The sequence below is a fragment of the Cervus canadensis genome, chromosome 5 (genome assembly GCF_019320065.1).
Source record: "Cervus canadensis isolate Bull #8, Minnesota chromosome 5, ASM1932006v1, whole genome shotgun sequence".
Classification (NCBI taxonomy): Eukaryota; Metazoa; Chordata; class Mammalia; order Artiodactyla; family Cervidae; genus Cervus; species Cervus canadensis.
In genome coordinates this window covers 100,651,051-100,717,569 of record NC_057390.1, presented here as the reverse complement: position 1 = coordinate 100,717,569, position 66,519 = coordinate 100,651,051, and the positions used below count along the sequence as shown (strand labels likewise).

Sequence of the window (66,519 nt, the reverse complement as noted above, 5' to 3'; positions counted from 1 at the left end):
TCTCCCCCAACCCCCCAGGCCTGGCTGCACACAGGCACTGCCCCTGGGGAGGGGACCGCATCAGCAGTGACCTCTGACCTCTTCTGACGCTGACCTGCAGTTTCCCCAGATCCCCCTGGGGCGTCGTACCACCTGACAGGCAGCCGATGGCAACCAGGGTCTCCTTTCTCGTGGTGGGAGGGGACCCCAGCCCAGCCTCCCTGGAGACTGGGGACGAGGGGTCCCTCCACACAGGGTCAGTGTGGCTCCCCAGTGGGGGCGGCCAGCTCGCCTGGGCCCTCCTGGACACAGCAGGCCCGCCAGGCAGACGAGGGGCCCTGGGCACTCTGTTCCCTCCTGACGAGGAGACACCAGACAGGGCGTCCCCCGCAGCAAGCCCCTCCCCAGTGTGGGGGCGCCCGTGGAGCCACCATGCTGGGTCCTCCGACAGCCCACCCCCACGTCCTCCCTGCCGGCCCCCCTGCCCTCTCCCCATATCAGGGGTGACAACACTGAGCCTCGGGATCACCAGGATCGTCTCCATCTCACGCTGAGCTGCCCGGCCCCTCCCGCCCCCTCCCCATATCAGGGGTGACGACACGGGCCCCGGGATCACCAGGATCGTCTCCGTCTTGGCCCCTCCCGCCCCCTCCCCATATCAGGGGTGACGAAACTGCCCCCGGGATCACCAGGATCGTCTCTGTCTCACGCTGAGCTGACCAGCCCCTCCCGCCCCCTCCCTGTATCAGGGGTGATGACACTGGCCCCAGGATCACCAGGATCATCTCCATCTCACGCTGAGCTGACCAGCCCCCTGGTCCAGCCACACCTTCAGGTCTTCGCCCCGAGCCTCACCTGGTCCTCGACTGGCTGGGAAGGGCACGCAGGCGGCCCTGCCAGGACCAGCGAGAGGGACGGTTCCCGGGCCTCTCGGGAGCAGGGCCCACGCCAGGCTGACTGCACGGAGCAGACGTTCCTTCCTGCCACTGGAGAGTGAGGAGGGGCCACTGCGTGTGAGGAGCCACGGGGGTGGGGGCGCGGGGGACTCACAGAAGGGCTGAGCCCCTCGGGAGCAGCGGGGGGACCTCCCAGGAGGGGAGCCCCGGGCTCGTGACCTCAGGGTGACGCGCCCCCAGCAGAGGGCTGCACGGTCAGGGGGAGGGGTCACAGAAGGTTCTGGGGTCTGGGGGGGATGGGACCCCCACCACTGGAGTCAGACTGTGCAGTGTGGGATCGGTCTGGAGACTTCCCCCACCTGCGCACAGGCAGACACAGTCACTCACACTCACTCACAGACACACACTCACACACACACTCACACATACACACGCACTCACACTCACAGACACACTCACTCACACACATACATGCACAGGCAGACACACTCACACTCACAGACACACTCACTCACACTCCCTCACACACACACACACTCACAGACACACTCACACACTCACAGACACACTCACTCACACTCCCTCACACTCACAGACACACTCACTCACACACTCACATACATGCACAGGCAGACAGACTCACTCACACTCACTCACTCACAGACACACTCACACTCACACACACACACACACGCACTCACACTCACAGACACACACATACTCACAGACACACACACACACAGACACACTCACACACACACACACACACACTCTCACAGACTCACTCAGACACACACACACGCACACACACACACACACACAGAAAGACGTATGTACACGTGAGCATGCAAGGAGACACACATCAGCACATGCTCACACACGTGTTCACACGTGTACACACACGTACACTCACACGTCACACAGCCCTGCAGCATGTGTCTGCACAAGACAAAATTCTGTGTGCCTGTGCACACACAGAAACATGCATGTAGACACACACACACTTCATAGCATTTAAATATCCCCCAGGGTGGAAGATGTGATGTGAACGTCTCCCTCGGAGACCCCTCAGCTGTGTCTCCTTCTGTCTGCCTGTCACATGCAGTTTCATTCACCTCTGTGTGTGTCTCCCTGCCGACATCACATCCATGTGGCCTCACAGCTGGGATCCTGGATGCAGAGGGTTGGGCCACGTGTCTCAGGTAAGACCACCCTGGGATCTCCCTGCCAGCACCCACTTTAGCAGCTGTGGGGCCTTCAGTCACCCACGTGGACCACGGCTGGTGGGTCCCATCCCCTCTCCACGGACACAAGTGTTTCTAGTCCCTGCTATTTCAACCAGTACTGTGATGGAGACTCTTGACAATGCATCTGTGAAAAACTGAGGATTCCTAGGGTGAGGTCCTAGGAGTCACTCTGCAGGTACACGCCCTTGGCATCCTCCCCCCCACCACCCCGACACCCCCAAGTGCACAGGCACACACGTGCACGTGGGCACACACATCACGCGAGGATCCCTGTGGGTGAGCTCCTAGGAGTTGCTCTGCAGGTAAAGCGATGCACCTGTGGAGCTCTGGGGTCCCACACACGGCTCTCCCAGAGGGGAGTGCCCTTCCACGCCTCCCTCCGGGGGCTGCTGGCCCTGCTTCCTCACGCTGTCCCCAGGGCTGGTCGTCAGCAGACTGGAAATCTGCCAGGGCGGGGCGACACGGCGCCTCCAGGCTTCCGTCCGTGTCATCGGGTGGCAGAGCGTCTCTGACACACACAACCACGTGCATCGCCTCGCTAGACGGGCATGTGTTTGTCCTCTGTCCCTTTCTAGAACGTTGACTTTCACCATCTGGGGACCAACTGGGATGCGAGGGACGCTGTCCCAGCTTGCGGTCCGTCCTCCCAGCTCTCTGCATGTCTGTCTGTTTGGCCGCAGGAGGAGCCAGGCGCTTCCGGCTCTGGGGCCACGCTTAGAGCAGGGGTCTCCACCGAGATGACATAGATATTTACAAAACAGATTTCAATTTATGCATCTCATCTTTAACTCACCTGAAATTTCCCTTTCATATAACAAAAATGCTACTTCCAATTAAAAAAGAAAACAAAAATTAACTACTCCCCTCTTAAAACATGTGGCTGATACAAGAAGCGACCTGGCATGATTGTGTTCACAGGAGACACCCGGAGCCGGGCGAGAGACAGAAGCAGGTTAGGGCTGGGGGCGAGGCGGTGGGGCGTGAGCGCTTTGGGTCAGGGCTCCCTTCTTGGGAGGAAATCCGTCCGCCCGAGGCCGTGGGGAGAGCTGTAGACTGTGAACGTCCTCCACGCTCCAGAAGTGCACAATTTAAAATAAAAAAAGACTTGCTTATGTGAAGACATAATACTGCATATTAACGCATATATACGGAATTGAGAAAGATGGTTAATGCCAGTCCTACATGCAGGGCAGCAAAGGAGACACGGATGTAAAGAGCAGACTTTTGGACTCTGGGAGAAGACAAGGGTGGGATGATTTGAGAGGATGGCGTTGAAACATTCACATTACCACACGTAAAATCGAAGGCCAGTGCGAGTTGGATGCATAAAGCAGGGCACCCAAGCTGGTGCTCTGGGACAACCCGGGAGGATGGGGTGGGGAGGGAGGTGGGAGGCAGGTTCAGGAGAGGGGGACACGTGTGTACCTGTGGCCAACTCATGTTGATGCATGACAAAAACCATCACAATATTGCAGTTCTTCTCCGATTAAGAGATAAAACAAAATGAAAACAAAAAAAAAGACACCATAAATGATAGGAAATGAAATAATAAAATTAAAAACAGAGACAACGACAGGGAAGGGAAAGGAAGTCTGGGGTGGGGGCAGCGGGTAGGCTGGTCTCCGGGTGGGGCGGTAGGTCCAGGCGCTGCAGGAGGTACCCAGAGCCTGCCTTCCAAAGACGGGAAATGTCCCGCCACCTTTTCCAGAAGCCCCAGACTGTGGTCCCCGATGGCGGTCCCCACACGGGCGGTCTGAGGCCAGTCTCTGCTACCCCCATGTCCCCCCACCCACCTCCCCCTCGCCGAGGTCCGCGTGCTCCAGGTCAGAGCTGGGCGTGTTGAGCTGCACGGAGGCCAGCAGCTGCCTGAGGGAGGGAAGCTCGGGGGCTGACGAGTCCTCCGCGCCCTGGCCTGCCCAGGATGGAGGAGACAGCACTGGGGCGGGCGGGCAGCAGAGTCAGGGGCCTGGCCTTTCCTTCTTCTCGGCCTCTCCTGGCACCCCCCTGGGGGCTGGGCTTCTGGGCTCACCCCACCCATCTGGACGCCAAGGCCAGGGCTGGAGGCAGAGAGCTTCACGGGGGAGGAAAAGCTTAATGAAAACCACCCCGTCCCTCAGGAGCCCTTTCCGCAGGGCCAGGCACGAGGCCACACTGTCCACGTGTATCCGATGGTCCTGACCACCCTGTGAGGTCTGGCCTCTCATCGCCCAGCTTTCATGTGGACAAACTGAGGCTCAGAGACTTTCCCAAGCCACACAGCGGTAGCTGGGCGTGTGCCTCTTGAACAGCGGGTCCAGGACCTGCTGGGCGGGGGGGGGGGTGGAAGGCTCATAGGCGCACGGTAAGCTGGTGACGTAGCAGGGGCCGCTGCTCCAGAAGGCGGGCACCAGGTGGCTCTAGCCGCTCCTCCAGGGGGTCTGCTGTGCCCACCCCCACCCTGAGGGGCTCATCCAGGTGTGGAGGACCCATTTACACACGGGGCTCATTTTCAGACAAACGGACAAGTCAAAAAGCAAACAGAGCGAGAATACTCGAGCTCATGTCCTCAAATGCAAAGAACCGCCTCGGCACACGACCAGGGACAGGCGTGGATGGCGCCAGGCGTGGAGGGGAAGCCCGGCTCCTTGGGCTGGGCCTGGCCCTGGAGGCGAAGGTCTGTGCTGGACCAGGGAGCGGGGCCAGGAGGCGTCTGCCCCTAGATGCCCAGGCCTGGTTCTGGAACCCGCTCTGCACCCACGCCCACCCGAGCCTTTGTGGCCCAGCTGCTGGCAGGGTGCACCTGCCTCACCCGCGCTGGCCCCAGGTCCCCCCGGACTCTGCTCTCCTGGGCCCGGGATACCAGCCGGTCACGGCAGGTCCGATGGGCAGCGGGAGGGGAGGGCCTTCACCGCCAGCCTCGAAGCTCCCGGCCTCTCAGGGTCTGTCTCCAGGAGGCCCCTCTGGGGTCTGTCCCCCTGGGCAGATGCCTCTGTATGCAGAGGCAGCTGTGAGGAGGCACAGGTACCACCAGCTGTGCCGGCCGGTGGGACGCGGACCCCTGACCAGGACAGGAGCCTGTTCTGCGCCCCCTCCCCACTGAGCCCCCCGGAGGGCCCAGGCCGGCCCTTACCCTGGCTCCATGGCTCCCTGCGGGTCCTGCGCACCTAGACTGTCCAGCTCAACCGTGTCCGCCTGACCGGCAAGTCCCCTGCTCAGGGTGACCACCCATGCCTGTGGCTCCCAGTACCCCAGGTTCCAGGGGATTTCTCGGGGGAGAGGCGACTGGGGCCGTGCAGGCCGCCAGGGAACGGGGGAGGCAGGGCTGCTCCCCGCGGCCCAGGCCCAGCCCAGGGCAGAACCAGGCCAGCCCTGCACCTCAGGTGTCCGTGACCCCGTGTGTCCCCCCGCACCCTGCCCGCTGTCTCCCTCCCTAGACGGCCTGCTTCTGAAGGGTGCGGGGACCCTCTGCCCTGGGGAGGCCTGTTTACAGCCAGTGAGCCGCCTCACGCCGCACCCACCCCGAGGGCCTTGGCCGCCCACACTGGCATCCCCGGGTGCAGAGGGACAGTCCGTGAAGAGCCACACAGACGGGCTCGGGAACGCACACCCGCACACTCTGAGGGAGGCGCTCTGCAGTGGGCAGGCCCGTGAGGGCCCCCAGCCCACCTGCCTCTGAACATCTCCATTCCGTGTTCCTGGATTAAAGCAACGCCTGCCAACAGCTGGTTTCAGGCTGTCGCTCGACTCCCTCACCTTCCGAATGGGACCTCCGCCGTGCACCCCCGCCTGAGGGACAGGGGGCCCCGGGGCGTCTCCCTGCACCGCCGTGGTGCCCGGGTGGGCATGTCCATTCACCGGAGGGCCGCCTTGTCCCGACCCCACCAGACCCCGGGCAGCAGACAGGTTCCTGGGGCGTCAGGTCTCCCGGGAGCCCTGGGGTGGGGTCCTGGGAGCCCCACAACTTGTCCATGAACGCAAGTGCTGCCCGGGGGGTCCCGCGATGAGGAGCATCGAGCGGTCCCTGTGAACAGGGCCCCCCCCCCCCCACGCGGAGGAGGCCCATCCAGGGAGCTGGGGGTCACGAGGCCTCCGCGCCCTGCTGAGCCCATGGCCACAAGCCACCGGTCCACCCGAAGCTCAAAGACTCGGGGGTGGGGGCGGGCCTTGCACGCCCTGTGGGCGCTGACGGAGAGAGATCACACAGAACAGGACCAGGGGCCCGGGCGCCACCCTGCCCGGATCCAAGTTTTATTTCTGTTGCAACCATGCTGTCTGCTTTGCTCAGCCTGGTCCAGCCCAGATGGGACCCTCTGAACCACTCACCCTGCAGCCTCACATTATGAAACCGCCCCTGAAACCAGGTGACCAGACAGCAGCCCGACCCCGGTCATGGAGTCGACCTGCTGTGTGATCGCTCCGAACACAAAGGGCTCATCTCAAGGTGGACACAAGCACTTCACGCTCCGGGGACACGGTGTTTTCCGAGGGGTCTTTTTCGGACAGGCCCCTTGCCAGGTGAGCCCCCGGGGCGGGCGGCTGCTGAGCGCACTCCTGGCAGCAGGGGCCCAAAGCCTGGAAGGCCTGGAGGTGCCCAGAACCTTGGCGGGGCAAGGCGCGCCCAGCTCGGGACAGGCTGCTCCTCATCTGGGAGGAGGTCGGGCTGGTCAGGCGGCAACACCCAGGCCCAGCCCGGCCTGCGCTCCCGGGGCAGCGCGGCCGGCCGGGCAGGGGCCTGGGGCGCCCTGCAGCCGGTACAGGGCCTCAAGCTGCCGGCGCTTCTCCTTGGCCCGGGTGACTGCCGTCTGGAAGAGCCGGCAGAAGAGCTGCACGGCCGGGGGCGAGTCGTCGTTGCCTGGGACGGGGTAGGTGATGAGGCAGGGGTTGCAGTTGGTGTCCACGATGCCCACGGTGGGGATGTTCATCTTGGCCGCGTCCCTCACAGCCACGTGGGGCTCAAAGACGTTGTTAAGCGTGTGCAGGAGGACGATGAGGTCCGGCAGGCGGGCCTGGGGGCCCAGCAGGAGGGGCGCATTGGTCAGCAGGCCGCCCTTGAAGTAGCGCGTGTGGGCGTACTCGCCGCAGCTCCGGGCCGTGTTCTCGATCAGGTGTGAGAACTGCCGGGCGCGGCTCACAAACAGGATGATGCCCCCGCGATAGGCCACGTGGGCCGTGAAGTTTAGGGCCAGCTGCAGGTGTGCGGCCGTCTGCTCCAGGTCAATGATGTCCTGGCCCAGGCGGCTCCCGAAGATGTACGGCTCCATGAATCTGCCGGACACACGGCCAGCGTGAGCCGCCCGCAGCCACCTCCCCCCCGCCCTCGCTCATCCTGCTCCCCTCCACCCTCCCGGGGCCGGTACCGTCTGCGGCCTTCCCCAGGACGACACAGTGAGGACCCCGCCCTAGGAGTGACCCCAGGGGCAGTCAGGGGGCTGGACTGCAGGCCGTGTCCACCTCTCGGGCAGGAGGACTCTACCCTCTGAACCTGCACCTCGTCACGTGTTGACCCTAACAGAAGGGACCCCACACGGACGTCTGGACACTCACACGTGACATCCGGTGTCCTGCCCAGGGCTGCCTGTCTGGCGGCGACCCTCGTCATTGTGGCTTTACCACGTGGACCACCCAGGGCCGGGGGGCCAGCAGGGCGGGGCTGCTGGCTGGAGCAGGAACCAGCCAGGCCTCGGAGGGGAACCCTGCGGCCCAGACCAGCCGGCCTGGGCAGAGGGGCCGGGTGCAAGACTGTCCCCTCGTGTTCCGTCTTCCCCCACCCCGTTCACGTTCCTGCTTATTGCTGCCTGGATTCTGTCCTCCCCACAGACGCTGCCCAAGGCCCCACAGGCCCAGCCGCCCTCAGCGCGGGAGACTTCTGGGAGGAACCCCCAGCAGCGCGCCCTCTCACTTCCCGGCCCCTCCTCCTCCCCCAGACTCTGGGATGCTGGTCACCTGGGCTTCTGCCCAGGGCCTCCCCTGCTCCTCTGCCCCACACATCCTCTGAAGGCCCTGGTGTGGTGGCCCCGGCCCAGCCTGCTTCTTCCGAGCGTGCCTGTGTGACATCACACTGTGGGGGCCAAAGCGTCACCCCGTTCAGGACCTAAGTTTCTAACGTGAAGAATGCACACACCTGCTCTGCTCGGCTCACCCCATCACCCCAGGCCCAGCCACTGCTACAGCTCTGCCCAAGGAGCGGCCACCCCCTTCCCTGCAGTCACCTTCCTCCCCCATCCCCCCTGTCCCCCCAGGCCACTCTCAGCCTGGCCCTGGCAACGGCCACCTGAAAGGACGGCCAGTCCCCGCTCTTCTGCCTGCCCTTGGCACGTCCCTTGAAGAGGGTGGCCTTGCCAGGCCCCGTCCATTGCCGGTTTACAGGACCAGCCAGCCTGCCCCTGCCGAGGACCATGGGCCCCACGGGGGCTTGTGGGGGAGCAGCAAGCTGATTCTGAGAATAAGCACCCGTCCCTGTTGGCGGCTCCACGATCCCATACGAAGGAAAAGGGGGGTACACTCTCTGAAAACAAGCTGAAAAGAGGAGCCTGGACCTCAAGGCAGGGGCCCCAGGCGCCCTGGACAAGCCACACCCATCAGGGGCCACGCTCACCTGTGCCGACAGCCGGCTTTGTGGCCCAGGTGCACCCGTGCGTTGAAGAGACTTCTCACGGAAAACAGCTCCTTGACGTTAAAGAAGTCGGAGTGCTTGAGGGGCTCGCTCAGGATCCGGGCGCTGAGATCTGGGCGGGGAGGTGGAGAGCACGCAGGCCCTGGGTCCCGACACCCCAGAGCCTGGGGCCTGCCGAGGGCGGCGGCAGATGCTGGGGGCCCCCGGGGCCTTCTGCGGAGGCTCGAGGGAGGGAGACCGGATCTGACAATGGCTCCGCTCCCGGGTAAACCCGGTCACGTCCTCACCCGGCGAAGAGAAAGCCGGCTGATGTCTGTGTCTGCGGCCCCCGTGGTCCCGACGACTGCCCGCAGAAACTCGCTCAAGGCAGCAGTTCGGGGCCCGCCGGCCTCGGCCCGCTCGGTGGCGGGGCGGGAACTCAAGAGGCCTTGGCAGCGCGTTTGGCGCGTGGGGCTCCCCGTCCCGGGCCCGCACCCCCTCCCGGGGCCCGCACTCCCCAGGCCCGCGCCCCCCGGGGCCGCACGAAGACCCAAGGCGCCCGACCCCCCGGGCTGAGGGCCCCCTTACCGCTGTCGCGCTCTGGGTCGGGGGCAGCGGCGGCCGCGGCGCTCCCCAGCGTCCTGCCTCTCGGCGCGGCCCGGCCTCGGGGCGCCGCCCGGACACCTGCGCGGACAGCGGATTCAGGGCGCGCTCCCCGCTCAGCCCGCCCCCCGGCCCCGGAGAGGTCCCCGCCGCGCCCGCCACCCCGGGCCCCTCACCCGCGCCGAGCAGCCGGGGTAGCACCGCGCCAGACGCCATGGCGCGGATCCGGGCGCACTGACTGGGGGACAGGCGGACGGAGGGACGCACGCACGCACGACGGGGCCCGGCGGCGCGGCCGCACGAGCGGCTCCTCCTCACGCCGGGGCCCGCGCCGCCCTCGCCGCAGCGCCGCCCGCAGGCCCGGAGGTGCCACTGCGCCGCCGCCGCCGCCTCGTCCCGAAGCCAGGCGCGCCCCCGGCGGCCTCCCCGAGTCCGAGCGCGCGGTCCTCTGGGAGCCGCACCCTAGGCCCGCCCGGGCGGAACCGCAGGGAGGGCGTGGCGGCCAGGGCCCGTGGTCCGGTCGGGCGCGGGGCCTAGGGGCCCGTCTCCCCGCCCCGTCCCCTGCGTCCCGGCGTCCTCGCCCCCTCCCTGCACGGAGCCGGGCGGCCGAGAAGCCCCCACGCTGTCCGTGGGGACCCGCCGGGCAGCGGGGCCGCGCTCCCGTCCGGCCAGTCCTTACAGCAGCATGTCGCTTAGAAGGGCTCCATCAGGTTAGTCCAGTGTGCTGTCCAGCCTCAGACTCAGGGTACCGGCGGGTCTGCAGGCGGAGTGGGGAGGTCAGGGCGCAGCTCTGCCCGCGCGGTGAGCGCCGGGTCCCCGCAGCACAGCGGCCTCGGAGCACCGAACCCGCCTGACGAACCCGGGCCGGGGTCTCCGGTGCCCCGAGACCCGTCCCAAGTTTGGGGAAACGTGGCGTGCGTTCGCGCCGGTGGCTCCAGAGCACAGGGGCTCCCACACTGCGGCCCCAGCAAGTGATTCCTTATTCTCGCAGCCAGTCCAGGGCCTCGGAGCTCGCCAAGGAAGCTTCTAGAACTCGGACTTCTGCCCAACCCGCCGAAGGCGGTGTGGAGAGGCTCCCGCCGGGGGGTCGCGGCGCCTTTAAGGACCCCGCCCGCGCATCGGGTAGCATGGTCGTTGCTTAGTAACAGGACGCCGCTCCGCCGCCTGCTCCTTCTGTGTCCCCAGAGCGCGGGGCGACCGAGGCGGGATGTCGGAGGAGGACCCCCAAGTGTGCGCGGAGCCAGAGCAGCCCAAGGCCGGGCCCCAGCCGGAGAAAACCAGCGACTACTACCGCGTGAGCGAGGACCTGCCGGCCAGGTTCAACAACCCGGCCTGGTTTCGGGGCTACAGGTGAGCACCCGGGAGTCCGCTCAGGGTCCGCCTTGCGTGCAAGCAGGAAAGCCCAGTGCTCCTGGTCTGGCGGGCAGCCAGGTGCCCAGCTGGGCCTGCGCTCGGCTCAGCCCACAGGCCCCAGCCTGACCCTGAGTCAAAAGCGGGGTCAGCGGATCACCATCACGGGAGTCGGGAGGTGCAGGTGGAGGCAGCGGGCCTCCAGCTCGGGCGGTGGGCGGGGCGTGTCCGGGGAAAGTCAGCACGCGGGCCGATCGCAGCCACACACCTAGGGCGAGGCCAGCCTGCTGTCCTGTCCCGGAGGAGAGGGCCGGTCTGCTGGCGATGCGCGGATGACGCGTCCATCACCCGCTGCGGAGGGGCGCGCGCCCTGCGGGCTCTAAGACGCAGGCTGCGCGCCTTTCCTGACCCCCACTTAGTCCCTCTACAAGCCCCCGGGATCGGCTCTGTTAGCATCTTCATTTCCCAGCGGGGAGACGAAGCTGGGAGGTGGAAAGATATGCTCTTGCCCATAGTTAGTGTGAGGCAGAGCTGGGGTGTCGGAGCCCACAGCCCCGCGGTTACACTGCTGTGCCACTAGCGGATATCAGGGCTGGAGACGCAGGAAGGTTTTCTCCTGGAGGCTCAGAGTGGAGGGGCACCCCCCACCCCCGCCCCCCAGGTCTGGAGGCTGAGTCACAGATCCCAACTTACACACCCACCCGGGAAATGACAGCACGGGCCCAGGTCTTGCTGGGGCTGAGGGCCAGCACTTTCCACCTGGGCGTTCTTTAGGCTTTGGCAGAGGTCAGCAGAGGGGTCAAGGGAGGCTGGATGAACCTGCCAGGAAGGCCAGCCCTGCACCCCACAGGAGCCCAGGTTCACGGCTGCATTGCGCGCCTACAAAGCTCTGTCAATCGAATATGGTAAAGCTGTGGCTTGGGCAAACTTAGAACAAATGAGTGGAAAATAAAGTGTTCTTCTCATCTGCCAGGACCAAGGAGCCCCTCTCAGTATACAGGACCAGCAACCAAGCTTACGGGAGCAGAGCCCCCACCGTGCACGAGATGCCGGTAAGGAGGAGGCAAGGAAGGGCGCTGGGGTGTGTGTGTGTGAGTGAGTGTGTGTGTGTGCGCGCGTGCATGGGTATGTGTGTACGCGGGTGTGTGTGTGTACAGTGTCTGTGAGTGTGTACAGTGTGTGTGTGCATGCGTGTGTGTGAGTGTGTATGTGTGTACAGTGTGTGTGTGTACAGTGTGCGTGGGTGTGTACGGTGTGTGTGTGTCCCAGAGTTCCAACATCACAAATGGAAAGGGGTCACCTCAAATCTTTTTGGAACAGGGACAGGGTAGAAATAAATGAATGACTGAATTTAGCAAACAATTTCTAAAGGTTGGGAAAGGGGCATGGTAGGCTTGTTTGCATGTATGTGCTCGCTCAGCTGTGTCCAGCTCTTTGGGACCCTATTGACTGTAGCCTGCCAGGCTCTTCTGTCCTTGGAATTTTGCTTGCAAGAATATACTGGAGCGGGTTGTCATTTCCTCCTCCAGGGGATCTTTCCAATCCAGAGATCCAACCCGTGTCTTTTGTGTCTCCTGCGTTGGTTGGTGGCTTCTGTACCAGCTGAGCCACCGGGGAAGCCCGTAGCCTGGTTTACAACATCCCAAAGGACTGGCCCCATTCATTCGTACGATGAACCAACTCTTGTAGGCAGTAGGTTTTGAGGCAAATAAATGAAGAACTGCTTTCATATTGGAGGGATGCCTTATTTTATGAGATTAACCTGTGACCCTAAGAGGCAGCACTGGATGATGAAAGCTCAGGTTCCAAAAGGACCGGGGTCCGTGCACCTTTGGGGAACCTGAGCCCTTTTTGATCGACTTCACATGGCAAGGGGCCTCCTCGAGCCCTCCAACGGCCCTGCTGCGTCCAGGAGAAGGGCCGGTGGATCGGTGTGAGCCACCCCTGGGGACCCCAGACAGCGGACCATCTGCTTGGGGGTCCATGTTGGTTTTCTTCCAAAATATTCCTCATTTTTTAAAGCTAACTGTGGTTTATGTATTTGACTTGGACTGTGCTGGACCCTTGCTGCCGCACGGGCTTTTCTCTGGTTGTGGCGAGCGGGGGCTGCTCTGGGTGGTGCTGTGGGGGCTTCTCGCGGCGGCAGCCCCTCTCGATGCGGACCACGGGCTCTAGGCGCACGGGCTTCGGTAGCTGCGGCCCCGGGCTCCAGACACAGGCTCAGGAGTTGTGGATCATGGGCTCGATTGCTCTGAGGCGTGTGGGGTCTTTCTGCACCGGAGAGCGAACCCATGTCTCCTGTACTGGCAGGCGGATTCTCTACCACTGAGCCCCCAGATATTCCTCATTTTAAAAGATCTGGATAATCGCTTCTTTAGTTGTTTTGCGTGAGGGAGTACAGCTCTTAACAAAAAAGACATTGTTTACCTAAAAGTTTCCAGAGCACTAAAGGTCATGCTTCCAAAGCCAAGGGATCAGGTATTTCCATGCAGAAGACCACCATGCTCGCTAACACAGGCCCGGATGTTTTGCTTTCGTGAAAAGGCCATTTGCTGGTCTTTCGAGGCAGAGGCAGTGGGATGAAGCACGGGGTTCTCACGAGGCAAGTTTAGAAGGAGCTTTTCCTGCTGATGGGCGACCTGCTTTGTCTGGAGCCTGGTCTCCAGTTTCCTGGCCTGAGTGTGGCCGCTGGACTCGTCGAGCAGGACTGTTTCCTTCCCGTGTAGGAACAGAAAATAAACATGCGTGTTTTGCGCTTTACAGCATACACTGAAGGAGACTATTCCTCCCGACGCTGTGATGGTGGATGCGTGTCGTTCCTCATTCCTTTGTTACAGCCCAGAGTGTACCGCTCGGAAAGTGGGCCCGAGTGTGTGGTGCTGGCTCGGTTAACGAGCACCCGCCCACACTAGCTCAGCCGTTCTACGCGCTGCGCTAAGAGACACACGCACCACGGCAGCTGTGTGTGCTGCAGGGAGGCGACTGGGAGCTGCTGCTCTGGGAAATAAATGCCCTGGGGACGCCCTGGAGGCCTAGTGGTTAGGACTGCGTGCGTCCATTGCAGGGGTCGAAAGTTCGATCCCTGGTTGAGGAACTGAGATCCTGCAAGCTGCACGGCATGGCCCATAAAACCTCCAAAAACCAACAAAGCAAAACCAAACACAAAACACCAAAAAACGAATACACACACACACAAAACATCCAAAAAACCCTCCAAAATCCACCGAAAGGCCATTTTTCTTTGCATTTGCTTCCTGTCGAGGAGACAGCATATCAGGTGACCTTCTTGACACAGGGGGACTCTAGAAGAGGTCGCCTGTCCCACAGTGGTCCAGGCCCCTTCCGTCAGAGACCCCCAGGTCACTTGGCGATGCTGGGTTGCTGAAATGACCGCCACCCTGGGTGCCCACACACACCGGCGGCCTCCTCCGTGTCCTCACGGCAACCCTGCCTCGCGAGGGCAGCCCCTCCCGAGCCCCTCGGCGGGTGGGGTGGGGCCCTCAGAATGGTTCTAAGGTTCTGCAAAAGATTCTGATTCCCTGTCAAGGCTGAAACCTGAGTAGGTCATTTCTTTTCCACAGAAAGCTCAGGCTCAGAGACGTCCAGTAACTTGCCCTAATTGGCAAAAGCAGAGCTGAGGACAGCTTGGGGCCTGACCCCCTGTCACCAGAGCCGGGATGGCGGTGCCTCGCCCGGGTGTTACAATCCACGTAACGGCGGAGGGGGGCACCGTTCGCCATGACTCCCCGGCATTAGGCGTAAACTGGGGCGGCCGTGGTGGTTCAGTCGCTCAGTCGTGTCTGAGTCTTGTGACCCCATGGACTGCAGCCCGCCAGGCTCCTCTGTCCCTGGGATTCTCCCGGCAAGCATACTGGAGTGAGTCACCATGCCCTCCTCTAGGGGATCTTCCCGACCCAGGGGTCGAACCTGGGTCTCCTTCATCACAGGCAGATTCTTTACCGAGTCGCCAGGGAAGTCCAAGGGCAAACGAGGCCATTCTGCAAATCCGCCCCCCGGCCTCTCTGTTTTCTAGTTTTAGGAACAACGTTTTCTCACAAATCCTTATTTTTCTTCCAAACATTCGGGATGACTGACTGCTCGAGAGTTACCACGTGTCACTAATCCCAGTGTCCCCTTCTCACTTCCAGAAGGTGTTTTATCCAAATTCGTATAAGTTTTCCAGACAAGTTGCAGCGGGTGGAATGTTCCAGAACAACACGCTCAATGTCTACATGGAGAAGAGCATCGTGACGGGTCCCGACAACTACATCACCTCCTACGACCGGCTCAACTTCCACCCCAGCTACAGAGTCTGCAGGCCGTCCATCTGTGACTGAGGGGCTCCCGGCTCCTCCGGCTGGTTGTCTGCTTGCCCCAGTCCTTGGTGGTTCGCCCCGTCATAAAGGGGCGCATTTCGAGACTTCCCCGAAATCACCTTTCCTCTCTACATCAGCCGGCAGACGGGGCGGCGATGCTCTGCTTTCTCTGTTTTACACCTGAGACGAAAGAGCCGATGGCTTGACTTTCCATTAAAAATCTTGCCACGTCCTCGGTTCCTGAGTCATCTGCGATCCAGGCGCAGGGCACTGGGCGTCCCGAGACCCCGAGCTCGGCCTGGATGCTGGGGATGCCTGGAGTGCTCCACCTGCGTCTTAGTTGGGATGCATCTTTGTTTTTATCCTCATGACAGATTGTGGGGTTTTTCTGTTCTCAAGTAGCCTGCTGGGCCGTGGTAGGAGGGTTGGATCATCTGCCTGGGGTGTGGATGAGAGCCGGGTGAGGGAGCAGGGGCTCCCTGGAGTGGGGAAGGCTCCAGGCGGGACCGGGAGAGCCCAGGCCAGGCTCAGAGCGACCCTGGGCACCCCCTGGCCACGAGCAAGGAGTGACCCTGAGCACCCCCTGGCCACGAGCAAGGCCCAGGCGGAGGCAGAAAGAAGGCTGGCTTGTTGCTGAGGGGCGGTGTGTGCATGGGGGCTCCCTTCTTGGTGTTCACCCAGGGAAGACCATCGCTGGTGATAACCACACGGGGCTTCCCAGGTGGGGCTCAGTGGTAAAGAATCCTGCCCACGCGAGAGGTGTAAGGGACGCGGGTGTGACCCCCGAGCTGGGAAGATGCACAGGAGGAGAAAAGGGATTCTTGCTTGAGAAACCCCACGGACGGGAGCCTGGCGGGCTACGGTCCGTGGGGCTGCAGAGAGTCGGACACGCCTGAGCCCCTGAGCAGTAACTACGTGAAGTGGGTGTCTATCTCTGTGTACTTACTTGTCAATCAACATTCACTATGGTTTAGACCGTCCTCAGTGAGCATTTTCTGGGGCTTCCCTGGTGGTCCAGTGGTTAAGAATCCGCCTTGCGGTGCGGGGGAACTCGGGTTCTATCTGGTGTGCCCCACCCGTGAGCCCACGCACCGCACTACAGAGTCTGTGAAAAACCCTGCGTGCCACAGCGAACAATCTGCCACAACTAAGACCCGAGGCAGCCACATAGCTAAACATTAAAACCATTTTCTCCAACAGGATGTATGTTCCAGACATCAATCCCGCTTCCCTTATGACCACTTGCTGTGGGAAACCTGGGAGGTGTTGGGACCAGAGAGATGAAATGGTTAAAGACTTGACGCTGCTTGTTTACTGAGGTTTTTATCCAAAGAGAGTCTTTACTCACGTATGAATTCGGGAGGAAATGAAATACCATGACCGGTTATCTCTTTATTAAAAACTTTGTGAAGCAAAAGTAAGCATTTCAGCAACATTCTTAAGGTTCCATTTGCGGTGGAAATGATTTCTAGAGAAAATCAGCCCCTTGAATTGAAGCGATACAAAGCTGAGGCTGGAGCCAGGGTCTACTGATAGGTCACATCCTTCTCCTCTGCTGGAAAACCAGCACAGACTCCAGGCATCAAGCTGAAAGTGCATTTTTCACAGCTTGTCACCAATAATAGCAAAATACTCAGAATGCTTCTGCATTCTACCTCTGTTGAAATACAAAAGGGGGGATAAAAAGAGCGCATATCAGTCCAGTTCTGAAGCTCCACGGAAGAGGAGCATCACTTCCTTTGCGCTGGCCGGGAATGCCGAGTGCTCAGGGCGGATGCGGCCGTCCGGCCCGGGACTGTCTGCCCCGCAGCCTTGACCGGGAGCAGGGCACTCCGGGGCGGGACTGCGTGCGACGGCCGGGGCCCAGGCTGGGCCGGTAAGTCGAGCCGATGTCCACAGACACAGGAGGTGCCAAGCGCGCCAGTGAACTTCAGCGGGTTAGTGCTGGCATCAGAGTCCGGCGGTGCAGTGCTTTCATTCATCCTCACAGCCGGTCACCAGCGTTTCTGAACCAGTTGCTAATGAGTTAATGGGAAGTTAGACTGTACAGTGAATAAATGTCTGGAAAGGTGGATGACAGAAATACCTTTTGTATCACGCATGTACCCGTCTTCCTGAGAAGTCACCCACCGCCTCTGGCTCAAGCTCCCGGTCCACACGCCCTCCTGGGGCCTGGGCCCCTGCGAGCCGCCCGTCGGCCACGGGTCTCCCACCCATCTGCTGTCTCACGGTTTTCAAAGGGCTTCGACGGCGTCGCCTCATCCGATGCTCATGCCTGCAGCAGGTCTTACCCCACCTCCCTCTGTGGAGGGGGAATTAGGGTCCAGAGGGGCTGCCCTGTCACAGGCCCTGGGCCCCCGCCTTGGTGGTGGAGCTGGGAGGGTCCTGGGAGGGACAAGGTCATCAGCGTCGGACCCCATAGAGCCTCCCGGACTTCCTAGCTTTGCATGAATCATAGAGGAACTCCAGTGATTACCATGAACTTTATCCTTTTAACATAACTTTCAGACTGCAATCTTTATGTGCTGAGGGAAGGGAAAAGAGTTCAGATTAACAGGATGATCTTTTTTTTTTTTTTGACAGGATGATCCTACGGCACAAGCCCGTGCCTTCTATCTGGGGTAACAGCACACAGAATGGTTGGTTGAAAAATGGAAAAAAATCACATTTCTGACCACTGTGCTGAGATCTTTCAAAATCTTAAATCTAATCAGAGCAATTACGGGAAAGGGGATCGAAACACTTAGGGTAACAAACACCAGTTTCCGCTGATTATTACATCAACTGCACGGCCATAGAGAAACCCGGTCTCCACTCAGGAGATGCTGTATCTGGCCTCTCTGCTACACTCTTAAATGAAACGTTGACACTTTCACGGCGCTTTTCTCATCGCTTAATTTAGCTGCTGAGTCGGCCTAAAACCAGGAACTTCTTACTCCAGAAGTGTATTTTCCCTATTTTTCTTCAGTGATATTTCATCTTTTATTTATAGTTAATTAGAATAAATGGTTTCAAATACATAGTAAAATATGTTGATGTTGGGAAGACAAATCCCTCTGTCCAGCAGCACACGACACAGCAGAGATCTCAAAGATTCAAAATACAAATAATGTATTTCCCTCCCCGGCAGCCTTGCCTGGCACTGGCCTGGAGGAGGTCTGCAGACAGCGAGGGTGGCGTGTGTTGCTGTTTGTCCCCGTCTACACTGGCCCTTAAGTGAATTTTGGGGAAGGGGTGGGATCAAGGTGGCAGTGCTCCCTACATGAGCAGATGAAGTGCCGGGTTTAAGCTGAGTGTCCGGGCGTCCGGCGGTCTAGTGGTTAGGGATCTGCCCGCCAATGCAGGGCACAAGGGTCGGATCACTGGTTCAGGAGGCTCCCGCACGCCACGGAGCACCTAAGCCGGGAGCCGCGGTGACCGAGCCGGCACGCCTGGAGCCGGGCTCCACGGCAGGAGAGGCCACCGCAGTGAGGACCCGGAGCACCGTGACCAGGACAGGCCCCGCTCGCCGCCACCAGAGGAATCCCATGAGCAAGCAGCAAGGGAGGCCCAGCAGAGCCCAAACAGCAACAGAAATTAAAAAGAGCAACTAAACTCAGTGTCTGGGTTCCCAGGCTCCGCACGTGTGTCTCCGCTTGAGAAAACCTGCTGACAACTCGGACTCTGAGCAGCAAACCTGGGAGTGACTTCTCCCGAGGAAGACCCTGTCCTCTGTGCGGACAGGCGGGTGGTGAGCATTGGCCGCTCACCCCTGGGGCTCTCCCCTCCTCCCACTCCACTCCTGCTGTGTTAGGACTTCTGACGTGGGGTGGTTCCTGCAGAAACCCAGAGCAGCAGACCTCCACAATCGGGTCTCCCCTGCTTTGCGTTACGGGAAATGAACCTGTGGCCCAGCACGCAGCCTCCTCCCTCCACTGGGAAGCGAGAGGGGCCCTTGGGGTCGGACTTCTCTGTAGGCCCCCCACCTTTTAAGTCTTTTCCTTCTGGCCGTGCGGGGTCTTCGTTGCCGCGCAGGCTTTACTGCCGTTGCCGCGAGCAGGGGCCGCTCCCTCCTTGCCGCGCATGGCTTCTGTTGCTGAGCACCCGCTCCGGGGCCCTCGGGCTTGTCGCTGCAGTTCCCGGGCTCCAGAGCTCAGGCACGGCAGCCGTGGAGCCCGGGCTAAGTTGCTCCGTGACAGGCGGGATCCCCCCAGACCAGGGAGTGGCCCTGTGTCCCCCACACTGGGAGGCGGATTCATGACCACTGGGCCAGCAGGGAAGCCCTCCTCTGCCGGTCTCGGGACTTTCAGCCTGCTCTGGCCACACGCCCTCCCCAGCCTCTTCCTATGGGCGGGGGTACATCGGCCACCCAGAGCGCTGGGACCCACGGACGCGAGGTGGGGCCGGGACCAGCAGAGGAGCTGGACTGGGGCTGCAGATGAGGCCGTCACTCCTCAGCCGTGCTCCCGCCGCGCCCATGGCAGCGCCCCACCTAAAAGAAATTGCCTAGTTCTGGCCGTGCCGGGCCTGTGTGGCTGTGTGCGGGCTTTCTCTAGTTGAGGCGCGTGGGCTCCTGTTTCTGTGGTTTCTCTTGCGGGGAGGCACAGGCTTTAGGCACACAGGGTCAGTAGTTGTAGAGCCTGGGCTCAGGCGGCCCTCGGCGTGTGGAATCTTCCCGGACCAGGGATCAGACCCCGTGTCCCCTTCACTGGCAGCTGGATGCCACGCCAGCCCCCTTTGCAGACAGGCTGCAGGACCTCCCACCTTGGCCCCAGGGAGCACCAGAGTTGACCGTGGCGGGGGGGGGGGGTGGCGGGGAGGGTGGGGAGAGTGGGAAAACAAAAGCTTTTAAGCAGCCTGGCTTGTGGGCAATCCAGGGATGGGCCCACGCTATCACGGTTATGACCAGTTCGTGAAAACCAGGCATGGCCTGCACTGCCCAGGAAGAACCCAGAACGGGTGGGGAGGCTGGGGGAGAGGAAGGAGGGGAGGGTCTGGGGGGGCGGCGATGGGGCCAGGAGCAGAGGGGTGCCCACGGCTCAGTCCTCGATGGCAAGGGTGGAAGCCCGGCGGGTCCCGGACGCTGGGTCCTCACGCCAACATCCTGCAAAGGCCACGCCGCAGAGGACAGACCGCATCAACTGAGGTGTGAGCAGTGCTTGATTTATTAGCATTAAAAAAACCCAGTTCATATATACAAAACAAGCTGATTCCTGTTGTCAAGTGTTAAAAGCACTCCTTTAAAATTAAATACAATTTAAAGCATGGATTAATGAGTTGTTTTCCTGGGAAGCACTTAAGTGAATGAATATTTGCCAACGGAAACATCAGATGCACACCATGGGGGCACCAGGGGGTCATGGGATCCACAGCCCTGCTCACCGCAGTGTCTGACCCCAGACACGGTAGGTGCCGCACATGTCCCCAGTGGGTATTCCCGCTAAGACCCAGGGCGGGGACACAACCTGTGAAAATTCACTTGCACTTAGAATAACGACCAACTTCAGCTGCACCTTAAACCTCGCCCCAGGCCCACCGCAGCCGCAGCGATGAGCTGTGACACTCTGGGTGGCCGGTGAGGGCTCGCTGGACAAACACGTGTGAACACCCACGCTCGGCTGCCGGCCCCGCGGGCTGTGACGCAGAAGGCGCAGGGCACCAGGCTCATCCCGGCTGTGCGTGGCATCGTCAGGCAGACACGCCGAGGGCACAGGGGACGGGCGTGCCTGCCCGCTGCCGGAGCCCACCCCACCCCACCCCGCCCAGTCCCTGGTGGGCTCCGGCCTCGGTCCTCAGGACTCTGGGCACCAGCCGCTCCGCGGGCACGGATGAGGACGAGGACACTGGAAACACACGGGCTGGCTGAGACCATCTGGAGCTGCGATTAAACGTGAAGGACGGCAGCTTCCGCGTAGAAAGGGGTTTACTGAGCTGGTGGAGTCGTGTCAGAACTGAGAAGGACTGGATGCCGAACCACAGAGGCTCCAGGTGTGAACGGCTGGCCGGCGACCTCACCGGGGGTCTCGGCGTGCGCCCCGGGCGGCTGGTATGCCCGCCGGCCTTTGTGCTTTGAAACGCTCTTCCGCTCGAGGACCCCGTCAGGCCTCTGCGAGGGGAGGCGGGGGCTCTCTCACGTGAGAAGTGCTGGCCAGCAGCGCCCTGACAGGGGCTGCTGGGGTGTCTGGTGAGTCTCGGGCAGGGCTCCGGCTGCCGCCTTCCCGAGGCTGGCACTGTGGCCGCAGCAGGCCCTGCCCACCAGCGGCCAGCCCCAAGCACAGGGATGCGCGGAACCGAATGTCCGCTGATCCCAGACTCGTGTGGAGACCATGGAAAACCGCTGTGAGGAACGCCCGGCAGGATCCAACAGCGGCGTTCATCAAAAATAGTTTTTACAGCACTTTAAATAATTTACAAAAAAGGCTACAAAAATCATATTTACCAGGACACATCTGTTAAATAAAAACACGGTTTCACGTTAGTGTACAAATGTACAGGCTGCATGGGGCCTCCAGGGCCCCCGTTCCATCAGGAGCGTGGCCGCGGGGCACGCGCCTGGCGCTCACAGCTGCAACGCCGGGCCCTGGGCCGCGGGCCCGCCGCCCTCCTCCACAGACACGTCGCTGAGCTCACTGGCATCGCTGCCCAAGGCCTCCGGCTCCTCCTCGTCTCTGTCCAGCCCTCTGCGCCCGAAACGCAGGTCCAGGACACCCTCTTCCGGCCCCGAGCCCCTCCTGTTGGACAGGCCGAGCCCTGCCCGGGGCTTCCTGCAAGGCCAGCGGCCGCCCTCCTTCACCAGCAGGCGCGGGCTTCCGAACACTGGGCCGCAGGCGGCCTGGGCCTCCCGGAAGGCTGAGAAGGACGGGCCCTGCAGGGGCAGACCCAGGCCGGGGCTGAAGAGGCCGGCCTGCTTGGTGCCCCAGGGCACGCACTTCCCAAAATGGAACAGCTGCGTGGAGAGCAGCGGCGAGAAGCCGGTGAAGGGCAGGCCCCTCCGGGGGTCCACGGCGAGGCTGGGTGAGCCCTGGGCCTGGCTCCCTGGCCCCTTCTCCCTCTGGCCGCCAAGGCCCCCTCTCCACGCGGCCGCATCCCTGCCTTCCGGGCCCAGTACCCAGGTGCTCTGCAGCCGGCTCTGGGGGGCGAGGCCGGCCCGGGGCACCCCATCCCGCTCGGAGCCCGGGGTCCGTGCCAGCAAGCCACGGCCCTCTGCCCAGGCGCCAGCCTCCGTGCGGCTTGGGAGCTGGCCAAACGTGCCCTCCCCCGCGACCCCCTCGGGCCCCCTGGGGCCTGAGTCTCTGGGGGCACAGATGTTCCTCCTGGGGGCCGGCGCCCCTCTAGCAGGGGCAGGCCTGCTGGTGCTCCTGGGTGGCGCCAGCTCGCACCAGGCCAGGGTGGCTGGGGGGCAGGGCTGCTCGGGGTGTGGGCTGCCCCCACCGCCTGGAGTGAGGGCTCTTCCCGGCCTCCGGGGTCCCTCGGCCCCTGGCTGCGGGCCCCCTCTGACCCTCTGGCTCCGCGTGCACATGCCTGCCTGGGCAGCTGGGCCCGGGGGCTGTGCTTTCCGGCCCGGGAGCTCTGGCCTGGCCCCACTCGCAGTTCCCATGATGGCCAGGCCCCCTCCTGGAATTTCTGATCTGCTCACAGACTCCTTGGCCTTTTCGGCCAAAAACTTCCTGATCTCCAGCTCGATGCTGTCGTCACTGTCTACAGAGCTGCTATCATCAGACAGGGAGCTGGGGCTTTCGGAGGGACTGGGAGGCTCGCGGGCTTCCGACTCCCTGGAGAACAGGCCCCCGGCCGCAGCCCTGCCCCGGGGCCAGGGGGCAGAGGGGCCCGAGGGTGCGTCCTCTGGCCCCGAGCCGTCCACCTTCGCCCCTGCTGTTTCCCGGGAGGGGACGCGCGAGGGTCTCCCTGGGGTCTCCCTGCTGGACTTGCAGAGACAGCTTTTCAGCAGGTGGGGGCTTCGGTCTCTCCACTCCTTCTGGAAGCCCCCCAGCTTGTCCAGGAACTGCGTCTCCGTGGTGCTGAAGCGGACCCTCTTCTTGCAGCCAGCCCGGGCGTCCCTGCACCTCTTCCGGAGCCGCCGCTTGGAGCGCAGCAGGTCCTTGATGGCCGAGTCCAGGTCCGCGTCGCTGTCCAGCGAGCTGCTCTTCTCCTCGGAGCTCGCGTCCCCGCGCCTCCCCTCGGCCGTCTGCCCGGGGCCTGGCGGTGCAGCTCCCGGCGGGTCCGGGGCCCCGAGCTCGTCGCCCGGCCCGCCTGTCTTGAAGCGGGGAGGCTGGCTGCGGCTCTCGCCCTCCTTTCTGGGGGCCTCGGGGGCTCGCCCCTGGCCAGGCTGCACCCGGCCCTGGCCGCGCTCGGCGTCCTGGGCGTCCTGCGTCTCGGCCATGTCTCTGGGCTGCCTGGGAGTGCAGGGCGTCCTGCCACGCCTCCTCCTGCAGCCCGGAGGGTCTGGGGTGCTGGAGGCCGGGGCGCTGAGGCTGGGCGGCAGGGGCGGGCTGTGGGCGGGCCGGGTGCAGGTCTCCGTGCGGGGCAGCGGGCCCCCCGACTGCGCCTTCAGGGCCAGGAATGTCCGGATCTCCCGCTCGATGCTGTCGTCACTGTCCACCGCGCTGCTGTCGCCGTCGGGGCGGGGAGGCCCATCAGGGCCTTCGAGCAGCGGACTGGTGGGCGGGGGCCTTTCCCCACCGTCCACGGGGGCCGGCAGGATGGTCTTGGAGATGTCCAGGATGGCCTCGGCGCACATCAGCTCGGCAGACGCGTCTGCCCGGTGTGGGGACCCGTCCATGCCTGGGGTCCCAGCAGCTGCACTCCCCGGAGGCGCAGGAGCCGTGGTTTCCCTGGGGGGCCTGGGCGGGTGGTCGGGGTCTGGGCCGCCCAGGCTGAGGTCTGTGGCCTTGGGGGCCGCTGGCTTCTTTTTGCCGGGGGTTTTGCTGTGGGCTTCGGGCCAGGCGCCCCTCAGGCCATGAGCAGGGGCCGTGGGGCCTTTCTCCTCCGCGGGCGGGGGCCCCTGCTGGCCCACGGCTTCCTGCCGCCGCTCCCGCTGGTACAGCCGGATGGCCTCCTCGATGCCGTCGTCGCTACTCGAGTCCGGCTCCTCGCGCATCAGGGCTGCGCCCCTCGGCCGCCTGCCCTTCCGCGCGGAGCCCATGGCCCTGCGGACCCCAGCTTTACCCGGCGTGGCCTCTGCAGGGGGCCCCGTGGTGGCAGCAGCAGCAGGCTCGGCGGCGGCGACCTTGCACCTGAGGCCTCTGGGCAGGGCGCTGGCCTTCGCGGACCTGGGCAGCTTCCGGAAGACGAACTCCTTGCCAGCTCCTGGCAGGCCCTGCTGCGGTGCCTTCAGCGGCGGCTCTCTGCCAGGCCTGCAGGTCGCTCTGGCCACGCTGTCGCCAGGCTCTGCCTTTCTGCAGGCAGGGAGGTCACCTTTCTGTAGCCTCTTCTCGCTCAGGAACTGTTCGATCTCCGCCTGGATGCTCTGTTCGAAGGAGTCGTCGCTGCTCACGCTGAGCGGGGAGGCGGAGCCCCGGACACGGCCGGGGCCAGCTGCAGGGTTTGGGGGACACGGGGCGGCTGGGGCACCGCTCAGAGGTGGCTCTGGTCTGCACCGACGGGCCACGTCCCCGGCTGCAGGTGGCAGGGCGGCCCCGCTCTTGGCCCTGAGGTACTCCTGAATGGCTTCCTCGATATCCCGGTCCACCGAGTCGTCGCTGTCTGAACCCGGCACCAGAGGCCCGAGGTTGGCCTCCTCCTCCTCCCCTTTGGGGTCAAGACCTGCGGCAAGACCACAGGCCGCAAAGGTGGGGCTGGCGGCCGGTGGGGCGCCCCGGCCCCTCTCCGCCCTCTGGCTTCTCGGCCGGGCATGCTCGCCGCTCATGCCCAGGGCTGCCCCGTCGCCCTGAAGCCTGCTGATGGCCATCTGCACCTTGGCGCTCACCGCTGCTCTCGAGACGCCCTCTCTGGGCTCCGAGAAGCATCTGGGAAACCTACAGCTCCCGGGCGGGCCAAAGGCCTCCCATGCAGACCGCAGGGCCAGCACAGGAGGCGCGTTCATGAGAAACATCCTAGCGGGCGCGCGCAGAGGCGGGGCTTCGCTTCTCCGCCCGCTTCACATCCTGCAGCCGGCACGCCGGGCGGGCGCCCCGGGTCAGGTCGCGCGGGAGCCACAGGCCCCCGGGCCTCAGCTTCCTCCGCTGTACGGGGCCGGTGGCCGAGGAGACTCATGAGACAATGCTTCCGAGCGCCCTGGGCCGAGCTCGTGGAAGCTGACACGGGTATCCTTCCTCCGTCATCCCTCCGTCCATCTTCTCCGGTAAAGGAGCAGAGGCATGGTTTACCTTCTGAAGTCGTCAAGAGGGGGCCACGGGGTGAAGACGCAAAGCCTCTGGGCGGGTGGAAAGGTCGACTGGGGGAGTCAGGGTCAGCGACACATCACGGGTTGGTTGACTCTTGACACGAACCAGTAGCTCCTGAAAACAGAAGTTAAGTGATGTGAGCACCTAAACGCCTTTGAAGAGTAATTTACACAAAAGCCTTTTTATTGGAAAAGGTTGAATGTGTATTTGCCAGATGATCTCAGGGGACCGTATGACTATTTGCATGTAATTAGCACAGACACTGCCCCAAACAGTCACGTGCCCTTTCTCAGGCTGTGTGGCTTCTCCGCTTTCTGCATCTCAGTCCAAACGTGGCTGGGCTGGCAGGACCGCTGGGCTGCCCTTGGGAACACAGTGAGGACTTGCTCCCAAAGGCCTTTACACTGGAGGTCTGGGGCCACCGCCACGGAGGGGACATAACACAGGGTGTACACAGTGGGTTAGAAAGATGCAAAATACACCATTAACTATCAGTTCCAAACACGTCTCTCTGCCCTCTCCCGACCCCCCACAAACTGGGACGCAAAGTGACCGAGATGCAAGAAGAAGGCTTGGCTCCTGGAAGCAGGGAAATCGAGTTCCAACCCCAAATGGTGCTGGGCCAGGCTGATGCTGCCTGGGAGCCTGGGGGTGGGGTTGGCCGGAAGTGGCCTGGGTGTTTGCTTTGCTTCCCTGCAGATCCTTCTCCCAGAGGAGCTTCCTTCCTGACGAGCACAGAATCCTGTGTTTACACACCACAGTCCTTTCCAAGAAAGCCTGGCCCGGCCACCTAGGCACAGACGTGCCCAAACAGGTGTGACCAGCAATTAAGCAGAGGGTGTGACCAATTCAGAAGGAAGTCCTTTGCTATGGCTATTTATGCTCAAAAAGTGAAACTGCAACATCAAAGAATTAGCTACAATTACCTGCGATTCTTTTCAAGTCCAGGTTCAGTATAACATTCCAAGATGGTTCAGGGACTGGGTCTTCCATCTCCCTACGTGTACTCTTTAGCATCTTGGGCCCACTTTTTAAATAGACTTTTGACTGTCAGGATTAAAGAGAATCAGAGACTTAATTCAGAGGCTGAAACTATAGCTGGTAAATATTTTGGGGGAAAGAAAGTGCATTAATTTAAGGGCTTGATATTCAACTTTGGAAGAACTTACCCTGAGGCCAAATACAGTTAACCACAACAATTAATAGTTCCAATTCCCCTGAGCCATTGGTCTGATGTACCAGGACACGCACGGCTGGGGATGTGAGAAGGCGCTTCCAAGTCCTCGGATGGAGCCCCCACGACAGCCGGTGGTCTTTCCCATAGCACCACACTCCAAGGAGATCCCCCCCTAAGGACAGCGGGGGGCCAACAATGCCGAGGGGGAGGGCTCTTCCACTGGGCTTTGCCCACCTCACTGTGGTCATTATTCAAGCTGCCCTGGCAAAATAACACAGCATACAAGACATCCCCAGAGGCCTTCTCAGAGTCTAGATCAGGAATGTTAACTCGATGAACAGCAGTGCCGTCTGAAGAAGAGGCCTGGGGATGGATCCCGGTGAACCAGGCTGCAGTGACTTCCTGCTCCAGGCAACAGAGGGTGCAGGGGGGAAAAACGCTCCTCTCTACTCCTCACCTTGACCGTGGTCACTGCTTCTAAATGACTGTCCCGAGCTCGGACTCCCTGGGAGTGGTTTTCTGAACTGTCAGATTATCTAGCCCAAGAATGAGGTTAAAAGCTCAGAGGGTGTCTCCAGCGACAGCTTGGCTTGTGGTTTTAAAACAATGGTCTACATGAGATGAATCATTCTGGAAAACTCCCCTCAACTGTACTTTGGGGGACTGCAGGCTGAAACCAGAGGGCTCCCACTTTGTCAGACTGCTAGCCTGCACCCCAAGAGCCCCGGAACCAGGTCTGGAGAGTGACTGTGGGGGCCCCAAAGCCGTGTGGTGCCAGAGTCTGAACCGTGCAGGGGGGCCCAGGGCCTCTCTGTCTAGACAGACACCTCCTGTCTCCGGGAGGGCAGAACCTCGCTAATGCTTATCCCCAGACAAGCCTGGCTCCCTGCACAGATGCCCAGCACAGCTCTGGGTTTCCCACAATGCTGTGCACCCCTGGCTGGTCCCCTAGCATAGGGAGCTGAGGGTCAGGGTACAAAGCCCAGGAGGGCCTCTCCTATTGCCGGCCTCAAGTGGGCGTGGGCTGGAATTTCGGCCTGTCTTGCCAGAAGGCGAGGCTTCACAACACAGCAAGGACGGCTCCATGCACATCTGCAGGGCCGCTGTCCATGCCTGGAGGGCCGCAGGCAAGGCGCCACCCTAGGCTGGCCCTGCCCGCCCTTTGCTCCCGGCCTGGGGGCGCTCACCCCCAGCGCCGCCTCTCCCAGGAGGCATCCCTGCGCCCGGAGCAGCGACCCGGTCCTCCAGCAGGAAGGGGTTGGGCTGCGCCCCGGCTTTATATTCTGAGCTCCGTGGGTTTGGGGGCGAGGGGCTGGCCGGGAAGCCGAGTGGACCCTCCCGGAAGCTGCGTGGGGCGGGACGTGGGGCGCGATCTCTGCTGGAGGGCTGAGCGCGGGCCCCCCCCCCGCCGCCGGCCCTCACCTGGCCTCACCTGGGCCCCGCGCCCGGCCGGCTTCGAGGAACGCGGGCGCGCGCTGGCGGGGGCCCGGGCCAGGAGTTGCCTCTGGGGCCGCGACCCCCAGCCTCCCGGTCGGGTGACTAGCCGGCGCCCGGCCGAGTCCACGCCGCCCGCGGCGGCCCGTTCCCCAGCGGCCTGGCGCCGCGGTGCGGCCTGCGCGCCCGCCCTCCGGCCCGGCCCCCGCCGCCCACTCGGCCTTGCGCCGGCCCCCAGCCCTCGCCCGCGTCGGTCCCGGGGAGGCTGCGGGGTCCCGGACCGAGGGGCGGGCTGCGGGCGCCGGGGGCGCGCGGGAGGGCGGGGCGCGCGCAGGGCGGGGCGGCCCCGGAGCCCCATCCCCGGACCTACCGGCGGCGGCGGGGCGGCGGCGGCCGCGCTCCGGAAGCCGTGCCCGGTGGCTGGGCATCATGGGAATGGCACGGCCGAGTTCCGGGGGAGGCGCGCGGCGCGGCCGGACCCCCGCCCGGCGAGCGCGCGCCCACCTGCCGGCCGCGCCGCGGAGGAGCCGCGGGAGCCGCGCGCCGCCCCCGCGCCCGCCCGGCGCCCCGCGCCCCGCGCCAGCCCCGCCTGGAGGCGGCCCGAGCCTCCGGAGACGCCCCTCCCCTCCCGTCTCCGGCCGGCCCCCGAAGTGCGCCCGGGGCGCTCCGAGTGAGTAGTCGGTTTGAGGTTTGACCCCCGTCTGCTCCCGGCCAGAGGCGGGGCCCTCCGGCGCTGCGGGGCCCCTCTCCCCGGGGGCCCCCAACTGCTGGGCGCTGAGTCGGTGGCCGGGTCGGCCGACACTGCCCTGCCTCCGCGGTCCCGGGTGGGAAGTTCAGGCCGGGCGGGTGTGGGCCCCCGCCGGGCGCGCAGATGGGCTGCTTTGGGGCTAGTGCTGTCCCTGTGGTCGTCAGTCCCGTAACCAGAAACTCCTGCCCGACCGGGGGCCACTGTGTGCCTAGCACCGTGCCCCCTCCTCCCCCGGGCTGGCGGAGGAGGTTCCTTGAGTCTCCCTGGAAGCCGCCGGCCCCTCTGCGTCCCCCCACTGGCCCCCGGCGCCCCTACCAGTACCGCGAGCTCTGGGCTGTCCGTGCAGCCTTCTCTCTAGGAAAGCTGCCCAGGCCTCCAGCTGCCTTTGCCAATGCCGCTGTGTCGGCGCCTCCTGTTTCACCTCCACCTTCCGGAGAAGGAACAGGGGCCGCGGATGGATAAGCAGCCCCCCAGGGGCAAGAGTCCTGCTGCAGGGGAGCTGGGCGGCAGACCCCAAGCCTGCCGTGCAGTGGAAGCCGGCGCCAGAGCAGCAGAGGGCAGGGCAGTGCAGGGCGCACCTCCGCCACTCGGGGAGCCGCCTCTGAGCACCCGAGTGTGCGCCCGGCTGGCCTTGGGGAGGCCGGGTGGAGGCTGGGGTACCCCGGGCCTGGCTGCATGGTCGTCCTGCAGGAGGAAGTGTGTTAAGACACACCTGTCATTGGTTGGTTTGGCGGGGAGGGAGCACTGTCTTCTAGGACCCCCGTCCCTCCCCCCGCTCCCCGCCCCGTCCCCCCCAGCAGTAAAGGCAGGTTGATTGATTCTGGTCCTCACTGAACTTCCCTGTGGGTTTGTGTGATTTTTCTAACAGCTCAGAGATCTTCACTCAAGGCCTGGGGGGTGCCACTGCCCCTCAGAGTCCTGAGGCCGGTGGGGTGGACCCCGGCCCTTGCGAGGGGCACATCAAAAGGAAGAGGAACCCTCTGCTTCCACCCCCGGTGCCAGTCTCCGTGGCCCTGACCTAGACCTCTCTCGGGCTAAACTGGGGTTTTGTTTCCTGTCTAGAAAGTGCCCGAAGTTGGACAGGAGAAAACAAATCAGAGGCTTTATTGCTACAGGGATGAGAAGGGGGCTGTTTTTTATCTGCCTGGGGAATTTGGGGCCAAGTGTCAAGAAACCCATGAAAACATTGAATTAATCCTTCAGTAAACTGTTTAATAAACACTGTCTTCCCATTATGAGAGTAATACTTCTTTCTTTATTACCGAAAGTTTGGGAAAAGGTATCTAATGAGCCAGAACTGGGGACTCCACATATTTTGGCATGGTTTTTTCACAGTTTTTAACTAGTGCCATGATGAACATCTTTGCTGATGTGTCCCTGGAAGCTGGCTCAGTTTTCCTAAGGGTAAATTCCTAGAAGAGACACTGCCGGGCCAAGGACTGGGGATGTATTTTGGCCCAAATGCCCTCCGGAAAGGCCCGGCTGAGTACCGTCCGCCCTCTGGGGCTGGCTCGAGTCCTTCCATTTGTCTCTGGCAATCTCACAGGTAAAACAAGCCTTTCCACTTGGAGTTTAATCTCTTTGCCTCCTGGTGGTATAGAGCATCTTTTTATTTTACTATTGGCCGTTTGGAAAATTGCCTGCATGTGTCTGTGTGCATCTGTAAATATTTTTCTGTTGGGGCGCGTGTCTTTTTCTCGTTCACAGCTTTTCTCATCGAGGATTGAACCCATCTCCATCATATACACATTTATTTTTTGGTTTGCCATTTTTCTTTTAACTTTGGGTTTAGCTTTTGGTTTGTTTTGTTGGTGATGCTTGGGTTTTCAATTTGTGTAGCCAAACCTATCAAGTTTCTTCTATGGTTGTCTCCTTGGAGACAAGACCCAGGGCGGCTATTACCACCCTGAGGTTTCCTAACCCGTTTGCCAATTTAATGGCTAAATTTACAAATAAGAACTACTGGAGACCTGGAGGGGCGTGAATTACAGATTCCTGTGGCCATCAGAAGCCCAGGATGTGATGGGTAATAAACAAATTCTGGAAAGGGAGAGGCTTTCTTCGCTTCTTATTTGAAGCCTCGGCCTTCAGATATCTGTGTATGCACGCAGGGTTGTGTGCACATATACACACATGCACACGCACACAGACACACACAGACATATATGCACGCGTTTATACTTTAACTTTTAGGGGCCTCTGTCTCCTGCATGCTGTTAGGCCATCATTGGAAAAAGGGCACCTGTTTTTAATCGTAACTGTCCTGTTGTAAGAGGTGCTGACCTTGGCGTTTAGTTCCCCCAGTCAGGCTCCTCACTGTGCAGGTTCAGCGTCTCCTGGGATCAGCCCCCAGGCCACCGTCCACCGGTTCTTGCAATAGACCCACCTGGCACCGTGAAGTGGGTTCCCTTCCCCAAGGCAGGGGTCCCCCAGGCAGGGGTCCCCCGTGCGTCTCTGCTCAGCCCAGTCCGATGCTTCTAGAAGGGCAGCCAGTAGCTCTCCTGTCCCGCAGGTGGGTGAGTGGGGGGAGTGGGGGCCGGGGCGGTGGCTGGGCTTCTGGTCAGGCTCTGGGGCCCCTTACGGTCACTGCTGGCCTCTGGCCCTCCCCTTGTCCTTCTGTCAAGGGGAACAGGGAATTCTTAGAGACCGTCTCTGTTATTCTCTGCATGGAGGTGACCTCCAGGGAGGCAGCTGGGGTCCTGGGGCCAGAGTCAGTGCCGGTGGCAGAAGCCAAATGCCCCCTTATTTGTCTGTTTTCCCTAAAAGAGTGAAGAGCGCCTTCACGATGAAAGAAACTCACATGAAAGGAGGCGCTGCGACCCCGCCCCACACCAGGAGCTCTGACAGCCCCTGGGATGCAGCACCCTAGCCAGCTGGCAGGAGAATGAGGGTGTGTCCCCGCCACGTCTGAAACGTGAGGCCTGCTGACCCCGCTCCGAGGACTCTGTCCTGCGGTTACGGTCACAGTCCATGCGGGCAAGTCGCCACAAAGACGATGCTTCACTTAGCAAAGAAGCCCCCCACACCTGGCTGTTGGGGGGGGTGGAAACACTCGCTGCAGGGCGTCTGGAGCCTCTGCTGGAGAGGACAAGGTGGGGCCCGTGGAGCCTAGGCGGGCTCTCCCCATGACCGTGGGGTGGCCGCCAGCAGAACAGACGGCAGAGTGGCATCTCACCCCTGGATGCGCCAGCCACCGTCAGCAGTGGGACCTCCTCTGCAGAGTGGCCCCACGCGGCGGCTGGCCGGGGTGCTACGGGGTTCCTGCTGACCCCTTCATACTGTTCCAGCTTTGATCGTGAGCATTGCTTTCGTATATACAAAGACCAACTCGTAAAGTGTGGAATGGAAATGTATGAAAGTTCATGTGTGTAAGGGTGGCCACACACACACACCCCCCAGACCAGATCCATGTAATAACTCTGCCCACTCAACTCAGCCTTGGCAAGTCTTTTTCTGCAAAAAATTAGTTTTTAAAATCACTCACCTCCTGAGTTTGGGATTGACGTATACACACTACCACGTATAAAATAGATGACCAGTAAGAACCTCCTGTCAGCTCAGGGAACTCAGCATGCTCTGTAGTGACCTAGACGGGAAGTAAATCCAAAAAAGAGCGGATCTATGTATACGGAACTGATCCACTTTGCTGCATGGTGGAAACTAGCGCGGTATCGTAAAGCAACTAAACTCCAATAAAAATTAATAAAGAAGCCTCTTGCCTCAGAAGCGACTTTTATTCAGTTTGGTTCTCGAGTGTCGATTTCTTAGAGTTTTCCTGGTGTAATTTTCACCCAATTTATTATTTACCATCTTAATGACCAACCTGACTTTAAGATTGTCCATTTATAAGGCAGCTAAACTAGGCAGAAATAAGCCCCTTGAGGGCACAGTGTTCGTCCCAAATGGAATGAAGACATGTTACCTCCAATTTATTCTCAGAAGAGTAGGGTACTTTCTAACCCCAGGTTTGAGAGAAAATCCTTTTTCTCTCTGATTCTTTGCAGAAAATAAGTTGGACGAAGGCCCTTATCCCACAACTCTGGGAAGCTTGCTCTCGCCTCTCTCTGGATCCTGGGGGCACCGGGGATGGTGCTGGGAGGTGGCTAGATGGGGGCTCAGGTTGGATTAAAGTGGGGAGACCCCTTTAAAAGCAGGAAAACGTGCTGGGCAAAGGCAGAGCAATGAGGCTGGCAGGAACGGGACACTCTGGTCCAGCTGCACTCTGGGCCGGAGGCCCCTGAGGACGGTCCACACAGCTGAGAAGGCCGCAGTGTCCTTGGACACAGGCCTGGGCGAGGGGAGCTGGTGGTGACGTGGTACAGAGAGGCCGCGGGCGAGATAACCCCTCAGGCTGCCTGCTGAGGACGCAGCCGGGACTCTAGACGCCTTACATGGGGGCCGCTGCGCGTGGGCGCCCCTGGGAGGGGGCCACTGTGCGTGGGCACCCCTGGGCCCTCGGCCAGGAGCATGGCCAGTGCAGGCCCACTCCTGCTGCCTCCACCCTAAAGGGGTCTGGGCAGTGGCTCTGTGTCCGCCACAAACAACTCCTCGAATCCCGTACATCAGAAACGTTGCTGTCTGTCCCTGTTGCAGGCCAGGGGTCAGTTAACTTGTTACATCTTATAGGAGTTTTATCCCAGCTCCGTTCAGTGGAGGACACTGCTCCAAATTGGTCAAGGGATGACAAGGTGGTAAGACTGGGGCGTGAAAATCTCAACTGGAGTGTTAAACGTCAGGATGAGCAGGACGGCAGATGTCGCAGAGGAAACCGATTCCGGCGGAGCTTGTCCCTAGGACGCCTCTGTGCTCCTGGGAGATGAGTTGGCGCAGAGTAAAAATGGGAGAGTTCACACTTCAGTCTCAAAAATCTCCCCAAGTCTGCAAAAATGATTCTATTTCAGCTTTCTTTTGGCAGAAAGAAGAGGAATCTACTGCACGTTCTCTGAGTTTGGGAAAAGCAATATGGAAAACTCGACCTTTTTTGGTACAGAAATCTCCTTCTGTCCTGAATCACGTCTTCCCTTCCTAGGACGTGGGAGGGGGACGCGTGTCCTCAGACTGAGGAAGGAGCCTGGTGTCCTGGTTTCTCGGCCGCAGCTAGTTTGGTGCCACTGGAGGACAGCTGGGCATTCCCTCGCACCCCCACCCCCTTCCAGAAGGTGCCGTCTCCTTCCACACTAAAGCCACTTTCAGAAACATCCCCTCCACGACACCCTCTGTGGTCCATCTTGGGAGTATATAGAGCGATCGACAGGTTGGGAAAAACGTCAGGAACTTGCAGACCGGGGAAGGGAGTGGGGTCTCTGCTGGTGGGTGGAGACCTGCTGGGAGGGGCCCTGGTAAGGTAGTGCCCTGGGGTGAACTCCAGCTCCTTGGCAGGGTGGCTCCAGTAGCTGGCTCCTGGGCTGAGCACAGAGCTCGGGCAGTGAGGCTTTTCCCCTCCCTGAAATCAGAGCATCGGACTCAGCTTTCCCCTGTGAGCCTGGGTTTTACTTTCTTAGTTTCCAAGTGGCGGAGTTTCTCTGCCCTGGGGGTGACCACTGAGTGCGTCTGTTCTTCTGCCTTGAGGGGGCGCGGTGAGGTGATCTGTAGGCCTGACCCATGCAGCGCCCAGGCAGCAGGAAGGCCAGCTGAGCAGACTTGCCGCCCCGACGGAGACGGCGTGTGTGGGGGGAGCTGATAGGCGCCATGGCGATTGCGCAGAGGAGGACCCCCAGCATGACCCCCAGCATGTTCCGCTCTGTTTATAAAGCAGGACGAGCCCCTTTATGAAAAGCAGCGGATGCACTTTACCCTACATGCAGAAACCACAGTCTCCAGCTACAATAGACAAGGATTTCCTCTGCTAGGAGGCAGAGGTAGGTTGACCAGTAAGACAGACATGAAACTTAGCGTAACTCTTAGAGTGGGAGCCAGGGAGAAGGGGAGAAGGAAGGTTTAACTTGGGCCATCCGGCACCACTGAGGTTTTATACCAGAGACTCGCTGGGGACGGGCTGGCTGGTTACATGAATGGCGTGGGCAGAGACGACCTTTTCTGTCACCCTCGGCAGTCCGCTTGCTTGTAGCCTAAGGACGCAGTGTATTGGGCTTCCCAGTGGTCAAGAATCCGCCTGCCAATGCAGGAGACGCAAGAGACATGGCTTTGATCCTTGGGTCGGGAAGATCCACTGGAGTAGGAAATGGCAACCCACTCTAATTCTTGCCTGGAAAATTCCGTGGACAGAGGAGCCTGGCAGGTCTATGGGGTTGCAGAGAGTTGGCCATGGCTGAGCACACACGGGGGGTTAGCTTCATCCTTAATGCGCATGTAGTGGAGGCGTGTATGTGTTCGGTTTAGCTCAGCAGCTTTTAAGGGCATTCAGGGAAAGGAGTTGGACCACCGGAGGCAGGCTCAGAGCGGACTGTCTGGGGCGGTCAGACCCCAGGGGAGCCTGCCCAGCCCTGCCTGTCTCTGCAGCCTCCGTCCCCTGGTACAGACAGGGCCTGGAGCGCCGTGCGAACCCTCTGACTGAGAAGCCACTGCTTTCTGCCCTGGGAGCCTGGGAGCCTGGAAGCGAACACGCAGGCACAGTCTGAGTTCTTCGGGGCCGAGAGGCTGCCGTGGGCTCCACGGTGACAGGCCTGCTCTGTCAGCCTCCCTGGACGCCAGGCCGACTGGAAAAGGGACTCCACCTGAAACCTGGAGGAGGAAGCCAGGCGTTTAAAGCTGAGGCCCGGGAGAGAACGCACGTTTGCCAACTGGTTTCTGCTCTGAGTCATCTCTGTGCCTTTGAGAGAACTTCGGGGGAGAAGGGCGGAGCTTGGTTTTGCGACGAGACCTGGAGGAGAGAGGTCTCTGCTGTGAGCATGCTAGATCTTCCCGACGCGCCCAGCGCTGCCCTTGCCGTCAGGGTCGAGGGTGGCGGCAGCGGCTGAGACAGCGTCCTGTCCTGTGGTCTGGGGACCCCTGCTTTGGGCCTTGAAGACCAGGGAACGGAGGCCAGAACATTTGCGACTGGAAAAGGAGAGAGCTGCTTTGGGGGGCGTTTTCCTGAAGAATCCAGAGCTGATCGAGTGGCTCGTGCCGGAGGTCACTTCCGGAGAACAGTCCGAGCGCAGACCCCGGCTCTTGGCTGAAGGTCCTGAAGACAAGTCGGGGCTGCTTCTGGGGCTGCCCGGCCCAGGGGGCCGGAGACCCCAGGCTTTAAGGACAGGCCAGAGGCAGAGAGGCTTCATCTAAGACCCAGACTCATCCATCTTGGTAAATACGCTAAAATTTTAGTAAATGTGTTGCAGCCTCAACCTTGACAGTGCCATCTGGTTTTTTCCCACTACTGGTGTCAAGACTTAATTGGAGACCTCAAGTGGACAGAACGACATTGACCTTTGAACCTGAGACCTTGACCTGGGGGCGGGGTCAATTTTAAAGGGAAAATCTGCTCTGGTTCTGGGCTCTGTGTACCCTCGAAGGAGCTGGTGCCCGCCTGCCTCCCTTTCCAGACCCGGGAGCTGCCCGCTTGGTCCTCTGCCGCGAGGGATGTGGACCTGCCGTCTTCCTTCACTGGCAGAACGGCTGCAGGTGCCCTCCTTCTGGGCACTCAAAAAAAAAAAAACACACACACACACACACACAACTCAGTAGAACTTGGAAATAAGTCAAAGTCCATGAGTTCACTCTAAGATTTCTAAATAGCCCAAATAGTCACCTTTCAGAACAGGAGTCAGCTCCGTATGTGGAGGCTTTCACAGAGGAGAAATCCAGCATTTTTCCTGCCTTTCCCGAGTGAGCTGTGCCCCTGGGGAGCCAACAGTATATGAGGGAGTCTTTTTTTTTTAATTAAAACATTCCAATTAACAAATGAAAGAGGGTTGGAGAATTAAAATATCATCCTTTTGCAGCTCCCAGGGAATTAATGGGAATGGCAGCCACTGGTCCCTAAGAGGGGATGTTCAGACCTTCTGTGCCCAAGGGTGGCTGAGGGGAAGGAGGCTGCCACCTCGCGGGGGTCCACTCGCTGGACGGGGGTGGGCTGACCGAGCGCAGGGAGGAGGTGGCCGGCAGCACTCCAGCGTGCAGAGAACCTGGCCGGGCGATCCGTCTTCCCCGATCGGCCGTGAGAAGAGGGCAGCTTGGGAGCAGGCTCTGGCATGTCCCTCCGCCCCACCCTGGCTTGGGACTCCAGGGGTCTCATCAGCTCTTCCCCAGGGCAACCTGGTGGGGTGCTAGAGCGAGAGCCCTTGAAAATGTGCCCCCCCGGCTGTGGCCCCCAGGAGCTCCTCACTCAGGACACCACGCGCCTATGACCACAGCTCCCCACGCCCCATCCCGGCACCCTCCCCAGTCTGGCTGCGGCCCCTTCTCGTCCAGGTGTCTGGGCTTCGGCGTTCTGAATTCCTGTCTCTGCAGGTTTTGGGGTGGCTGTGTGACCCGAATCTCAGTTCTCCAGCGGGTGGAAGCGGAGTCGCGGCTTTGTGTGTGCAGTTTTCCTCGTCTTGAGGATGGGGTGACGGCCTCCCAGCGCTCTACATGCTGGGGGCTGAGCTGAAACCAGACGTGTCCCCTCTGCGGCTCTTGTCACACGCCTTCTGGATCCACACTCCCTCTTTGCCTCTTGTTTGTTCCTTTGTCGTTCAGTCTCTCAGTCGTGTCTGGCTCTCTGCGACGCCATGGACTGCAGGACTGCAGGTTCCCTGTCCTTCACTCTCTCTCGAAGTTTGTGCAAACTCATATCCATTGAGTCCATGGTGCCATCCAACCATCTCATCCTCTGTCACCCCCTTCTCCTCCTGCCCTGGTGGCTCAGATGATAAAGAATCTGCCTGCAGTGCAGGAGACCTGGATTCGATCCCTGGGTCAGGAAGATCCCCTGGAGGAGGGAATGGCAGCCTACTCCGGGGTTCTTGCCTGGAGAATCCCATGGACAGAGAAGCCTGGTGGGCTGCAGTCCATGGGGTTGCAAGCATTCAGGAAATAATGGGGTTTCCTGTAAATCTGTCAAAGTAGAGGAGAAAAAGTCAAGGAGATCTGACGTCTAAAGAGCCAGAGTCCCTTACGGGGAATGCTCTTCTGTGCTGGGTCCGAACACTCTGATGCTGGGAGTTTGGGTTACCAGCGGAGAGGCCTTCTCTGCTGATTCCTCCCAGTCTGACCTCAACCTCAGACGCCCCGGCTACCCCAGGCAGCAGCCATGACGTGGCCAGGTGGCCTTTATCTGGTCAGGTGACTGTCCTCTGGGGCCGGGCTGGAGTAGCTCAAACCAGCCACTTCCTTACTGACACCCTGCCCCAAGGTGACTTCCGAGGGTGGGCTGATGACCAACAGCTGGGACTGCCTGGAGGACACACGTGGCAGATGTGGCTCCCCCCTGTCAACGAGAATCTGGAAGGTAAACCTCCTGGTGTGAGCAGGGCCACGTGTAAGGGGCGTCCAGGCTCAGACGGCATGTCTTCCACTTCTACCCGGGAGACCCAGGGGAGCCTGGTAGAGTGACGGCACTCATTCAGAAAGCAAATAAAAATAGCCAAGCAGCCAGTCACCTATGGGGAAATCTACAGTGACCCAGGTAGACCGGTGGCTGCCAGGGGCCGAGGTGGGGAGCTCGGGGGCGGGGGGAGGGTGACAGCTGAGGGGCAGGGGGTGCTGTGCTGAGGAACACGTCCTAAAGTCAGCTGTGGTGATGGCCACCCATGCGGCGAGTTCATTAAAAGTCACTGAACGTGACGTTTGCCCAGGCGGTGACTTCACTGAAAGTCATTGAACTGTACACTTTTTTTTTTCATATGCGGAGCATCATTCACTTATTACAGTGACACAGCTGTGACTAATTTTTGAAACTCTTGGAATTGGCCTCTGTGCCTTGGATACATTTTGCCAAGTTCAGCGGTCATATATCCTTATGTTTTTGAGATTTTGGATTCAAATTTTGGAAATAGCTAGTAGTGTCTCAAAGCCAAGTCCAGTGAAGGGCGTGGAGGGACTGAGCGGATCATTTCCATGTTGGGTTATCAACAAAGTGCAACTTATAAACTGTTTCTGCAGTTATTTCTGGAAGAGAAGTTAAAAGCATCTGGACCGAATCAGCATTATTCAAGCAAACTTACAACTTACAAAGGTGATCACTTTGAAGGACACTGCTCATTTGGCAAATAGTTTGTATCTGTATTATTCCTTCCATTTTCTTTGGATTTACTTTACTATTCTTTCTCTAGTTTTTTTTTAGATGGATGCTTAGCTATTAATTTTTAGCATTTCTTATTAATTCGGCATAACTTTTAAGGCTTTCTGTTTCTAAGCCATAAGATGCACAAGTTATGATATATTAATTTGCAATTTGATTATTATTTTAAAATATTCTCATAATAATTTAATGGCAATTTCCAAGCATGGAATTTTCCTAATTTTTCTGGTTATTGATTTCTAGCTTAAGTTGTCTCAGTTACATATTGCTTTGTGAGAAACCACCCCAAAACATAGAGATTTAAAATGACAACAATGGTGGTGTTTATTTTGCTCATGATTTGAAGTTCAGGTCAGGCTCTGTGGGGATTTTTCTAAGGTGGGGCGGGAATTGTCTGATGTGCGTGTGTGTCTGCTCCGTCACTGAGTTGTGTCCTTATCTTTGTGACCCCAATGGGCCGTAGCCCACCAGGCTCCTCTGTCCAATCCCTATGGGATGTCCCAGGCAAGAATACTGGAGTGAGTTGCCATTTCCTTCTCCAGGGGCACTAGTGGTGAAGAACTCGCCTGCCGGGGCAAGAGACATAAAAGACGTGGGCTCGATTCTTGGGTTGGGAAGATCCCCTGAGAAGAAAGGGGTCAGCCATTCCAGTATTCTTGCCTGGGAAGTCCCGTAGACAGGGGAGCCGAGAGGGCTACAGTCCATGGGGTGGTAAAGAGCTGGACACGACTGACGTGACTCAGCACGCATGTTCTCTGGGGGATCTTCCCGACCGAGGGATCAAACCTACATCTCCTGCATTGGCGGTGGATTCTTTACAACTGAGCCACCACGGAAACCCCAGAATTGTCTGAAGTCTCATCCACTTACACAGCTAGTAATTAATGCATCAGTAAGGGCCTTAGCTGGACCTTCAGAACCGTCACAGGACCTCGCTGTGTGTCCTCAGCTTCCTCACGACACTGAGGCTGGGTTCTAAGGGCAAGATGGTTCTGAGAAAGAGCCAGCTGGGCAGCGTCAGCTTTGCAACCCAGCCCTGGGTGTCTCTCAGCACCAGTCCCACTAGATTCTGGTCCTCGAAGGCGAAGACCTGCCAGGTTCCAAGCGAGGGGAACCGGACTCCATCTCTTCCCAGATGGGAGGGGTGCCAGGTTCTGGATGATCTTGAGACAGAAATACTGTTGTAGCTTCTTCTTTTTTGAAAATACAATCTGCTCCATTCTCTAGAGTCAGAGTCTGTACCCTTTACGATGTTAGCCCTTTCACATTTTTAAGAATTCCTTTCTGGCTCAGTATACGGTTAATTTTTATAAAGACTCAGTGCATTTGGGAAGAATGTGTGGAGTTGTAAGAAGCAACCAACTCTCAGTTTTGTTGGTCATGTTGATCAAATATTCTATATATCCATACTGACTTTCAGGTGACTGTTCTATTTCATTACCCAGAGAGAGTGTATCAGAATCTCCCATGATGTGTAATTGTCTACTTTTCTTCGTTTATTTGAAAGCATTTGCTTTATGTATTTGAGGCCACTTTATTAAGTACATAAAAATTTAGAATTATTATTATTCCTATATATTGGTTACTTTATCAATATGAAGTGTTTCTTTTTATGTCTAGTAATGCTTTTTTGCTTTAAAGTTTATTTTTCTGATATTAATACAGCCACCCAAGCTTTGCTTCGATTAGTATTTTATGCTATGTTTACCTACTCTTTACTTTCAACTTTTAAGTATATTTGTTTTAGGTGTATTTCTTGTAAAGAGTATATGGTTTCCTAATACCCCAACTCATCTATCTGAAAATTCTAGTAGACTGTTACTATTGTTACTTTTAGCACTTCAAAGGTATCATTTCATTGTTTTTTTTGTGAGAAAATCCAACAGCCTTCTTTATTTCTGTGGCTTCTTATGATTTTCTCTTTGTTGTGGATTTTTAAAGAGGTTTATACTGTGAATGTCTAGTTGTAGATTTATTCTCCTTGGTTTTCCCTACTTTCTTCAATTTAAGTCTGAATTTGGCAATAAGGAGTTGATGATCTGAGCCACAGTCAGCTCCCAGTTTTGTTTTCGATCACTGTATAGAACTTCTCCATCTTTGGCTGCAAAGAATATAATCAATCTGATTTTGGTTCCAAATAGGGAAAGGAGTACATCACAGCTGTATATTGTCACCCTGCTTATTTAACTTATATGCAGAGTACATCATGAAAAATGCTGGGCTGGAGGAAGCACACGCTGGAATCAAGATTGCCGGGAGAAATATCAATAACCTCAGACATGCAGATGACACCACCCTTATGGCAGAAAGTGAAGAAGAACTAAAGAGCCTCTTGATAGAAGTGAAAGAGGAGAATGAAAAAGTTGGCTTAAAACTCAACATTCAGAAAACTAAGATCATGGCATCTGGTCCTATCACTTCATGGCAAATAGATGGGGAAACAGTGGAAATAGTGACAGACTTCATTTTTTTGGGCTCCAAAATCACTGCAGATGGTGACTGCAGCCATGAAACTAAAAGACGCTTGCTACTTGGAGGAAAAGCTATGACCAACCTAGAGAGCATATTAAAAAGCAGAATCATTACTTGCCAACAAAAGTCTGTAGAGTCAAAGCTATGGTTTTTCCAGTAGTCACGTATGGATGTGAGAGTTGTATTATAAAGAAAGCTGAGCACCGAAGAATTGATGCTTTTGAACTGTGGTGTTGGAGAAGACTCTTGAAAGTCCCTTGGACTGCAAGGAGATCCAGCCAGTCCATCCTAAAGGAAATCAGTCCTGAATATCATTGGAAGGACTGATGTTGAAGCTGAAACGCCAATACTTTGGCCACCTGATGTGAAGAACTGACTCATCTGAAAAGACCCTGATGCTGGGAAAGATTGAAGGCAGGAGGAGAAAGGGATGACGGAGGATGAGATGGTTGGATGGCATCACCAACTCAATGGACATGAGTTTGAGTAAACTCCGGGAGATGGTAATGGACAGGGAGGCCTGGCATGCTGCAGTCCATGGGGTTGCAAAGAGTCAGACACGACTGAGCGACTGAACTGAACTGACTGATTCTCCTTGGGATTCACAAGGTTTCTTGAATCTATAGACTGATGTCTTTCATCAGTTTTGCAAAGTTCTTAACCATTACTTCTTTGAGTATTTCTTCTCATTCTGTCTTTCCTCCTCTGCTGGGGTCCTAGTGAAATGTGTGTTAGGCTTTCTGTCTCCATCCACTGTGTCTCTCACATCTCTCTGTATTTTCCTGTCCTTTTGTTTTATACGTTTAACATTCATTTACATTTACTTGCATATTTACCATTTTCATTTTTCTTCATCCCTTCCTCCTCCATTTGAGATCAGGTGTAGCCTTGATACTTAGAAAGGTTTGAACTTTTGTGTTAGTGTTACCTTTATTATTATAAGTGTAGATATTAAACTTTATTGCTCATTTTCTGTAGACAGTATTTAACATACAATCCTCTAACACATAATTGCAGTTGCTTTTTTCCATTTCCTGACATGCCAGTGGCAACCTTTTATTTTCAAACTTGATGGTAATTTTAGATGTATTTCTGTGAGCAGCATAGAATTGGGTTTGCTTTGAGGTACAATCTGAAAATCTGTTTAATAGTGAGTTAAATCCATTTATATTTAATGATATGCATGAGTGTTTTTCAAAGTTCTCTCCCATTTTGTTTTGTTAGTTAGGCTTTTCCAGACTTCATGTATAAGTGATGTCTTTGCATGTTTGTCTCTGTCTGAGTGTGTGATTTCACTCGGCACAATGCCCTCAGGGTCCATCCTTCTTGTCACAAACGGCAGGATGTGTTGCTTTCTCATGGATGAATGATACTCCGTCGCAAGCATGCAGCACACCTTCTTTATCTGGTCGTCTGGTGACGGACACTTAGGTTGTCTGCGTGTCTTGGCTGCTGTGATGATGCTGCACTGAACACGGCAGTGCATGGATCTCCTCTAGATCCTGTTTTCATTACCTTTGAACAGACAATCAGGAGTGGGACTGCTGAGTCGCTGGTAGCCCTATGTTTAGTTTTTTGAGGACCCCCCATACAGTTTTCCGTAGTGGTTGCTCCAGTTTACATTCCCACCAGCAGTGCACGCGGCTTCCTTTTTCTCCACAGCCTCACCAACACTTGCCGTCGCTGTTGTCTTGACAGCAGCCGTCCTGAGGGGGGTGAGGTGACACTCATGTTGCGTTTCTGTGATGCAGAGTACCTTGCCATGGAGCTCTCGGCCACCTGAACATCTTCTTTGGAAAAACATCTGCTCAGCTCCCCTGCCCTTTTAAAATGTGGATAGTCTTTTGCTGCTGTGCATGAGTTCCTTATCTGTTTTGGATATTAACCCCTTCTCAGACGTGTGGTTTACACGTATTCCTTCCCAGGCTGGAGGTTGCCTTCTCGTTTGTGGTCGGTTTCCTTTGCTGGGCGCTTTCCTGCGGCGCCATCCACGTGTTGATTTCTGCCCTGTTCCTTCTTTGGGTGCTCTGGAGAGCTCAGGGCGCCCCCCAGCCTCACAGCCCAGGGCTTGCTCCCTGCTGCCCTGGCGCCTCTTTCCGCAAACACCGCCGTCTGGGGCTCCTTCGAGGCGGCCTGGGCGTGGGGGGACTTTTACCCCCATGGACTTCCTCCTCTTCCTGTGGCCCATACTGGTTACACGCAGATGTTTTCCTTCTAAGCGAGCCTCTTCCACCTGCAAGGGCTGCGTGCTGCTGGCGATTTCTGGGCTCCCGCACACGGGGCTCTGCCCGCCGCCGTGGAGCTGCCCTCCCCATGTGCATTTTCAGAGTCTGTGCTTTACACTTCACTCCTACTTTTCCTGAAAAATGGAGTTTTGAAAAAGATCTTGTTGTTTTAATGTGATATCTAGGTAGACAAAGGCATAAATTCTGGTTTACACAGCCATCCTCATAGCAAACCGCTCAAACTCATGCTTTTCAAGTAAATATTTTTTTTTTTTTTAAACACAGTGACACAATGGCCTCCTTTGGGAGATTCTGTTTTTTTATTTTTTTTATTTATTTGGTTGCCCCAGGTCATAGTTGTGGGCATGCGGTATTTTTAGTCTTCCCTGCAGCATGTAGAATCTTATGTCCCTGACCGTGGGTTGAACTTGGGCCCCCTGCATTGGGAGCACAGAATCTTAGCCACCGGACCTCCAGGGAAGTCCCATGTTCTGGCTTATTTTTTAGGCAGCACTCATTTTTCCTTAAAGAAATTTTTGAAGTCATCTTGGCTTTAGGAATATCTTCTGCAGCACTTTAGCTTGATAAAAACACATTTTATGATTAAGTTCCAATAATTTAAGCAAACCCTTCTGGTAGAACCAAAAGGTAGAAAGAGGACGACTTTCGCTGGATTTTATTAAAAAATAGAAAATAACCGGGCACTTCCCTTTCTCTTTTCCCTGCTTAGAATTTTGCTTATTTGTATAAAAGCCTTGGAGGGGAATAATGACTTTTCCTTTCTGATATTTGACGGAGTAATAAGTGTAGAGGTCATCTCGCCCTGGCAGGAGAATCTGAGCCTTGTACTGGAAGGTTCTGGATGCTCCCAGCAGCTCACGGAGTTGGACGTAGGAAGGTTCCCACCCCACCCCCAGATGAGGAAGGGAGGAGGGGACTGAGGGTCTCCAGCCCCTGAGGGATGAGAACTCAGAAGCACATCCACATTGCAGGGAGCGGCAGCGGCCAGAGCTGGGGCTGGGGCTGTGTCCTCAGAAGTGACCCCCTGGAGTCCCTGGGGTCCCCTGGGGCTCCCGCGGCTAAGACTCCACTCTTTCAGTGCGAGGGGCGTGGGTTAGATCCCTGGTTGGGAACTGAGGGCCTGCGTGCCGTGCGGTGAGGCCAAAAAATTAGAACAAAAGAAGCCGTGAGCCCCTGGCTCCCGCCCCAGCTCCAAGCGCCTCCTTTGAAGCAATTATGGTCGGAGCGTTTCAGCGACTGCCTCTCTGGTAGGGAGGCTCCTTGGCTGTTTATATTCAAGATGAAAGGCTCCGGGTTAACATTTCCCTCACAGGAAATTCATTCAAACCGTGTTCAGTGGGGGGAGGCTGTCGAGATGTATCAGGAATGACAAGGCTCAGTCAGAAATAGAGCCCTGGGTGGACTGTCTGATCGCTGTGGGCCGGGGTGTGGAAGGGGCGGAGGTGGAGGGCAGGGGGCTGCCCAACCTGCCATCAGAGGATTGCTCGTGAAAGCGTCCTGCTCGCTGGACCTGTTTCCTCGAGAAGGTGTTCTTGGCCAAAGGACCGTCCCCGCAGGTAAAGGAAGCTGTTATTTTCTCTAATGAGGCTCAAAAAGACTCAAATCCAGGAGTATTTCCTCTGAGTCAGTGGTGCTGGACAGCAGGGACACGTGATGATCTGGGGACGCCCCCGGCAGTCGCTGTGAGGGCTGGCAGGGCGGCACGCTGCCTCACACCGCGGGCGCCCCCGACCGTCCCGCGACAGGAAGTGATCCCGCGCCCGACCAGGAAGTGATCCCGCTACAGGGAGAGATCCCGCACCCGACCAGGAAGTGATCCTGCGCCAGGAAGTGATCCCGCGCCCGACCAGGAAGTGATCCCGCTACAGGGAGAGATCCCGCGCCCGTGTCAGCCCTGCCGGAGCCGTGGCCCTGCTTCAGATGAAGCTCTCAGGAGAAGGGAAGCGGGAGTCTGCACTTTGGAGCAAACAACAGGAGGTTTTAGAGTTTGTGTAAAAGCTGCCTCTCTCAGGAAGGCCAGAGCCCGCTGCCCACTGAACTGCTGCCCCGGAGCAGCCGGCACCTCGGCCGTTCACGGCTGTGCCTCTGTCGTGGGTGCTCTGGGGCTGCAGGAGAACCGACGGGTCTAAATGTTCCAACCGGAAGGCGGGTCTCAGCTGGTGGATGCACACAGCTGGTGAAGATGCTCGGTCAATATTTGTAGAATAAATAAAGGCCGGGCGAGAGGCAGATGGAGCTTGCAGCTGCATCTCCGTCCTCAGCTGGCTGGCCGAGGCTTCGAGGTGGGAGGCCTTGCATGATCGTAGGCCAGGGTGCCTCGAGGAAGCCTGGGGGTCAGCGTGCGGGCCCAGGAGGGCAGGTCAGCCTCCAGGGCCCCTCCAGCCCTCCAGGGCCCCTCCAAGGAGGCTGACTCCACGAGAAGTGAGAAACAAGCTTTGGGGTTCCACACCCTACCAAGACACTTTCCAGCTTCAAAGAAGTAATTAAAAATGCTCTTTGGAGGAGCAATTTTACATTTCAGTGCAAGCATTTCCCTCTGTTAGATGGCTTTTAAGAAGGTCTGTTCGCCCTCCTCATGGAAAAGATAGGAAGCACGTGTTCTGCCATCCGCCTGGTCTTGGAAAACTTTCGGCGGCCACGGCAGAGCTGGACTGGGGCAGGCGGCCCTGACGTGAGTGTGGGAGGTCAGAGGACCCAGGGTGTGTGCACACGTGAGCATGTGTGTGTGCACGTGTACCCTGTGCGCCTGTGCATGTGCACATGAGGGTGTTTGCAGCTTCTAAGGAGTGAGAAATGATGTATATTATAGGTGAGTCCTGCCCGTGTGTGCACGTGTGTGTGTGTGAGTCTGCGTGGGTGACGCACACTGAAGGGATGTCTTCTATCTGGGTTGCTGACGTGGGACGTTGTCCACCTGGGGCTCTGTGACCACGTCTACCCTTTCCTGGCCTCATGGGGAAGGTCAGGAGGGAAAGAGGCCTTCAGAGGCAGCGACATTAAGAGAGGCATGGGGACGCCCATGACCTCTCCATGGTCCCCGGACTGGCCTTAGGCTGACCTGCTGCACCAGAACCTGCCTTCCTGGGCTAAGCTGGTCTGGGCTGTGTTTCTGCTCCTCACAACAAAAGGTTCTGAGCAGTAGAGCTTTGCGGCGGGGTTCGGACTTTCCGAGATACCACTGTTCACCAAACTTTACATGGAGAGCTCTGATGTCTGCAAAGCGTGAGTTTTTAGATAGAAAAGATGGCAGTTTGAGGTCATTCAGATTGGAAGCGACGGGGCAGCCGTCCCTCAAATCTCTCTTGATAATCTGGTTTTCTGTTTCTGTGAGACACACCAGCCCAGCCTTAATTGTGTGAGAGAAAACGGCCACGCTTTCATGGCGCTCATGGAGGGCATGGGGGCAGGACTTCGGGCCGGGTGCAGGGGGCGGCTTTGCCTCTGTGTTGGGTTGTGTGGGCCCCGGCGGGAGGTGCCGGCGCCTCAGGCTGGGCCACCTCGGTGGTCCTGAAGGCTCCGAGGTCGCGCCTGCCTGCGGCTGGTCCGTGCGCCCTGGGCTCCTTCAGGCGGTGGCCGGGTTCGGAGAGGGAGTCCCTGCCCGGGAAGGTCCAGGGAGCCGATGTTGGGCAGCCCACTGACAAGCCTCTGAACAGACATCCTCCTACCTCCTTCCTCTGCTGGAGGAGCCCTCGTCCAGCTTGAAGGAGGCGACAGAGACCCCACCTCTTAGCGGGGAGAGGGTCTGCGGCTTTGGGGCCAGGTTTTACAGCGGCCATCCAGAGTCCCTATAACGTCTTCGAGGCTGGGGTACAGCCTCATGTGCAAGCTCTGATGAAGGCAACTTCTGGCCTTGGTGTCTGGGGGCACGATGGATGTATGGTACAATAACAGTTTTATCCCCCCAAAATCTGGAGCTCCCCGTGTTCTAAATTACCCTAGGCTCCATAGATGGGCTCAGAGTGTCCTGCAGGGAGTCAAGCATTTCAAAACAAATTGAGGTGAAATTCATTAACACGAAACGCACTGCCTTAAAGCACTTGATTAGGCGACATTCAATGTCCACAGAATTTCCAGCACTGTGAACGGAAACCCCGGGTCCCTGGAGCAGGCGCCCCCAGCCCCTCCAGCCCAGCCACTTCTCTACTTCCTGTCTCTCTGGATTTGCTTCTGCAGGCTTTTCGCCGGAAGGAATCAGGTGATACGTGGTCTTCTGTGGCATCGAGGTTTTGAGGTTCGTCCTTGCAGGACAGCACCGTTCTTTTTTAAGGCTGAGTGACACTGCCCAGTGTGTACGGACCACGTTTTGTTTCTGCATCGCTCGAGGGGCATTCAGGTTGCTTCCACATCTTGGCTGCCGTGAATAGCGCTGCTGTGAACTTTTGCATAGAAACTTTTGCTTGAAAGTGTTTTCAATTCTTCTTGGAAAGAGCTAAGAGAGAGAGAGAGGAGCCGATGGTCAGCACAGGGGATGGTCGTAAAGGGACTGTTTTGTTTCTGGGCAGCTCCCCAAGCCCACCTCTGGCTGTGCCTCTTAGAGGGAAAGCCGTGAACCAGACCTTCCTTCCCCCCAGCCAGCCCACTTCTGTGGGAAGAGTCTAGAACCTCTAGCAAAATCTCCCTTGACCTACTCCCTTCCCAATTTTGAATCAGTCAGTTGTTCCATGTCTGGTTCGGTTGCTTCTTGACCTGCATACAGGTTTCTCAGGAGACAGGCAAGGTGGTCTGGTATGGCCATCTCTTGAAGAATTTTCCACAGTTTGCTGTGACCCACGCAGTCAACGGCTAACCCTAACCTGCACAGTCAATGGAGCAGAAGTAGATGCTTTTTGGAATTCCCTTGCCTCTTCTGTGACCCAACGGACATTCGCAATTTGATCTCTGGTTCCTCTGCCTTTTCTAAATCCAGCTTGAACATCTGGAAGTTCTTGGTTCATGTATTACTGAAGCCTAGCTTAAAGGATTTTGAGTATTACCTTGCTAGAATGTGAAATGAGCACAATTGTGTGGTAGTTTGAACATTCTTTGGATTGCCTTTCTTTGGGATTGGAATGAACACTGACCTTTCCCAGTCCTGTGGCCACTGCTGAGTGTTCCAAATTTGCTGGCACATTGAGTGCAGCACTTTCACAGCATCATCTTTCAGGATTTGAAATAGCTCAGCTGGAATTCAGTCACCTCCTCTAGTTTTGTCCATGGTGATGCTCCCTGAGGCCCCCCTGACTTCGCGCGCCGGGACGTCAGGCTCCAGGTGAGTGGCCGTCCTGGTATCTGGGTCCTTAAGGCCTTTTTGCACAGTTCTCCTATGTGTTCTTACCACCTCTTCCTTACTCTCTTCTGCTTCTGTGAGGTCCTCGCCATTTCTCTCCTTTATTGTGCCCATCTTTACACAGTAATTGACGTGGAACATTAGTTTCAGCGGTACATTGTAGCGCTTCAGTGTTTCTATATATTGTAAAGTGATGATAGTTCAGTTCAGTTGCTCAGTCGTGTCCGACTCTGTGACCCCATGAACCGCAGCACGCCAGGCCTCCCTGTCCATCGCCAGCTCCCAGAGTTTACTCAACCTCACGTCCATCGAGTCGGTGATGCCATCCAGCCATCTCATCCTCTGTCGTCCCCTTCCCCTCCTGCCTTCAATCTTTCCCAGCATCAGGGTCTTTTCCAATGAGTCAGCTCTTCACATCAGGTGGCCAAAGGATTGGAGTTTCAGCTTCATCATCAGTCCGTCCAATGAACACCCAGGACTAATGTCCTTTAGGATGGACTGGCTGGATCTCCTTGCAGTCCGAGGGACTCTCTAGAGTCCTCTCCGACACCACAGTTCAAAAGCATCAATTCTTCAGTGCTCAGCTTTCTTTAGAGTCCAACTCTCACATCCATACATGACTGCTGGAAAAACCGGACTTATTGACTGCAGTAAGTCTTGTTCTCAGCCATCAGCACACTTAGTTACGTTTTAATTTTCTTGTGATGAGCACTTTTAAGATCTATTCTCTGCGCGACCCTCACAGGCACACTATAGTGTTATTAAGCGCGGTCCCCATGCTGTGCGTCACATCACTTTGTAGCTGGCAGTGTGTGCCCTTAGACTTCCTTCGCCAGTGCTCACTGTCCTCCAAGGCCCAGCCGGCCGCAGGGAGGCCCCTGGTGCAGAAATGCCAGCTGGGCCCACTGGGTGTCAGGACTCCCCAACCGGAGAGACAGGTGCAGGGGGCGGCGTGCCCAGCAGGGGGCAGCCGTGCCTGCAGGTTGGCGCGAGGCAGGCTGCCGGCGTTGAGACGCTGGGAAAATCAGCCCTCAGCCCCCAGCCCACCCTGGGAAGCCGGGGCTACCAGGCTCCCTGGCAGCTGAGCGGGGAGGCCTCAGCTGCTCACTGCCCGCCCCGACCGTCGGCCTTTCGTTACTGAAACGTGCACTTGCAGTTTCCTTTTTCTCACCTGCCGCCCACTGCCCTTTCTGCCCTTAAGTCCCACGTGGCCCCTCCCAGCCCCATGCGGCCCTCCGGATTAAGAGTGACCGACGCACCCCGATGCCGACAGCTTAGTAGGGAAACATGCAAAGAGCTCATTCATGATTTTTATGTTGGTTACCTGTTGAATTGACAGTTGATAGGTTTGGCTAAGTCAAATGTCTGATCTGAATTCTCACCTGTTTCTCTCTGCCTTTTCAAGCACGGCTCTGTTCCAGTCCTTGGGCAGGCGCCTCGCCCTGTCAGTGTGGGGGCACGGGAAGCTTGTGCCCGCAGCTGGGGTGGAGTCGTGCGGCATTGGGACGGCGTGCCCGATGGAGACCCCGGCCGCCGGCCTGGCAGCACCAACGCCACGCTGGGCCCTCTGCACACGGGAGGCGTGGGCCGCAACCCCTTGGCCAGTCCATTCCTGCTGCGGGCGCCCCGAGTCAGCACAGAAAACCAGCCCCTGGGCAAGCCCAGCATGTCGGCCTGCAAACCCACTGGGGGCCCTTCCAGGGGCCGAGGCCCGGACGCGGGGCAGACAGTTCAGCCGGAACGCCTGGACCTTGGTGAGTCCCTGGGGGTGTGCCAGGCTCTGAAGTCCCCCTGCCTGCCCGGGCCGGGGAGCCTGATCGTGCCCTTTCCCGGTGGCTTTTCCTTGGGAGACGGGAGACGTCGAGGCCGAGCCTTCCCCTGCCCTTCAGCCTCTCCTGGCGGCGGGATCACCGGCCTCGGCCGTGGGGCGGGCAGTCCCCAGCTGCCCCCTCCAGCTGTGGGCACAGCCTGCTTTGCCCCGAGAGGACGGAGGCCCCAGGGCCCGGGTGTGCCAGTCCACGGGGTCACCCTGCCCCCTCCCGGCCCAGAGCTGGGCCCAATCCCCCCTGGGCTCAGAGCCCTCCTGTCTCCCTGGGGTGTCTCAGGGTCCCCCAGCTTCCTGCCCGCTGGACGTACCCCATCCGTAGGGTTCTTGCCCTTCCCTCTCAGAGCCCAAGCTCTCCCAGCCTGCTGGGGGTGGGTGGAGGGGGCATGGACTTGTAGGAAGACACCAGAGCTGAGAATCCTGTCTGTGGGGATTTCCCTGGTGGTCCAGGGGCTAAGTCTCTGAGCTCCTAAAGCAGGGGGCCCTGGTTCCATCCCCGGTCATGGAACTAGCCCCAAATGCCGCAACTAAGAGTTCACACGCCACAACGAAACATCCCACGCGCTACCCCAAAGGCCAAAAATCTGTGTGCTGCTACTAAGACCCAGCACAGCCAAATAAATGAATACATTTTAAAAAAACGAATCCTGTCTATGAAGAGACAGATTAAAGAGAACAAAGAGCAAGCTACGGACAGAGTGAAGAGAGTCTCACTGCAAACAATGGACAAAGGACGGGGACCCAGCAAATGCAAACAGTCCTGACGACCAGGAAGAAAAGGACACACGCCTCAGGGGCAAAGTGGGCAGAAGCCTCGGGCGGGCAGCTCTCAGACACGGGAGATGGGCAGCTGACAGCGCAGGTGAGGGCCACGCGTGCCTCCATTTTACACTCAGTCTAGAGCCTGCCACATGGCGAACGGGCTTGGGTCTGTAGGACCTCCTCTCACCGGTGGGAGGATGAAAGTGAAAGTGAAGTTGCTCAGTCGTGTCCGACTCTGCGACCCCATGGACTGTAGCCCCCCAGGCTCCTCTGTCCATGGGATTTCCCAGGCAAGAGTCCCGGAGTGGGTTACCATTCCCTTCTCCAGGGGATCTTCCCGATGAGGGGTCGAGCCTGGGTCTCCTGCATTGCAGGCAGATTCTTTACCGTCTGAGGCACCAGGGAAGATTTGGACAATCACTTTGGGAGAATTTGGCTTGTGTTGTAAAGCCGAACGTTCATGTGTCCCATATCCGGAGCACGGCTTGTGCAAAAGGCAGGAGGCACTGCTGAGCACCCGGGAGAAGACGGGCCAGGGGTGGCGCGGGGACACCGGCGGGCGGGGGCGGCCCGGGCAGGGCGTGAGCTGCGCCGGTGGCTGGTGTCGTTCATGAGCAGGACGTCGGGCTGAATGTCGGATGGCTCCCGCATACCTTTGCACGGACAGCGCTGTTTACCAACCGCAAAGGCAACGAGCACACGTCCATTCAGACTCGAGGTCACCCCTGGGGTGGGGAGGGAGGGTGGATGGAGCCGGTGAGGTCTCGGGGTACTGGGGCTCCCTGCATTCTCAACACTGCAGTGAGCGCACCAGTACACCCACAGATCTGTAGGTACGATAGGTGCGTGGATGCGTCATGGCTGTGTCTCATCACTGTCCGCCTCTTCCGCTCTGAGCCCAAGTCCACAGTGAATGGACAGGAGCGCCCCCCTGCACCGCAAATCAAGCGCCTGCTTAGCATTAAAATTCACAGCAGGGTCACACAGGACGCGCCCGCCGCCCCACCCGTGGTGACCCTGCTGCGTGTTTCTTTCCCTGGTTCCCCGGAGTCCTGCTCGGTGTCCATGGACGGGGATTTGGGAGCCGAGGAAGGGCTGGCCTGAGACCACACAGGGAGATGCCTGCCTGGCCCCCCCAGGCTTCTTCTGAGCTCCGCTTTATGACGGTGATGACTTCCTGGGCGCAGAGGCGCTGGGTGGAGAGTTAGCATCGTCTCCCCGGGTTACTCGGGTCCCTGTTCAGCCTCGGGTCGGGGGGAGCCAGGGGTGCTGGTGAGCTTCCTCTCCGGTCATTACTGAAATCGTTCACAGTTCTTCCCTCCCAATGCTAGCTGGAGGGAAGACTGCCAATTTCTGTTTTTCTGGAAAATCCATTTTGTGAGCATCTGGGTCTGACCCACTCGTGGACACGGGCGTAAGCGGCTTCGTTAGTTGAACGATTTCCTGTCTCTGAACAGAGAAAAGAGTCTGAGGACAGGTGAGCGAGGGGTGGGGAGGGGACAGGGCCCGTCACACCCATCCAGGCGTCCCTTTGTAAGAGCCGAAACGCTTCCAGAGCCTGAAGGCGAGGGGGCGACTTCGCTGAAGCAAAGCGACCAGAAGTGACAGCATCGCTTCCGTGGGAGAAAGGATCCCACGACTTGCCCACGCCTTCTCTCCGCTCGCTCTTTCCTTCAGCAAATGGCCGGAGAGCAGGCCGGCAGCAGGCAGCAGCCGCCCCTCGCGCTGGGTGCTCAGCAGGGCGGGGTGACCCCGCAGTAACGAGGCGGAGGTGGCTGAGGCCCCACTGCTCCCTGGGCCCCGAGGCCCCGCTGGCCACGTCCGCGTGCCTACCCCGCACCCGCCGGCGGCCGACACCAGCTCCCACGGAACTGCAGAGCCCCCCAAGCGGTCCCTGATCCCCTAGAAATCCTCCTCTAGAAATCTCTGCTCCTGGAGCCCTGCCCCGGCTTGGGAACCCCGCTGCCCCTCACCCTGTGTCCCCCCATCACCGGGCCTGCCCACGCGGCCTCCGCACGGCCGTCTGCTCCTGCCCTTCCCGCTGCCCCAGGCGGTCACCCTCCACCTCGCCCTGGACCCCGGGACAACCCCCTCCCGGGCAGGGGCCTCCCCACCTCGCCAGCCTGACCATGTTGGTCGTCTGTTCAGAGCCCCTCAGCTGCTGCGCCCAGGCCTACCCAGAGTGGCCCCTGCTGCCCCCTGCCAGACCCTGCAGCCTGCCCAGCCTGGTGCCCCCTACCCTGCCCACGGCCCTCTGGGACACACCCCTCCTCAGGCCCGGGGGGCCCCACGCACACCCTTCTCTGGGTGACCCCCAGCTCACTCACACTAGGGAGCACCCTGACGTGGGCACTCCGTGAGCTGGACCCCGACCCCTGGCAGGGGTCCCCGCACACGTCGGCGCTCAGTGAAACGGTTAGGGGAGTACGTGGATGGGGCCAGGGACCCCTGGGCCCTAATGCCTGCTCCTGGATGAGGACCTCTGGGTCATCCCGCAGTGGGGTCCCAACCTTTCACCCTGTGAGGTGCTTCTGCCCCTGCTGGGCAGCTCACCGCCAGGCGGGCTCACTCGGGGGCGGCATTCCCTTGGGGACCTCCGTCTGCCCTCCTGAGGCCAGAGTCTCTGCATCCCCGTGGCCTGTGCAGGGGAGGCTGGGGTCCCTGCCACTGCCTTCCACCCGGAATTGGGACGATGGCCGGCCTGTGACGGTCCCCGAGGGGCGCAGGGAGCCCCCAGGTGGTGGGCGGCCTGGGGAAGGGCAAGGAGGAAGAGGAGGCAGGGAGCTGAGGCCCAGCTGTGAGCGTCTACACGGCCATGAGCGGGCATGCCCTCATCTACACAGATGGCAGGGCCTGGGTGACGGGGTAGAGGGGCTTCTGCCGCAGGAGGGTGGTGGGCCAGGGGGGCCAGCTGATGGGGAGGGGCAGGGGCGACCGGGGGACGGTCCGGGGGGACACGGTCTGCAAGGGAGGGGGGGGTGGGTGGGGCGGAGAGGTGAGGGGCAGACCTGGGCGTCGGGGGCTGAGACCAAGCTCTCCAGGAGGAAGGGAAACCGGACCCTGCGGGAGCGGAGGGGCAGGGGCTGGGGGCTTGCGGGGGGACGCTGGGCTGTGGGTGTGAGAAGGAGTGAGCTTGGGGATGAGGGGGCGGCAGGCCCCCTGGGAATCGGGTGGAGGAGGCTGGGCGGAGTCACGCGGGGAGCCGGCCTGGGGTGCGGGCTCACCCTCGGGGCGGGCCTGGGGTCGGCCCGGGGAGGCTCAGGGCCCTCCCGTGTGCAGCTGGTGCCCGCCGGGGTGCGGCCTGGGGGCTGCTGGGCCAGGGTGTTCTCCAGCTGAGGGGCTGCCACCTTCCCCAAGAGAGGGGTGTGGGGAGGGTCCTCACCCCCGCAATCAGGCCCTCCCGGCCCTCGGGCCTCTGCTGCCCTGGGGGCCGGTCTCTACAGTCACATCCTTAGGGCCGCTTCCCGGGGCTCAGGTCCCAGCCCCCCTGCTCTGCCAGCACCTGTGTCCCGCCTGGTGGCCTCGAGGGTGACGTCATTACCACCCTGAGGGGGGCGGACCAGCAGGGCCCCCTCGGTGGATGCCGATGGGAACGGGCTTGCTCTGAAGGTGCATGAGTTTTTGGGAAGAGGCTGGATGCGGCCCCCACGCCGTCTGACTGCGGACCGCTGCCCGCTGCCCAGGGCTGAGCCCCTGCAGGCCTCGCCGGCTGTTGCCCCCTTATCAGGAGGCACCTCCAGGGAGCGGGGAGGGTCCTCCCAAAGCGTGTCATCTTGGCCGAGGGCTGAGTGTGGACCAGGCTCCTGGGCAGCGGGGGCCAGGGCTCTGTTTGGGCTGGGGGAGCCCTCGCCATCCACCACAGCTGCGCCCCAGAGTCCGCGGCTCCTGCAGCTGATGTGGCTCCAGGCGAGCCGGAGTGAGACAGCACCTGGCCTCCCTGCCGGCTGGACGCCTTCTGAACGGATGACGAATGTGTTTTAATTCGTCCCCACTTGGCATGGAATCCCCACCCCCACAAGAGTAACTGGGTCGCCAGCAAAGGCGCGCTGGGCTGACTCCAGCTCCCTGCCCTTTCTCGCACAAGCGCCCTGGTCTTGTTAGCACGCTGATGGTCCCTGTGGGGCTCAGGGCGGTCCAGAGATGGACAGGCCTTGGGGAGCTGCAGGGCGGCCCCGGAACGCAGCTCTCTGCCCTCAGGAGGGGGTCATTTCCACTCTTGCCTCTTGGGGAGGCAGAGTTGGAGGACTTGGGGGACGCCTCGGGAGCTGAGCCTCCCCTGCCAGGTGCTGAGACCTGTCTGGGCTGGGCCCCCTCCCTGGGGGCAGGGTGGGAGTGTCCTGGGGCGACCATACCCGTCTCAGACGTGCCAGTGTTGGGGCAGCACGCGTCCCCGGTGCCCACTGGCTTCTGGGGCTGCGCTCTTGGCTCTGGAGGGTCCTTGAGCCTCCTTCCCGCCTCCTGGGTTCCAGGCTGGCCCAGGTTCATCTGCAAGTGGTGGGCGATCCTCCCGATGGCCGTGCGCTTGGAGGCGGAGATGTTGCCCAGCGGCCCGCGGCACACCTGGGGTCAGCTCCAGCCTCTGCCCTCTTAGCCAAGGCAGGTCACCCCACCGCTCAGAGCCTGTCTCCCATCTGGGGGCTGAGAGGCAGAGACTGAGCAAACAGCCTTGTGTGGGCTCGGGTGGACGGTGCGTGCGAAGGGCAGCTGATCAGCTGTGGTGAAGGGGAGCCTGGGCCGGGCCGTGGGTGAGGGCAGAGCCCTCTAGAGTGCTTGTGGGCAGCCTGAGCTGGGTGAAGCTTTAGGCCCTCAGTATTTGGGTCCCAGAATCTTGGTGCGGGGGGGCAAGCGGGGGCCCCAATGTGTCGGTGGGATCGTCCTCGGCAGGGACCTGTGGGCTGAAGGCGCTCTTGTCTCCTGGAGACTCTCGGTGGGCAGTGTGGCCCTGGGGCCATGGGGAGACCCCCAGGTCGGGGTCGGGGCTGGGAGCCTCGCAGACTGCAGACTCCCCTGTGGGCATCCCCCGATCAACACCCTCAGGATAACGGGGCTGCTGGGCTCCGGGGACTTAACCACACCTGGCTCCTGGCTCTGCCCCGCAAACCACCCTGCTCCCCTGGGCCCACTGACCCAGGGCCTCCGGCCTTGGCGCCCGGCCTCTGTACACCTCCTGCTTTTCTGCATCTCGGGTTAGGCCTCCACTTGTGTGTGGGGTGTGTTCATTGTCCAGGCGTATACCCACTCATCCAGCCAACCATCCAGCATTCTGTCCATGCATCCATCCCCTCATTCTAAAAAGGTTCTCCTTGAGCAGGTCGCATAGTCAGTTTAAAGCTGCGAGCAGGCAGGCAGGGAGAGATCCAAAGGGGAAAACCAGACAGTTTCTGCTCTCATGGAGGCGAAGGGTTATGGGGTGACGATGGGTAAACACACTGCATCCGTGGAGTGGAGCGGGTGGGATGAGGCAGGGCCGCTGCTCAGACCACCACAGAGCTTGCCTGTTGGGAGCAGGGGCGATCCAGGAAGGCTTCCTGGAGGACAGACAGCCTGGCTGAGATCCTGGAGGCCTGTCTCCCGGCCGACCGGTTCTCCCCACGTGTCTCCTGATAGGACTGGGGGAGGCAGCACACAGACGTCCGTGTTGACTGCCCACGGGTGGGGCCACCAGCCTGCCCACGAGCCATCTGCCGGCTCCTGCCTTCTCCGAGCGACATGCTGGAGCCCGTGGGCTGCCTGGCTCCCACACGGTTGCTAGCTGCACATGTGGGCCTTGGAAGTCCAGCCGCACAAACGCCCAGGGGTACCGCTCCCCGGAGGAGAAGGTGATGGGCCTGGAGAGCCGACGGGGCGGGAGGGATGGCCCTCCTGGGGTGCGGCGTCTCACCGTCTACAAGCTCCCAGGTCCAGCGCTTGGTCCCTTTGTCAGGACCGTCCTGGGGGGCGGCCAGGTGGCGGTCACTGCTGGAAATGGAGGATCAAGGGATGCGGTGCTCTGCTCCGGGGCACAGAGCCCCCGGCCGGGCCAAGCTCTCTCCTCCGTGGTGTGTGGTCCACCAGGGGCGCCCCCAGCAGTGTGACATCCAAGGGTCTCCAACATTGCTGAGTGTCCCCTGGGGCCTTTCGTCTGCAGCAGGGGACGAAGCAGGGCCCCGCCACCTTCATGGAGCTGAAAGTCTTCGCGGGGACACAGAGAAGGAAACGGCCAGGTTGGGTCGCCGAGGGACCCAGGAGAGGAGGGCGGCGGGTCTCACTCTGGGATGGGCATTCCTGGAGTTTCTGGAACATCCGTGGGTTGTGGGAGGAAAGGAAGAAAGTGAAGGGCTCGATGAGGAGTCTCTGTGCTCTGATTCGGATCAGCTCCGTCTTTTCTCAGAAGCAAAAACAAAGGCTGGGGTTTCTTTTACTAACTGACTCTGGCCGTCGGACTCTTCGTCGTTGAACGTTACCACGGCCAGGTCGGGCTCGCTGGGACCCTGGGGGGCTCTCGGGTTTCGTAAAGTACACACAGCGAAGGGCAGACAGCGCCTCTCGGGGGGGACCACCTGCTTCGGGAGCGGCTCTGAGAAGCTGCTTGGAGTGGAAAATGCTGGTACAGAAGTGGGTGGGTGTCTCCTGGGCCTCAGGGGAGGGATCGGGGTCCCTGGGAGCTGAGGCTGGGTTCAACCCCAGTGGCTTGTGTCAGCCGATTTGATGTGGCCCTCGGAGCGGCTGGGAGCCCCCACGTCTGGGTCCCATGGCTCTGGGCCAAGACCTGTGATTCCGAGCCCCCACGTCCTCCAGGCTCAGAGGGCTCACTGTCGAAGGCCACACGGCCAGCAGGCGGCCTCGTTGGTCGTCATTCTCACCCCCGGGCCCTCCCTGCATAAAGGCTCCTGCTTCACCGAAGGCTGAGACTGTCCACAGTGGCCACTGGTCACGCGGCCCCTCACCGGTCTGTGGTTAGGGCACGGCAGGGCCCACTGCCTGCAGATGCCCCCGAGCATCCCTGCGCCCAGCCTGGGCCCGGGTCACAGTGGGCACAGGGCGTGCTGGCTGTACACGGACGGGCGGGACGGGTGGACGACCGGCCCCTCAGACTGGCCCCTCCTGCTGCGTGCAGCCGGGCGATGCCCTGGGGCGGGGGGAGTCAGCAGGTGGCCTCTGAGCAGGCTGGGGCAGTCCTGAGGTTGGGGCGTCCAGGGCAGGGGCTGGGGAAGACCTTGGGGGTCCCCTGGGTGGGGGAGGCTGGGAGAACTCACGGCAGGTTCCTGCTTGTGTGGAAGCCACAGAGGCTCAGGGCTTCCTCTCCTTTCTGCAGAGCCGGGAGGGGCCAGCCCAGCTCCCCCATGCCCAGGCCACAGACCTGCTGTGTCCCTTCAGGGGTCGCCGTGTCTCTACCCCACTCCCTGCCTTCCTCGCGTGTGCAAAGAGGATGTGCCCTTCTGGATGCAGGTGGCGTGGGGCTCACAAAGAGGGGGGCAGGTTTGGGCTTCACACAGGCTCAAACCTGTCTCCACCACAGGGTCCTGGGGCCTAGGCAAGTCAGGGGAGATGTAGGACCTCAGGCTCTTCCTCTGGACACTGGAGACTTGAAGGGTCCCGTCTGCAGACCGCTCTGAGCTAGGATGCTCTAGGGGCCCCGAGACAATGCAGGGGGTCTGTCCCCCCACAAGGGGCTGACCTCCTGGGCTCTCCCCTGGGCAGAGCTCCTGTCCTCACAGCTAGACAGTCATATTATCTTATTCTATCACTTTGGTCTATAAAATACCCGTCTGTACCCAGTAAAATCCTGGCTCAGAAGGTGCTGGCTTCTGCCTCCCTTTTTAGTAGCGAAATACGGTGTTTAAACGTTTCATGGTCTGGTGGTAAATGTTTATGAGAGAGGCCCATTGGCTGGAGGTCAGTGGCTTGGCTGGCTTTGTCTCTCCTGGGACCTAGAGAAGCCAAGGAGAGCCGGGGGAACCTTGGTCCCGAGACAGCTGCCTCTGGGACCCGACCCTGTGGACCGGGAAGAGGGGGGACCAGGGTGGGAGGGGAGGTGAGGCTGGGCCTTTTGTGATAGTGGCCGTGTACTCGGGTAAAGAGGACGATGGTGACGAAATAACATTCCCGAGAACCTGGCGGAGCCCCTCCCTTCGCTCTGGGCCTCCAGACTCACCCCGGCTCCTGATCTGGCCCAGAGCTGGCGACCCCAGGGGCGTGGGGGGATGTCCCGCTCTCCGTGGGGCTCTGTCCTTCCAGTGGGCCTGCACTGTCTGTGCTCTGGGCCTATTGGCCCTGCCCTGACCAGTCTCAGAGAAGCCTGGGTGGGCTTCCTGTCTGCAAACAGCCTTTCACCAAGGGTAAAGGCAGGCGTTTCCTACAGACCAGTGGAGACTGGAGGCTGAAAGGCGAGGCCCGGTGGGTGTGAGGCTCCCCGTTTCTTGTCTCCCCTTAAACATAGGAATGACAATGGCAATGACGATGCTGGAGCTGCCACCCAGACACGGGCCTGGCTCAGGGCCCCTGCTTTGGGCTCAGGGCCCACCTGAGGTCCCAGTGGACGTCTGCTTAAAGCCTTAGTGTTCCCCTCCGCTGCTCCCCAAACCTAGACACAGCCCATGAAACCACGGTTTTCAGGACAGTGCACACCAGGCCAGGAAGGACAGTGATTGCTGAGAGGTGGAAGCGAGGTGCTCCCAGCTTATGGCCAAGAGGGGGCTTCCAGATGCGGCACAGGGAGGGGACCACAGGAGGATCTGGGGGAGCCCTGGGTTCAGGAACCCAGGAGCCCAGGGAGACCAAGGCATTTAGAGTCACAGGGCCGAGCCTCAGAGGAGAGAGCCGATGGAGATTTGGACCCCCACATATTCATGTCAGAAGTGAGGAGGGTTCCTGAGAGGACCAGCCACCCAAAATGATGAGAGGAAACAGTCCGCAGGCTGACAGAGCTGGGAGGCGGTGTCCTTCCCACCACCCAGAGGAGAAACCTCATGACTCGTGGGTGCCTGGGGGGCGCCCAGCAGGGTCTGGCCTCAGTTATGAGGAATAACTAAAACCAGGTGGACCACTGTCTGGGCCTGCATAGTGAAGCTTAAAAACAAGACCCGAGAGGTTAAAACTGTTTCAATATAAATGCATCCCCAAACGAAGCTCTGAAGAACTGATGCTTTTGAACCGTGGTGCTGGAGAAGACTGAGAGTCCCTTGGACAGCAAGGAGATCAGACCATTCAGTCTTAAAGGAGCTTTGGAACTCTGTTGCTGGAAGGACTGATGCCGAAGCTGAAGCTCCAATACTTTGGCCACCTGACGCAAAGAGTTGACTCATTGGAAATATGCCAATGCTGGGAAAGATTGAAGGCAGGAGGAGAAGGGGACGACAGAGGATGAGATGGTTGGATGGCATCACTGACTTGATGGACATGAGTTCGAGCAAGCTCTGGGAGTTGGTGATGGACAGGGAAGCCTGGTGTGCTGTAGTCCCCGGGGTTGCAAAAAGTCAGACAAGACTGAGTGTCCGAAAAACAAAACAATAAACAAAGATCAAGACTACTTACCTGAGTAGAAAAGATTCAGCATCTAACAAAGTGAATGTCACAAGGCTGGACATTCAATAGAAAATTACCAGGAGCACAAAAAGCAGGAAAATATGACCCTCAAGGAGAAGAAAAATCAGTTAATTGAAACCAGCTCAGAACTAGCACAGATGTTGGAATTGGCAGATGAGGATGTTAAAACAGTTGCTATAACTGTGTTCAGAATGCACACACACACACATTGCACATATTAAGTAGACACACGGGAGCTGAGAAGAGACCCAAATCAAGCTTCTGGAGGTGAAAACGACAAACTGCAGTGTCTGAGATGAGAATACACTGGATGGGGTTAAATGCTGCAGAAAAAAAAATGTGAGCTTGAAGACATAGCATTACAAGATATCCAGAGTGAGACCCACTGAGGAAAAAGCTACCCAAGTATGAGGAGTGTGCAGAGGGCCATGGAACAAACTTCAGCCCAAAGTGTGAGCCCGCGGAGCCCGAAGGAGGGAAAGGGAGGGCAGAGAGACACTGGAGGAAACGACGGCTCACACGTGTCCAAGTTTAACAAAAGCTGTAAGCCTGCAGAATCAGGATGCTCGATGAACCCCGAGCACAAATCACATGAAGAAAACGACAGGAAGGCGTGTTTTAACAAAATCACTCAACAGCTGTGATGAAGCAGCCAAAGAAAAAAGACACATCACACTCAGAGGAAAAGTGATGAGGGAAACAGTGGGTTTCTCACTGGAAATCAGCAAGAAATGGGGGGCTAGATCTTTAAAGTGCTGAAAAAAAGAATCATCAGTCTAGAGTTCTATACCCTACAAAAACATTTTCTGCAACAATGAAGGTGAAATAAAAGATTTTCAGACAAACCAAGCTAAAAGAACGTATCACCAACCATCCACACGACAAGGAACACGGAAGGCTGTTTTTCAGGAATAAGAGATGCAAAGTGGAATTGTGGATTCACACAGAGGAACGAAGGCTCCCCAAAATGGTAACTTCGTGTGTAAACACACTGTACATCTACTTGCCTGTGATAATGACGTTAGATGCCTTTTACTGAATACTTATTTGCACCCAGCCCTCCACATATTGTACCACATTCCACGTTTCCTCTCCATTTTGCAGATGAGGAAACTGAGGCTTGGAGAGGCCACATGACCTGGACGACACAGCAAAGACCAAAATTCCCCCTGGAGCTGAGCTTGCCTCCTTTCAGCCCCTGAGCTGGGCGGCTCACTACTCTCCTTGCCTTAGACCCTTCCTTTCTGGTCCTTCCAGCTCCTGCCTCATCCCGCAGCGTCTCCCACTCTGCCCCCGCGCTCAGGGCCCTGGGGTCTGGCCAGCAGCAAGCTGGGAGGCTGAAGCCCCTCCCCTTCCAGTCCAGCTCTTTGCAGCACTGATGGAGCTTTCCTGAGTCTTCAGGAGATGAAATATGACAGGGCCGTCGCCGTGGCAACCACTCATCATTTATTGATGGTCTGAAAACCCACTTGCTCAAATAGCCGGCAGTGATCCGCCAGCTCTGTTCCCTCTGGTGGGCTTGCTGAACGGTGGGCTCTGCAGCAGATGCTCTTGCTTTGGCTCGGGGCGGGAGCCGGGGGGACAGGGCGTGTGGGGCTGCCCTCTGGCCTGGCTGCTCCGCCCACCGTGCTCTCTGACACCAGAAGCCACCCTTCCTGCTTCTTCTGCAAGTGCTGAGTCATGCCTGAGCCACTCAGAGCGAGCTCGACCCCAGCCTGTGGGCTGAGTGCCCACGGCCCCCGGCTTCCACTTGGGAATCCCGCCAGACAGTCCGGCTTTCTGTACCTCCTGCCCAGTCCACTGAGTCGATGGCTCCACGTGCCTTTTTTCCACCCAAACTTAGAAACAAGTGCTTGAGATGAAATAAGAGTGGCTGGTTGTCAGCATCTTGGCCATGGATGGGCTGGGTGTCTGCCCTTCCAGAGAAGTTTTGACAAAAATAAATATATATGAAACAGCCTTATTAAAAAATTTTAAAACTGTGGTAAAATAAGCTTCAGAGGGGCATGGGTTTGATCTCTGGTCAGGGAATTAAGATCCTGAGTACCATGCTGCATGGCCAAAAATTTAAAAAAAATTATATTTACTGATACTGAAACAAATTACATAAAAACAAAGGTAATATATACTCAAAACTCATCACTTTCTAATTATTTACTACATTTTATTGTCATCTATGCTCTTGAGACATTACTTTGCCAACAAAGGTCCGTCTAGTCAAGGCTATGGTTTTTCTAGTAGTCATGTATGGATGTGAGAGTTGGACAATAAAGAAAGCTGAGCGCAGAAGAATTGATTGTTTTGAACTGTGGTGATGGAGAAGACTCTTGAGATTCCCTTGGACTGCAAGGAGATCCAACCAGTCCATCCTAAAAGAAATCAGTCCTGAATATTCATTGGAAGGACTGATGTTGAAGCTGAAACTTGATGCGAAGAGCTGAATCATTAGAAAAGACCCTGATGCTGGGAAAGATTGAGGGCAGGAGGAGAAGGGGACAACAGAGGATGAGATGGGTGGATGGCATCACCGACTCAACAGACATGAGTTTGAGCAAGCTCCAGGAGTTGGTGATGGATAGGGAGGCCTGGCATGCTGCAGTCCATGGGGTCGCAAAGAGTCGGACGTGGGTGAGCAACTGAACTGAACTGAATTTGAACCCATGTTGCATTTATAATTGTTGCGTTGTGATGAGTGCAAAAAGCTGAGGACATGCTCTTTCAGCTTTCAGAAACTACTACCTGATTCAGCAAAGAAATCTGACAGTGACAAGCAGATGAAGTTCTCATATCCGTCTCTGTTGTTTCTCTTTTGTCTTACTCCTTAAACAGTGAAAATATCAACCAACATTCATACTGGAATTATACTCACTTGTTTAGTGACATGAGCGCCTTCTTTGCGTTTGTGTGCTTCCCAAGTGGCGCTAGTGGTAAAGAACACGCCTGCCAACGTAGGAGATGTAAAAACGTGGGTCTGATCCCTGGGTCGGGAAGATCCCCTGGAGGAGGGCATGGCAACCCACTCCAGTGTTCCTGCCTGGAGAATCCCATGGACAGAGGAGCCTGGCGGGCTGCAGTCTGTAGGGTCGCACAGAGTCGGACACGACTGAGTGAGCACAGCGCGGCACAAGCGTTTACACACGTTCTGACTTTGTCAAGTCGTGGCTGAATTGCTAGCTTGACCATGAACACGAGAGTTCCATGAAAGCGCTGTGAGAGCCTCCTGACAAACACAACATCCAAGATCCCGGCCTCAGCACCCCCACATGCAGAGCTCGGGCATCACGTCGCCGTGCAGCCGTCGCCACGTCCATCCCCAGGGTTCCTTCATCTTCCCAAACCCGCACCAGGCGCCCGCCGGGCACTCACGCCCCGCCCCACCCCCGCCACCGCACCGACTTCCTGTCTCTGTGGGTTTGGCTCCTCTCGGACCTCGTGTGGGTGGGCCCACGGGACTGGCCCTTCTGTGACCGGCTCGTTTCACTGAACACAGTGTCGTCAAGGCTCACCCGCGCTGTTGCCAGGGTCAGAATTCCATTCTTCTTTAAGGATGAATAACATTCCTGCCACAGACGGGCCACACCTAGTTTCTGCATTCATCCGCCAGCAGACGCGAGAGCCTGTCATGGGCTTGTGGGAGGAGCTGGACCCGGGAGGTGGAAGCAGATGGCATCTGTTCCTTCTCCTGGTTGGATTTGGGCGCTCCTCTTCTGCCCTGCTTCTCATCGCTGATGAGGGATACATGGTAACAAACAGTCCGCCCAGACCCTTCTCTGACATCAAGCCCTTGTCTTCACGGGTGAGCCCCGTCCTGAGAGAGGAGGGGGAGCCAGCTGAGTGAGCCCCACCTGGTCTCCCCCACCCGCCCACCTGGCTCCAGCTGAGTCCAGCGGGGCCGGAGGCAGAGGAATGCCCGGGACGGCGCCTTGTAACTGCTGCTGGGGCCTGCCAGCCGTGACAGGCTCCTTGCAGTCTTTGTGTGGGTCTGGGAGACCTAATCTCTGAGGATCTCTTGGAGTGGGGAGCCTGCTGGCTGGCCGACCATCATTATCCCCTCTCCTGGGGTCACTTTTCCACTCCAAGTGGTCTTTCTAGGGGGGTCTCTTTTGAGATGACCGGAGCCCAGGTGCCCTCCTGGAGAGAAGCCCAGCGGGGTCCTTGCCCCATGGCCGCGACACACACGGCCCAACTCCTCGTCTGTCCCCGGGAGGCTCCAGGCACAGTCCCTCACCCGGGATGGTCAGGGGCCCAGCCCTTGTCCCCTCGCTTGACCTTCAGTGACGGAGGATCCCTTACTTTCCTGCCATGGGTGGGGGAGCAGAACACAGCCTGGGGCCGTGTTTTCTTTGGGGAAGTGCCCACCCTGCTTCTCCAGCCTCTCGTGGGCTCTCCACGACCCCTTCCAGGGTCGGGCGGTGTGGGAGGCGTGGGTGCTAGCAGGGCCGCCCCCTGGCCTCCAGGTGGGCCCTGCGCGGGGGTCTGGCACTAGGATGTACGGGTCGCAGGTCTCGGAGGGGCACTCGGGGAGGTGCTCATCCCCAGGAGCGCAGTGGAGCCGCCAGCCTCACAGAGTGGGCACCAGCTGCGCAGGGGGCCACGGGCACTCTCCCGCCTCTGTCTTGGGGAGCGCCTCCCCAAAGAGCGGCAGCACTCGGGGGCCAGAAGGGGCCACTGGGAAGGGACAGCAGCCCACGAGAGTGGGGGCAGGGAAGATCCAGCCTAGGGGCTGAAGATGCCGCCAGGGTCAGCGGGCCCACGGGGCACACGGGGCACACGGGCCCGAGGACACCGCCCGCAGCTGCACCTTGGGCGCTGCTCGCCGGCATGGAGGAGCTGTCGGGAGGCAGCCGCGTGTGAGAGCCTTCACCCCGCGGCGTGGCCCCTGCAGGCTCCTGCCGCCAGCCCTGCTCCGGGAAGAAGGTAGGTGTCCGCCCCGTGCTGGGCATAGCAGGGGTCACGAGTGGGTCTGCAGAAGGGGAGTTAGGGGTCCTCGGAGAGCCCAACAGGTGTTCTGCAAGGAAAGACCAGTCGGTCAGGGTCAGGTTTAGAGCTGTCAGTGTCTAGCTCACACAGGTGGACGTGGGAGCTGGGCTCCGGGCGGCGATGTCTCTGCCCCTCTTTGCAGGGCTGTGCTGAGCGGCGTGGGGGGTGAGGCGGGGAATCATTGTGGTCTCCACAGGGCGGGCTGGAGGCCCTCCTTCCCTGGGGGGAGCAGAGGTGAAGTCCGGAGGCTTCACCCGGGGATCCCCACATGGACGGGCTGCTCCACAGACCCAGAGAGGTACGTGGTCACGTGGGTGGGTGGGAGGGGAAAGCGTGTCCTCGGCCACCAGGAAGCCAGCACAGTGAACCGGAGGCCCAGGGTCCAGGGAGCCTCCTGTGCTTTGGGGGGTCCTTCTGACTCATCAGTGCCCCCGACAGGTGGGGAACCCCGGCCTGCCTGAGCTACTTGGGGTGAGTTAAAGATGACTGCCAATTCTTTGTTTACCTTCCTGTTGAGAGCCGGAGTCCAGTCCCCCACCTCCTTGAAGCTGGGTGGGTCCCTGTGACTCCCGTGGCTGATGGCCGCGCGGGACTGGGGCCAGCGGGTTGGGGGGGTGGCTTCCAGGGCTCGGTCGGAGGCC

General features: G+C 59.0%; 5 protein-coding genes across 14 annotated transcripts; 3 read left to right on the top strand and 2 right to left on the bottom strand.

The window, feature by feature from the left end:
* Positions 1 to 6,312: 6,312 nt before the first annotated feature.
* Positions 6,313 to 9,623, bottom strand: MRPS2 (mitochondrial ribosomal protein S2). The gene is made up of 4 exons (XM_043470150.1): positions 9,473 to 9,623; positions 9,282 to 9,377; positions 8,697 to 8,826; positions 6,313 to 7,366 (listed from the first exon to the last, which is right to left on the bottom strand). Exons 1-4 carry the CDS (start codon positions 9,510 to 9,512, stop codon positions 6,766 to 6,768), a joined length of 867 nt encoding a protein of 288 aa, XP_043326085.1. The 5' UTR covers positions 9,513 to 9,623; the 3' UTR covers positions 6,313 to 6,765.
* Positions 9,624 to 9,735: 112 nt separating this feature from the next.
* On the top strand, positions 9,736 to 20,090 carry C5H9orf116 (chromosome 5 C9orf116 homolog). 7 transcript variants are annotated; one of them, XM_043470157.1, is made up of 4 exons: positions 9,736 to 10,646; positions 11,620 to 11,698; positions 18,093 to 18,174; positions 18,577 to 20,090. In XM_043470157.1, the coding sequence occupies exons 1-4, from the start codon at positions 10,504 to 10,506 to the stop codon at positions 18,612 to 18,614; spliced, it is 342 nt and encodes a 113-aa protein (XP_043326092.1). In that variant the 5' UTR covers positions 9,736 to 10,503; the 3' UTR covers positions 18,615 to 20,090. The 7 variants fall into 7 exon arrangements, with proteins under 7 accessions (XP_043326092.1, XP_043326088.1, XP_043326086.1 ...); XM_043470153.1 differs by lacking the exons at positions 18,093 to 18,174; positions 18,577 to 20,090 and adding an exon at positions 14,795 to 15,193 and having other exon boundaries at positions 9,736 to 10,006; positions 10,482 to 10,646; XM_043470151.1 differs by lacking the exons at positions 18,093 to 18,174; positions 18,577 to 20,090 and adding an exon at positions 14,798 to 15,193 and having other exon boundaries at positions 9,736 to 10,006; positions 10,288 to 10,646.
* Positions 20,089 to 28,404, bottom strand: PPP1R26 (protein phosphatase 1 regulatory subunit 26). Of its 4 annotated transcripts, none has more exons than XM_043470146.1 (3): positions 28,266 to 28,404; positions 26,211 to 26,331; positions 20,089 to 25,398 (listed from the first exon to the last, which is right to left on the bottom strand). In XM_043470146.1, exon 3 carries the CDS (start codon positions 24,990 to 24,992, stop codon positions 21,501 to 21,503), a length of 3,492 nt encoding a protein of 1,163 aa, XP_043326081.1. In that variant the 5' UTR covers positions 24,993 to 25,398; positions 26,211 to 26,331; positions 28,266 to 28,404; the 3' UTR covers positions 20,089 to 21,500. The 4 variants fall into 4 exon arrangements, with proteins under 4 accessions (XP_043326081.1, XP_043326084.1, XP_043326083.1 ...); XM_043470149.1 differs by lacking the exon at positions 28,266 to 28,404 and adding an exon at positions 27,884 to 28,230; XM_043470148.1 differs by lacking the exon at positions 28,266 to 28,404 and adding an exon at positions 27,894 to 28,230.
* Positions 28,268 to 29,878, top strand: LOC122442383 (CASP-like protein 4A1). Its single transcript, XM_043470159.1, has 2 exons — positions 28,268 to 28,565; positions 29,512 to 29,878. The coding sequence occupies exons 1-2, from the start codon at positions 28,325 to 28,327 to the stop codon at positions 29,658 to 29,660; spliced, it is 390 nt and encodes a 129-aa protein (XP_043326094.1). The 5' UTR covers positions 28,268 to 28,324; the 3' UTR covers positions 29,661 to 29,878.
* A 17,510-nt stretch (positions 29,879 to 47,388) lies between these two features.
* Positions 47,389 to 53,733, top strand: LOC122442542 (basic salivary proline-rich protein 1-like). The gene is made up of 4 exons (XM_043470394.1): positions 47,389 to 47,394; positions 50,192 to 50,929; positions 53,051 to 53,130; positions 53,424 to 53,733. Exons 1-4 carry the CDS (start codon positions 47,389 to 47,391, stop codon positions 53,731 to 53,733), a joined length of 1,134 nt encoding a protein of 377 aa, XP_043326329.1.
* Positions 53,734 to 66,519: the final 12,786 nt, after the last annotated feature.

Excerpts from the sequence above, each read along its gene's own strand:
- MRPS2 (XM_043470150.1), bottom strand. The coding sequence starts at position 9,512 with ATGGCGTCTGGCGCGGTGCTACCCCGGCTGCTCGGCGCGG. Across the intron at positions 9,378-9,472 it reads ACCCCGGCTGCTCGGCGCGG|GTGTCCGGGCGGCGCCCCGA; the intron begins GTGAGGGGCCCG and ends CTGTCCGCGCAG. Across the intron at positions 8,827-9,281 it reads CGACCCAGAGCGCGACAGCG|ATCTCAGCGCCCGGATCCTG; the intron begins GTAAGGGGGCCC and ends CTCCCCGCCCAG.
- C5H9orf116 (XM_043470151.1), top strand. The coding sequence starts at position 9,982 with ATGTCGCTTAGAAGGGCTCCATCAG. Across the intron at positions 10,007-10,287 it reads GCTTAGAAGGGCTCCATCAG|CCAGTCCAGGGCCTCGGAGC; the intron begins GTTAGTCCAGTG and ends TTATTCTCGCAG. Across the intron at positions 10,647-11,619 it reads GCCTGGTTTCGGGGCTACAG|GACCAAGGAGCCCCTCTCAG; the intron begins GTGAGCACCCGG and ends CTCATCTGCCAG.
- PPP1R26 (XM_043470146.1), bottom strand. The coding sequence starts at position 24,992 with ATGTTTCTCATGAACGCGCCTCCTGTGCTGGCCCTGCGGTCTGCATGG.
- LOC122442383 (XM_043470159.1), top strand. The coding sequence starts at position 28,325 with ATGGGAATGGCACGGCCGAGTTCCGGGGGAGGCGCGCGGCGCGGCCGG. Across the intron at positions 28,566-29,511 it reads GTGCGCCCGGGGCGCTCCGA|CTCAGAGATCTTCACTCAAG; the intron begins GTGAGTAGTCGG and ends TTTTTCTAACAG.
- LOC122442542 (XM_043470394.1), top strand. Across the intron at positions 50,930-53,050 it reads CCGCTGGACGTACCCCATCC|CAAATGGCCGGAGAGCAGGC; the intron begins GTAGGGTTCTTG and ends TCTTTCCTTCAG. Across the intron at positions 53,131-53,423 it reads CAGGGCGGGGTGACCCCGCA|GCGGTCACCCTCCACCTCGC; the intron begins GTAACGAGGCGG and ends CCGCTGCCCCAG.